Source organism: Schistosoma haematobium, chromosome 3 (assembly GCF_000699445.3).
Source record: "Schistosoma haematobium chromosome 3, whole genome shotgun sequence".
Taxonomy (NCBI): Eukaryota; Metazoa; Platyhelminthes; class Trematoda; order Strigeidida; family Schistosomatidae; genus Schistosoma; species Schistosoma haematobium.
The window spans coordinates 40,207,798-40,279,886 of NC_067198.1; the positions used below are offsets into that span (position 1 = coordinate 40,207,798).

Sequence of the window (72,089 nt, forward strand, 5' to 3'; positions counted from 1 at the left end):
ATCACACAATTTATCTTATCTGTCTTTGAACTCCACTCAACTATTACATCACCCATTCTAAATGTTTCCTTGATTCTAACACCAAATAACCTCTGACCTGTTCTTGCATATATACATCATTATTATTGATAACTTTTGTCATTTCAATTGTTTACATTCACTTATATCAATTGTTCCATACTATTTCTTACTTCAATGTAAAATTCTAATACATATCTGGTTGTAAGCAGCTGATGAGAAACCACGAAATATAATGAATTCATATTATTCTGCATTAATGTTTGTTCTACCTTCTACGTTCATCAGATATAGATAGGGAAGTATTCCGACGAGTAGTAGTTTCCATTTGTGAATCACTACGTTTATTTCTCGATTTACTATTTTCAGTTTCATGTGAATTTTCCCGATCAGAATCACTATCAGAAGTGACCTTTATTTTGATATGTTTAGCACTTTCACTGTCTGATCCTAATCCCATACTTTTACGTTTATAATGCACATCACCATTGATATCGAAATTGTCGACGGAAAATCTTTTCGAGTAACTCCTTCGTTTTCCACCTCTTCTCAACTTGGAATATAGGAATGTGCGTTTTCCATACTTGTCAATTGAACCCTTCACCTTGAATCTGGATGAACGAGTTGACATACTGTCATATTCCCCTCGTCCATGTCTATTGAAATTACCTTTAGCATTTGCTTCTCCCTCTTCTTTAAATGCATATCTTTGATTTGAATTTCCTGATAACCACGACAAGTCGAATTCACCACCAAATGAGCCCTTTTTCTTTTCACCATTCGTGTTACCTTTGCGGGATCTCAAATCGCTGTTTGTTGTTGTAGACCTGGAATCATTACTATGGAAAAAGTCTGATTTCTCGTTTATGTCTTGGTTTAGTATGGTAGGTAAGAAAATGAACGATATCAATATGATTATCTTCATTCTTGTATTTTCTCATATAAATTATCCTGTTACAACAAATCGGTCATTAAATTTTGATTCCTTCCAATTATATACTTGTTGACTGGAATTGGAATTTTATGTAATGTTCGCAATTCACTTTCATGAGATTGCACTTGAGTAATCGATTGTTTGTTATGTTTCAACTTAGTGGTAAGGGTGAATTGTTGTTAGATAAACGACGCAATGCTTTGTGATAAATCTCTCCTTAAATAGAGACTGGAAATGAGATTAAGAAAATGTATACTATTTGCTACTTCCTAAACACTTTTTGATAGATACATCCATTGAGATTTTAGTAAGTACACAGACCTACTCACTGATGAGACTAGTTCTCATTTACGCTAATGATTGATAAATTATTCTGTGAACAAGCAAGTGCTGAATAACCCCATTTCCTGTTGAAGACTATGAATGTGTTTTGAATGGTAAAAATAAGAAATTTTTCTTCATTTTTGAGAATTTCGATCAATTTATTTACAGTTATGTTTTTTTCAAATATGTAATGTATTAGTTGACGACGTATATGTTGCTTTTTGTGTTCTGTTATATTATGATTATCTGTTACTGCCTCATTTTGTGTTTGGTGAAATATTTTTATTGTAAATTTCTATTTCATCTTCTCTTCACACACAATTTAATATTTATACTTTACATAAGTTGACTTTTGTTTTGTAACATTCTTCTGATTTCGTATTTTATATCAGTTGACTAATAGTATTTTAGTATATGGAAATGTTTACTCAAGGAATAACAAATATATCGCTGCTCTTTTTCCCTAGATTCACATTTGATATGCCATAGTCTTTGTGTAGATCAGCATAGAAACATTTTTTTATTTGGTTCGATAAAACAAATTGAGTATTCTGTATCAATTTTCTATGGTTCTAAAGCCAATCTTGCTAATATAAATGTTTCTTGTTGTCCGATCTAGATTTCTGTAATTTTTGGTTTTTATTCTGTTGATAATCTGCATTGTTTATTATTTCTAATACTATGAGAAAGTTTGCTTTGAATTTTTGAACAGATTTATTTACTTGACTTTTTAACTTAATTTTACTGCTGATGTTTTTTAAACTAATCTTTTTAACCATGTGTGGTTTAGTTAATATTCTGTGTTGTTTTCAGATTGTTTTGTCTTGTATTTGATTGTCTTATTGAATAAGCTAATGTCTGTGTATAATCGATTTTGAATGATCTTGTACAGGTGATTGTTTACTGATCGACCGTTTATGATAAAATGTGGTGAAGAGATTTGACATGCATGGAGATAAAAGCGTAGCTGTTATTTATTTATTTATTTTTCAAAGATTGTTTATCCAATGTTTTAGTCTATCAGGTATATGTCTAGTCACAGAAATCAGGCTGCTCGTTCCTTTTAATTAGGAACTGTAGCTGAATATTCATGTTGTATCATTTCTGTTTAGGAGTTTTATTTCTGGTTCTAACATATTTCATCAGTATAATATTCTGCTTATTTCAAAGATCACTTTTTAATGTCTCATTGTTTTTTTTTCATTACTTTGCTAAAAATTCTCCTTATAATTTTTTTACTATGTTTAACTTCTGTGTATTATTAAAGTAAAGTAACGGTTAAAAGTTTCTTATCAACGATTCTATGTGGAAATTTAAAGGTTATCTAAAATGTCTTCATCCATTATACTGTTAAGAGAAAATTCAAAGTTCTATATTTTCCAGTAATACCAAGGCTTTTCATCATATATAATACCTCTGTGTGTGATATACACTGAGTCGATTCAGTGTAGAATTTCGTTTGAAACAACTGAGCATAACATTATGTTTATTGGTGTTACAATGTGACATTTGTTAACGAATAATGAGTTCAAGTACATCTGCGTATAAATGAAAAATCTTGTTAATAATCGATTTTGTGTTTGGATAAATGAACAACTTATGAGGTTGTGGTTAGGGATAGTCGACAAGAAACCCTGGACTTAGGTTTCGTACTATCTGGCACTCGTGATTCAATCTCATTTCACTCAGCTCCACATTGAGAGACGTTTCTAGTTAACTTTCCGGGACGTAATCGACCTCCTGTAGGACTGAGATTTATTTACGATTGATTGATCATTGGGTACCATTTATGTCAATTCCTTATGAGTGCAGATCGATAAAATTCGATCGGTCAACTTTGAAATTATTTTGACAACTAATTGACTGCTTACAAACTCAGCCACTTGCAGACAAAATCAATTTGATCGTTTTAAAAGATTTTTATGTCATCGCATTATTATTATCACACTATAACGAATTATCTAACAGTTAGTTCCCTACATTTTTTCTAAACGTCTGTGTGTCACTTTTTTATATGATAAATTTCTACACACATTTTTCATTTAATATTTTTGATAATCCGATTTATTCAACTTTCATTAGTCAAAGTGTTTGTCATTTTCAAATACAGAATTTTTTTATGTATCTGCACTCTGAGTGGGGACTCATTCAATATGCATCTTATTTAACGTTTACTTATCATTTACAGTTGTAATTGTGCAAACAGTATGCATGTTTCTATACTTGACAATTCCTTGGAATTTTGATTAGCTATCACTTTGGAATCAGTCTACCAGCCAGTTATAGCTTCTGTATAATCCCCTTATCTTTTTATTCAACATTGTCTGATGAAACTGTGAGCAGTTCTGTTTGCATTAAAATATTTTGAACGTATAAACGTGTAGCCTCAAAGTAGGACTAACCGTTTTATAGAATGGAGTTGACTTTGTGAGCGAAATCGAAGGTCTTAGGCTCGATTACCTGTAAGGGGATCATGAATACTCATTGTTCAGGAGTCCAAAACTTCAATGAAATGGGCTTCCAGTGCTTATAGGTTTTCAACAGCAGTCTCGTGATTTATAATCTATGCAACAACTAAGGTTACATCACTAGGATGAATATACACCACAAAAACTAAATAAATACTCAACAACTCAAACGATTATTCTCATTTTCACGTAAGGCAGGCAACATTTAGAAACAGTTCAAGTCCCAAAGATTTACATCTGTTAAAACATTTTCAGGGAATACAAATTCCTTCAATGCTAACATGTCTTGAAAATATTTATCAATGAATGGTTCAATAATCAGATTTATAAATGTTATTTCTAGTTAACATCAGAGTTTGATAACTAGAATATCTAAATTTACATTCTGTACATCAACTGGCAAGCAAGTTTGACTGGCTCAGTTCTTCAAATTATAATTTGCAAGTTATGTTTTGAATATGTAGCATCTAATCCTATGTCAAGCCCTAATGAGTTATTCTAGGCTCCGGACAGACTGATATATTCATTCTTTTCAAGTCACATTTCGACCTTTAATTATTCGCTTATTAACTTTATCTGTTTCAATATGAGAGTATGTGCTTAAATTACTCACCCTATTCCTAACGTGTCTGTAACTTATTTTTGTCTGATTTGGCTTAATCTTCTCCGCTTCTTATTCTCAATGTCTGTTTGGATAAACGAATGCTTGAAATAAGTCCCTTCAATGAAACCAGTATTTGGCTTCTTATTACCGCCTTCACACAAACGGAGTTCGCCTAGGTAATTACGTAGTTAAATGGAATATTTATGAACATAGCATTTTCGTACGAACAAACGTAGGCCAACAAATATAAGCTTAATTCATTTTGTAATGAAAACATCTAATGTCAGTCAGATAGTGATAGAAATCGACTCATGAAACCAAATAAAGTGGATTAGAAATGGTCATTCAGCTCTCAAATATTTAGTCCATTCAAGGAATAAGCAGTCAGCCAATCATCTAACTTATTTCATAGTCTTATGATCTAAAATTAAATTGGTTTTAGTAATGAAACAATTAAAATAACAAATTCTTCAAAAAAAAACAATTTTTTGTTTGTTTAACAGAAAATACTATTAGCTAAAAAGTTACATCATCAAATGTGTGCAAACAAGTGTATTTGAGAAAACGAGTGGGATAAAGCAGCATTTGAACCAATATTCTTCTCTTCATCATTCATCCATTTAGCATTTTAGCTGATGTCAGTTCGTGATGAAAACCGAAAATCTAATTTTTAATACTAACTGTCAACTGTGAATCCTAATTCATCACTCTGGTTTATAACCCTCATTAGTCCTAGTTATTAGGTGGACATACTCAAGGTCACATTAGTGTCTCTCAAAGGTCGTCCATAAACCAGTTTTTCTATTGGATAGACTATATTCATTTAATGATATATGATGTACAGAATTGATGGTAGTTACTTTACCGAATTCCATCTTCTACTAAATACACTATTTCACTCATATTATCTGCAATAAAGTTACGTTAGACATTAGTATCAAGCTTAAATCTAATAATTTCCAACACATTCATGTATATATGCACTAATGAAGAAAAGTAGGCTTTTCAGAATGAAGGTTATTGGTCTATTTATAAAATACTTATTTGTCAACAAACTTAGACACAGCATTGGTTATTATAGAGTCACAAACATATAAATATAGATGATCACAATTGAATGATCACTGGGTGGTGATCAATGTCATGCTTGTCTAGTCCTTATTAGTGCAGATCGAATGCTATCGATCATGTTGAAATGTGGCCACCAGTCTAGGTGACTCGACACTGCAGGCACTATGTATTGAGATTTAGGTGGTGGTTGGAGGTAGTCAACAGGAAACCCTGGACCCGGGTTTACATCTCAGTCCTACAGGAGGTTAGTCAGGCTCGTATAGCTCAGTGGTAACGTCTCTGACTGTGAAGCTGGTACACCTTGATGACGAGTGCCAGGTAGTACGAAACTCGGGTCCAGGGTTTCCTGTTGACTACCTCCAACCAACATCTAAATATAGATGATGTTTAAAAAATATGGTTTCTTGACCAGGTCTTACCAGGTTTTGTTAATAACAAGAATCAATAAAAACGGTAGACGTATGAAAGCTAAATAAATTTAATCCGATCGATATATTTGATTAAAAACATATCTAAATATCCAGGAAAACCTGTTACGTACGTTCTACATTATCTATATGTCAGGTGCTTCGTGATTACCAACTACTTCAAGGTACCATTATTCAAAAAAACGTTATTAGAAATACTGTATACTTCTGAAATGATAAACATTCATCCTTTTGATATTTAACTTCGCTAGAAGAAACTATAGCCAAATCGTTTTCATCGTATTATCTATAGTTCTATTTAAGCCAGCCAGTTTTTATTCATTTTTTATTGGTTGTTTGGATCTTCTTATTGATATTTAAGACTGCAATTGATCAGTCTCTTATTTGTATATGTACATCCTGCACGAACTACCTCGATAATTACTTAAGCTAGTAGCTATCAGGACTTAATAGCTAACTGGACATCGTGATAGCGTTTCAAGCGAACGGTACTTGGTTCGAGTCCTAGAATGAACATCAACTCTGGGATGCAAGTACATTTAGTTGACTTGTCCCAAATAGGATGAAATGCGCATCATACTATTTTCGTAATGTTGAATAATTTTCAAAACATCCGTTTAGAATTGTGTTCCTTATTTAATAACTTGTACATACTTTGTTTTTATATTTATTTCTATTATATTTATCAATGTTAATATATTAATCACAACCAATTACAAAATGTTTTCTACATTATTTTACCAGATTATTACTTGCTTATTATTGCTTACAAAAAGCTTGTGAATTAAGGCAATATCGAGGCAATACGCACAGTATGCACATATGCCAATAACAGACTGATCAATTGCAGTCTTAAACCTCGATGGGAAGATACAAGCCAAACAATACCAAGTGAATTACTTTCTTAAGTTTATATTATGTAATTTATTGTTTAAGAGAAGTAAATTAATATAAGTTGCATTTATTTTATTTAGTTAATTCAACTTGTAGTACATCAATGAAATATGTTTCAAATGATCTACGTCTATTAGAATTGCCATTTTCGCATTAAACATAAATTAGTGTTAAGAAGAAGTCAGCTGTTTCTTCTTCTTTTGCAACAGTGCATAGAGTGCACTTTTTACATTATTTATAAGTAATTGTATTATTGTGATTTATTTTATTTTAGCTTGAATTTTTATACATAAAAAATTATTACTTATAAGAGGCTTTTTATAATGGAAATTAAAATGAAATTAATGTTTCTAATTTATCTGATACATGTAACAACAGCTCAAGGGCAAACATTTAGGAACGAAAATACCGTCGATGATGAAAGAAAAACCAGTGAAACAGAAAGCGAACGAAGTACAAGGGAAACGGGATCGGAATTCGAACGACGCAAGTCTGGCCAAACAGGTTTGGAGACAGTGACGATGACTGGAACTTCTAGATCTCAATATAAACACAGAAAACAAGGACAGGTCAAAGCTGTTGGAAAATTCCGTTCACGTGGAATGGGTAGATACGGTTTAGTGTCATCGGAATCTACATATTATGTAATTGAAGGCAAGTTCGATAGATATGGTCGAAAGAGACCTACTAAGTCGAACTTCAAAACTCGTGGAAAAGAAAAAAAATATTCTAAAAAAATTGTTGATAATCAATTCGATATTAAAGGTGGTTTAATTGAAGAACGTAAATATAAACGAACTGGTGATTATCAAGCGAATGGTACTCATGTTTATATTGATCTTCAGTCTGATCGCCAGAAATCTATGTCTTCAAAAATAAAAACGGAAGAAGACAAAAGTAACGAAAAGAAAACGGAGGAACAACGTTCGTTTAACAGAACCACAGTAAATTCTTTCAATGGTCCTGGAAGATAAAACATTTCAACAATTGTGATTTACATTTGACTGTAATAAAACTAATCTCGATTTTCATGTTAATAATCTTTTAAAATGATAATTTGTTGATCCATTTTGATCTTCATACATATTATTGATAAATAATAAGATCTGCCATTTATATATTGCAAGTAATACATAAATTTTTGAAATAACGATATGATTAATTCTTAAAAGCCTCTCATAACTAAGACAAATCAAACTAAAATTAAAGAGATGAATGAGTTGTTCAGTACCTTCTGATTTCCGACAATTGTGTAACTCACATCGATTCGCGATCTTCATAACAAATCGTTGTTATTGAACCCGAGCATTTGTATTTGTATTGAACCAACTCACCCCCATTGTTCTTAGTGTAATCCTGTTTTCTCATAACTGATGTAATATGTTGTTTATGAGCTAGAACTACAAGAAAGTTTATCTACCTGTGAGTTTCATTATGGTTTTTTAATAATTTGTAAGTAGTTGAAGTTAGTTCAGAAATACCACTGTGGTTATGAAAATCAATTCAAACTGATATTAAATAGTAAATTTAAGAACATAATATGACATTAGTACTGATTTTACCCACTACCAAATAATATGAGTAATTATAAACTTGTTTTATATATTCGATTACTTTACAATTGATTAGTCATTGAACAGTGACCAATATCATATTTATCAGGTCCTTTTTAGTGTTGACCTACTCAGGTTATTGTTCCCTACATTCCAAGTCAAAGTCTTATCACTTTGACAACATGCGAAAAATCATACATGTCAACAAACTTCAGTGAATCATCAAGTCCCCAGTACTACTTCACTCTGATGATGTCAAAATGTGGCGAGAAGTAGTGAATAATTTGGACTTACGTGAATTCATGGCCGACCTCGGTATCTTAATAATTTAGTCTAGGTTGTGGTTAACCCTTACCAATACGGGTAGTGATTAATATAGGTACTTCAAACGCACACATTTATATTACTTATTTCTAGATATAGGGTGTGATCAACCTTGTGAATGTCGAATATATCACTTTGCTTCTATTGGTTATCTTAAATCCAAATCTGTGTTTAATTCGAAACCCCTCACTGAATTATTTTCTATCATCCCTTTGTTTGCCAATTGGTCTTATTGTATCGACCTTCTGGCCTAATATTTGATCCACTTTGATTTGTCGACCCATATTTCCGTATTCCACGATCATCAACTTCTAATTTTATCAACTTTGGGATTAAAATGTCTAAAAACATTCAGACAATAGCATTGAAAAATTCCATATATCTGTTACAGTCTTTTAACATATTTAGTCTAATTTTCAATTTATTTCATTACACTTCAATTTCTGACTATTACAATTCGAATAAAATTGTTAGACATCCTAAAAATAGTGTAGCAGAAGAAATACTCTAAATGGATAATATTGTTTGTTTGTTCCCATTTAATTCGATTAAGTCATTTTGTTAACTTAATAACGAACCGAGTCCTTCGTACAACTTATCTATATCATTGTATCTTTATTATTGTTGAGATTGTATAAACATGTATGCTTGAGCACTGCTTACTGCCTACGCATTTATTCAGGCTGCCAGCCTTACTATTAACCCCTTAATTGATTCGATGATTCATTCATTTCACTATGTATATATATGCCCATGTTATTCATGTTCATTGCTCTCTCTCGCTTACTCGTACTCGTATTCGCTGACTCACTCGCTCGTTCACTTGCCTGCTTGCTTTTCGGCACAACTCTTTCATGCTTGCTTAACGTACCTGTAATTTTGGATATCTGTGTGTGGTCCCATAATACACGTAATCAACACTTCGTATTCGCCTTCTGATTAATATACCGTTGGGGCGTTATCTAGTGATGGTTATCAAGACGAACTGTATACGAAGTTTAAGGATTATATTGAATACCGACCACCACGGTATGCTGAATTTACTCACCACCACATAATTGGTATCGACGTTTTACTCATTTCTAAAACATATATTAGTATAGAGCTCTGATTAAGAGTTAAGTGAAGACAAATGTTTCTCCACTTAATGTCTCGATGGGAATAATTAATGAATTGAAAACTTCACACTGTTATCCTATGAATAACTCAAATCTATCCTTCGTATTTAGTTTCGTCATGTTCATCAATATTTGTATTGCAGCGTCAGTTAAATATCGTTAAACCCTAGCCGAATCGTCCATAAAGCTATACCGCTTCTACGTTAGTGGAGTGATACTCTGAACGTTAAAATTTTTACTGAATTTCATCAAAGTAAAGGGTAACTAACACAAACACCACTAAACAAACTCATTTAGCAGTCGGCCACTTTTTGTACAGTCCGACTCTATTTGTATCTGAATGCAACGCTTTCTTGTCAATATTTTGTCTGTTCTCAAATCGGGTTACGGAAGCAGGGTAGTCTCGCCACTCCATTAGAGTAAGTCAGACCAAGTGGTCTTTGCATGGTATGACTTGGACGTAGGATAAAAAGTTAAATAGTCCAATTATTCAACTTCAACCCAGATAGACTAATCCCTAACAGACATCTAAGTAGCAAAGTATCAGCTCATTTCACCCAATTGTCACAGCCTTTGACAAATAAAAAGCTTTCAGGGTAAGATTATAGTTTGAGGACGAGCTTAGAACAACCTCAACGAATCTTCAGCCAGTTGATAGACAATCAGTAAAACGGCTTTAGTGGATGGATAGCATACAGAAAAGAAAGTGGTAATATTCAAACTTTGTACAACTTTTACATATTTGACAAGTCCATTTAATTCTTATACAGACTACTCTGCATCTAAATGGAATGAAAAACGACATGTAAATTCGATTTTCTACATTCATATTCATGAAATTTTATACGAACTCAAGTAGATTTTAAGTAACACATTGATCTGACTCAAATTCGATAGTATAATGATGTTAACAGAAAATACATGCCACTAACACTCGTACATAATCATCAATTAAATTTGCGTTAATAGCTAATGGAATAAAATAAGAACGAAAAGAGCGAAGAAATCTCTTATCAATAAGTTTTTCATCATGGCTCCATACAATTTTCAACAATGAAACAACACTCATCGGATGGCTACATTACGTAATAATCATGTAATACCACACTGATCACAAAACAATATTGAGTAATTGGAAGAGGGTTATAATAATCAAAGTAATTGTTCGGAAAATCAAACAGTTGCTACATTGCATAGCACATAAAAGAACTAACAAAATATTTTGATCAAAGGCCAGTAATATAGTAGTTATGTAAGAATCAAGAGACGAATATTGAGAATATGTAAAAATACAACAGTGGAAGAAACCATAAAATTATCAGAAGGAGATTTTGTGATTATTATAGTAATTCAATAGTTTAATTCATGAGTCAGTTGAAGCTAGATCACCATGGAAAACCTGGAAGCACTGGACGGCCGTTTCGTCCCACTGTGGAACTCAGCGATGCTCATCCACAATCCCACTTCGTGAGATTCGGATTCAGGACCCATTGGTCTCGCGCGTGAGCGCTTAGTCTCTAAACCACTGAACCGGCATCCAACAGTGTTAATGTTCAACTTCAACCAATCTACGAAATTGAGCCACTGTCCCACAGTAGTACGAAACGACCGTCCAGTTCTTCCAGATTTTCTATGGTGGTCTAGCTTCAATTGACTCATGATCTCAACTATTAAATCATAAAATCGTCTAAGTACTTTTGAGGGAGAGGATTTGACGAAAGTTCATTTAAAGCTCACTCTGATACCGATAACCAAAGCAGGGAGAGTAGTTGTACCAACTTCTTTTGGAAGCAAACGTTATTTCTACGAACATGTATTACGATAGCTTCAGCAATATGCAACGAACAAATCGATAAAACATGTGGTAAATTTGACTAGTAATATTTCATCGTTGTAAATCATACATTAATATATTTGTGTAGAGCCGTGATAGAAAACTAATTGGAAGGAAATTTCTTCTCTCTATTCGTTCTTTTTATTCAATGTCAAGATGAGAACTTTCACCTTACTGGAGTGAAATGAGTCAAATGCGAGAATACATTTTCGATGCATATATTACATACACTGGTGGCCCTAAGCAGACAATAAGAGAAACAATACGGAGAAGCTGACTGAAGAACGTAAGTGTGCTAGCTCGTCTGTACTACTCATTACAAACATTAATGTCGCCCAAAATGGCTAATGAGTAGTGTGACAGGAAGACATTGGATAAGACAATGAGTGAAAGACAGACAGACACCTAAGCAAAAACAAGTTGCACAAGTATGGAAATACAAGGACTTAAAAATAAGACGTGGATGTCTGCTGAAAATTACAATTTCCTATGGAACATTAGTGTTGCTACGATAGTAAAAGTGAATCATAATTAATTACACGCTGAGTTATGAAAGTCTATTTAAAGGCCTAATGAGTCATGCATACAGTAGGACTCGACTGATATTAAGCCACCCGTAGTGTTTTGGTACCTCTTAGGGTGAATTTTGAGGGTATGACTATAAATATCAACGAAATAGTGATTTGTTTAATTGTTATTTAAATGATATGCTCAATTTGTCCATGGTCAAACTTTTTTAAAACTAGAACGATTAGTTGTATATCATTACCATCTGAGATCTGATTAGTCGGATTTCATGGAAAGCATTTAGTTGTGATTGGATGTGGAATCCTTATTATTTTTCTGAAAATTATTTTATCAAAAATATCCGGGAAACTGGCTTACATTCATTACACGGTTATTGTGATTCCTGAACCCTAGTGATGAAATTTTTGGGTATTATCACAACCAACTGTATTTGAACACAAAATTACAGAATATCTCACTAAAATCTGGGAACCATACAGTAATACTTAATTTGCAAAATATCAATCCACTGTCTCAAACTTGACTGTTCCTTTTGTAAATATCAGTCCGTCGTCTCAGATTTCATTGTTCCTGCATTTTCATACCAATTGCCTTCCGTTCTTTCTTTCTCGATCTTCTACTGAAATATATTCTATTTCTGACTGTTGTTATATACTACTTATATGAATATAAGTAGCTCACCACAATTTGTTTACTAACAAATATCTTTTGACCTGTAATGAATTGTTACTTGGTCGATAATTGTAAATTTTTGTAATGTTATTACTTAAAATCAATGTAGCATGAACCGTTTTGATTGTACATCAAAATTTACACCTTTACATTTGAATTTTTCCTTAAATTCTGTCAGACAGTACTATCATCGTTTAATATGTGACTGTAACTTGTGCAAAAAAGCCACATCAATTCTAATCGACCGCCATATTATACTAATACTATTGGGATTAAAGGAGATAATGATTTACCTATTGATCACATAGAAATGAAACTTAATCTATTCGGTTATGTAGATTTAAATGGTCAATTATCATGATATGGGAAAGACTATGTATTTCATTAACGGTGAACTGTATAAAATTGGGAACTATTTTTCGAACAACACACAAATTTATAATTACAATGGTGATTACTGTATCTGAAAGCCAAAAGATTTTTGAACGCACAGGGAAGAATCTGATTTCCATTCTAGTATTTCAATGAATTATATTAACATATCGTTTGAGCTTGTAACAGTTGTTGAATATTTTTTTAAGCATAAGAGTAAATCACTGTATTATTATGATAATGTAAAAAGATATATTCAATTCACACTGAACTTAATGAGTCATATGTTGGTGAATTTAGGATTTAATTTGTCCTATAGATATTCTAACGGAATAATCGAAACCATTTAAACTCTTCCCTCAGAGTTAGAAGGTCATCATTTAGAAGAGTCATGACACCTCATGGTGAAAGCCGAATCCCTTCGGAAGTCACGAGGCCGATGCCCCTTCTGACAACCAGAGCAACCATTTATTTAGGTACATGGAATGCTAGTACAATGTGGGACACCGGGAGAGTCTTCCAAATTGCTGCAGAAATGGGGAGATACAACCTAGAGGTACTTGGGATCAGTGAAACACATTGGACACAAGTTGGACAACAACGATTACCCTCAGGAGAGTTTCTGTTATACTCCGGCCATGAAGAAGAAAATGCCCCTCACACAAAAGGAGTTGCATTGATGCTGTCCAAACAAGCACAAAGTGCACTTATAGGATCGGAGTCTCATGGACCAAGGATCATCAAAATCTCCTTCAAAGCAAAGAAAGAGGGCATTTCAATGAACATCATCCAATGCTATGCGACTATCAACCACTACAATGAAGACTCTAAAGATCAATTCTACAATAAGCTGCAGTCAATCGTCGAGAAGTGCCCAACAAAGGACCTGACCATTCTGATTGGAGATTTCAATACCAAGGTTGGAGTGGACAACACTGGATATGAAAACATCATGGGACGATAATGGACTGGGAGAATGGGACGAAAATGGTGAGAGGTTTGCAAACCTATGTGCCTTCAATAAACTGGTCATAGGCGGCACCATATTCCCACATAAACGCATACACAAAACCACATGGACTTCACCGGATCACACCACGTAAAACCAAATCGATCATATCTGCATCAATAGAAAATTCAGGAGGACTATGGAGGACGTGAGAACCAAGAGAGGAGCTGATATAGCATCAGATCATCATTTGCTGGTCACCAGGATGAAAATGAAACTCAGGAAGCACTGGACAACGGGGCGGACAACATCACAAAAGTTGAATACGGTCTTTCTTTAAGATACTGACAAATTCAACAAATTCGAGATATTCCTCAGCAACAAGTTCCAGGCTTTTCACGATCTACTCAATGGAGAAGGAACTACTATGGAGAGCAACTGGAGGGGATCAAAGAGGCGATCACTTCAACATGTCATGAGGTCCTGGGTCGCAAGAAGCACCACCACAAGGAATGGATCACTGTTGATACACTGGATAAGATTCAAAAAAGGAGGAACAAGGAAGCAGCAATCAATACTAGCCGAAGAAGAGCAGAAAAAGCCAAGGCACAAGCTGAATACACAGAAGTAAACAAACAAGTGAAGAGGAGCATCAGAACCGACAAACGTAAATATGTAGAAGATTTAGCAACGACGGCTGAAAAGGCTACAAGAGAAGGAAACATGAGACAAATGTATGACATAACAAAGAAACTCTCTGGAAATCGCCGCAAACCAGAACGACCAGTGAAAAGCAAGGAAGGCGAGGTAATCACCAACATTGAAGAGCAACAAAACAGGTGGATAGAACACTTCAAAGAACTCTTGAATCGACCAGCTCCACTGAACCCACCCAACATCGAAGCAGCACTCACGGACCTCCCAATCAATGTTGGCCCACCAACAATTGAAGAAATCAGCATGGCCATCAGACAAATCAAGAGTGGCAAAGCAGCAGGACCGGACAACATCCCAGCAGAGGCACTAAAAGCAGACGTAGCGGCAACTGCAAGGATACTCCACATTCTCTTCAGCAAGATATGGGATGAAGAACAAGTACCAACAAATTGAAAAGAAGGACACCTGTATAAGATACCAAAGAAAGGCGGTCTCAGCAAATGTGAGAATACAGAGGATTTTACTCTTCTCTCAATACCAGAAAAGTTTTTATCACATAAATATTGGTACAAGGGGGCACCAGATATATATGCACCACACAATAACAATGAGAATGGGAAGAAAAAAAGAATGTAAGGTGCGTATTAGAAAAAAAGAAGGAGAACAATAACGACCACAGATTAGTGTATGGTAGTGTAGAGGTACTTTGCACTTCGAAGGTGCAAAACACATAACGTACCTATGGACATTGATTTCCAACTGATTAACTGAGGATTGAATGGCTTGGACATTATCGCACAGTAAGACAATATAATCCCTATACTCAAGGTCGAGAAGTCTTTCTCCAGGCAACAGATCCACACCACCATTACTTACATCCATCAGAGCTGTTTCCAGAATGTCATCGATGGCAAAGTTTAAGAGGAATGGTGAGATTGGGCAACCCTGCCTAACCCCACTGCTCGAATGGAACAATGGAGATAGGCGGTTGTATGCCCTCACTCTGCCTGAGGTGTCTGTATATAGGGCTTTTAGGATATTAATAAACTTCTCAGGCATATCCTTCTTCAATAGACAATCCCAGAGAACAGTCCTGTCCAACGAATCGAAGGCAGCCCTGATGTCAAGAAACACTACGATTGTTGGCCTTTGATAAGTATGGCGGTGTTCTAACATTTGGCGAAGGGTGAAGATATAATCAATACATCCTCGACCAGAACGAAACCCAGCCTGCTGCTCGCGAGTCAATCTTTCTCGGGTTTTGAACAACCTACGAAGTATGACGGAAGTCAGTAGTTTAAACACAATCGGAAGTACACTTATCCCATGATAGTTGTTAGAGAAACCCTTTTTAAAGATAGGGACAACTATCGACGCGTTCCATGTTGTTGGGACACTTTCTAGCTCCCAGACCTTTGTAAACAACGTTGTCAGTTCCTTAGTCAGAAAGTCATTACCATCCTTAAAAAGGGTCAGAGGTAAGTCATCTGGAAGTTGGAGTTCCTTGCGGACTTCCCCCTCATTCGGTGGATCAGTCGTCACCGGCAAAGGAGAGCATAACAGTCTGACCGATGTTACTGGAGCAGCAGGCCAGTTGAACTGCCCTTCGAAAAATTCTTCCCATCGTCCAAGACGTCTATGGATGTTAGTGATTGGCATCCCATCATCCTCGTAGATGGTTTCGCTCACACCAGACATCTTGCTGCCAGTGGCTCGGATGAGTTGGAAGAGCTTCCGGTAGTTACCAGATGCAGCTGCTGCTTCCAGTTCATTAGCACGCTCTGACCACCAGGCTTCTCGGTCCATAAGCAAGCTTTGCTCGATTTCATTACGTAACATCCTTCGTTTGTTGTCAAACTCACGATCACATGGAGTAGACCGAGGGACTTCGGTGAGTTGTAAAGAGCCTGAGAAAACCCAGTGTTTATAAGAGAGACGTTTTGCGAAGCCGCAAGCGGCTTTACTCGCCATTTTCTTAACGTCATGAAGTTGCAACCAATCCTCATCTATACTTTTTGGTTAAATGGTAGCTAGCCTAGAAGCTAACTCGGTTTGATACTTACTTGCAACAGAAGTTGCAACCAACTTACTTACGCCTGTTACTCCTCGTGAAGGAGCATAGGCCAACCACCAGCATTCGCCATTCAACCCTGTCCTGTGAAATCCTTTCCAGCTCCTTCCAGTTGTTCTTCATCCTTTTTCATATCTGCTTCTATTTCCCGACGTAATGTGTTCTTTGACCTTCCTCTTTTCCGCTTCCCTTCAGGATTCCAAGTTAGGGCTTGCCTCGCGATGCAGTTCGAAGATTTGCGTAATGTACGTCCCATCCATTTCCATCGTCTTTTCCTAATTTCTTCTTCAGCTGGAAACTGGTTTGTTCTCCCCCACAAAAGGCTGTTGCTGATGGTATCCGGCCAATGGATGTTGAGTATCTTGCGTAGACAGCTATTTATAAATATTTGTACCTTCTTGATGGTGGTTGTTGTAGTTCTCCAAGTTTCAGCTCCATACGGTAGAACTGCCTTGACGTTGGTATTGAAGATTCTCACTTTGATATTGGTTGACAGACAGTTGTTTTGAGTTCCACATGTTCTTCAATTGTAGGAATGTGACCCTTGCTTTGCCAATCCTCCCCTTTACGTCTGCATCTGAACCTCCTTGTTTATCAATCATGCTTCCCAGGTGTGTGAAGGATTCTACATCTTCCAGAGTTTCGCCATCAAGAGTGATCGGATTGCTGTTCTCCGTGTTGTATTTGAGGACCTTGGTTTTCCCTTTGTGTATGCTGAGGCCTACTGATGCAGAGACTGCTGCTATACTGGCTGTCTTCATCTGCATCTGTTCGTGTGTATGCGATAGGAGGGCTAGGTCTGCGAAGTCTGCGAACTCCAAATCGTCTAATTGATTCTGAACTGTCCACTGTATTCCGTGTTCTCCCTCAGATGTCGAGGTCTTCATAATCCAGTCGACCACCAGAAGGAGGAGGAAGGGAGAGAGTAGACAGCCTTGTCTGACTCCGGTCCTTACTTGGATTGCATCTGTCAGCTGTCCTCCATGCACGACTTTGCATTGTAGTCCGTCGTATGAGTTCCGGATAATATTGACAATCTTCTCAGGAACTCCGTAGTGTCGAAGAAGTTTCCATAACGTCCTCCTATCTACACTGTCAAATGCCTTTTCATAATCAATGAAGTTGATGTATAGTGACGAGTTCCACTCAACTGATTGTTCTACGATGATCCGTAGTGTTGCAATTTGGTCTGTGCACGATCAATCCTTACGGAATCCAGCTTGTTGATCTCGAAGTAGGGCGACTACTGCGTCTTTCGTCCGGTTCAGCAACACTTTGTTAAAGACCTTCCCTGGTATTGACAGTAGTGTAATGCCTCTGTAGTTCTCACATTTGCTCAGATCTCCTTTCTTTGGGATCTTGATGAGATGTCCTTTCCAGTCCATCGGCATTTGTTTCTCCCCCCAATTTTTTTCTAATAGAAGGTGAAGCGTGTTTGTAATTACTTCGATCTCTGACTTCAGTGCTTCAGCTGGTATATTTTCGGGTTCTCCTGCTTTCCCGCTCTTGATTTGTCTGATGCCCATTCTGATTTCTTCCGTCGTTGGTGGGTTAACATCTATAGGAAGATCTGTGTGTGCTGCTTTGATGTCCGATGGATTCATTGGAGCCGGCCTATTCAGGAGTTCCTCGAAGTATTCTACCCATCTGTTCCGCTGTTGCTGAATTTCAGTGATTAGCTTGCCTTCTTTGTCCCTGACCGGTCTCTCTGGTTTACTGTATCTCCCTACTAGTTTATTCGTTGCATCGTAAAGTTGTGTCATATTTCCTTCTCTAGCAGCCTTTTCCGCCGTCGTTGCTATTTCCTCCACATATTTCTTCCTGTCGGCTCTAATGCCCGCCTGTTTGCTTCTATGTATTCAGCTTGTGCTTGGACTTTCCCTGCTCGTGTTCGGTTGTTGTTAATTGCTGTCTTCTTGTTCTTCCTTTCTTTGATCGTGTCCAGTGTTTCTATAGAGATACATTCCATAGGATGTTGTTTCTTTAGGCCCAGAACCTCCTGCATACAGACTTGCAAATATTTCCCCATTTTCGTTTCTCTCTCCCAGTACATGACGTCCCATGATATCTTCATATCCAGTGTTGTCTATTCCGACATTGGCATTTAGATCTCCCATTAGAATGGTGAGGTCCTTTCTTGGGCACTTCTCTATGATTGATTGCAGCCGCTCGTAGAACTGATCTTTAATGTCGTCGTTGCTATCATTGGTGGGTGCATAACATTGGATAACATTTATTGCGACCCCCTCCTTCTTTGTTTTGAATGATGCTTTGATGATTCTGGATCCGTAGGATTCCCATCCTACAAGTGCATTCCATGCTACTTTGGACAGCATTAGAGCAACTCCCTGAGTGTGTGGAGCATTTTCCTCTTCGTGACCGGAGTATAGTAGCATCTCTCACGTATTTAGCCTTTGTTGTCCATCTTGGGTCCGATGGGTTTCGCTGACTCCCGGTACTGCCAAGTTGTATCTCCTCATTTCCGTTGCTATTTGACTGGTTTTTCCGGTTTCAACCAACTTATTGACATCAACCCTTTGGTGGCGGTCACCTTGTTGGCCACTGAAAAGTAAGGTAAGATTGGCGCAGACCAGGGCATAGTCACAGTCCAAATAGGTACTCCAAAGGGAGCGGCAGTCTTGCACACAACCACGCCAGCAGTAGTTGATCGCGATGTGATCAATCTGAGTCCAGGCTTGAGATGCAGAGGGAGGATGCCAGGTGGCACGTCGGCGATGACTGTGCCGGAAGTTAGTGCTAGCCAGAAACAGGTTGTGGTCTGTGCACAGTTGTAGTAGACGGTCCCCGTTATCTGTCCTGCGACCAACGAGTCCCCATCGGCCACCTAAACGACTCTCTTCTGTGCCTAGACGCCCGACCTGAGCATTCAAGTCTCCGGCTAGTACTACAATATCTGTCGAACGCACTTTCTGGAGAAGAACAGTTAACTGATGGTAAAACTCATCCTTGATTGCATCCGGGCTGCAATCTGTCGGGTCATAGGCGGAGATAACGAAAAGACATCGTTTCTCACTCCGATTTCTTCTCACTTTGATGGAACTCTCTAATCTAACGGCACATAACCGACTGTTAATAGGGATCCAATCGACTAGTGCTGCCTCAGCTCTAGCGCTTAGTGCGACACCAACGCCAGCAAGACCAGACGAAGATGCCACAGGGTCCCCGGATAAACGCACGTAAAACAAGCTTTTTGAAGTGACAGATGTAGAGCGAATTTGTAGTACTTCACCAGAGTTTTGAATACGGGTTTCGAATAGACAACAAACATCGATATTAAGACTTTCTAAAGACATAGCCAGCCCTATCTGTTGTCCGACCTGCATAAGTGTGCGAACATTGAAGGCAGCCAGTTTGAATGGTGCACGTGGTTTCAGAAAAACTGCTTCAGTAATCGTATTCGGTGGTACCATATAATTATCAACCAGGCAGTGACTCGAGAACGTTTAGCTAGGACAGAATTTCCACCATAAGCAGGCTACTGTATACATGTAAAAGTGAAGATATGCAAGGTGAGAACGGAAGAGCATGGACAGGTGACGTATTACAAAAAAATAAAAGCAAAATCGAGTGTTTTCAAATGGGTATGCGTTATTTGAATTTTAATGGGAATGCAAGTAGTATGTCCAACAGTCATTGTCATTTCATTCTATTTGTGTGTGGGCTGTGATACTGTCCGGGTGTCCAGACTGAAGCAGATAGTTTTCTTAGGGGGCCACACCCGGAGCCTTCGACTTAAAGGTCTAATCCGCAGGGCAGTGGAGCAACGTCAGGAGATGCAGTCCCATGGTAGCCTATCACCAACGATTGGTTCATACGCCATTTGTTCCCTCAGGATACTGGAGCCCATGTGCACCATTGATTCGGAGTCAGGTTTTCCTAACTCCTCTAGGTGGACTCACCGTGTCCACCGGGCCGTTAAATCGCCAGACATTCGCTTTTCGTCCTCTCAATTTCGTAAACAACACCCCCGCCACGAGGACTTTCCCGGCAAAGCCTATATACACGTGCCCGTGTGAGAACATTCCAAGAGGGAGGTCTGGCCCTCCCCACTCTCGGCCGTACCAGGGCATTTGGGGGCACTAGAAAAGTCTTCAACAGGGTGTTGTTTGCCAGAACGAAGGACTTCGTAGACGCATAACTTCGAGACCAACAAGCTGGATTCCGTAAGAATCAATCGTGTATAGACCAAATCGCAACTTTACGGATCAATCGATCAAACGGAATTCATCATCCTACATCAACTTTATTGATCACGAGAAATAATTTGATAGAGTGGACATCAGAAAACTATCGAGGCTTTTTAAACACTATGCAGTGCCCGACAAGATAGTCAATATCATACGGAATTCCTATGATGGATTAAACTGCAAAATCGTGTGTGGAGGACAGCTCATAAACTAGTACGAAGAAAAAGCCAGTATCAGACAAGGTTGCTTATTCTCACCCTTTCTCCTTCTCCTGGTGATCGATTGGATCATGAAGACGTCAACATCTGGGGAGAAGCATGGGATGCAGTGGACAACTGGGATGCATTTGGACAGTCTAGACTTCACAGATGATCTGGCTCTTCAATCGCACACAAAGCAGCAAATGCAAGAGTAGCAGTCGGTCTCAACATACACAAAGGGAAAAGCAGGATTCTCCATTACAACACAGCATACACCAATCCAATCACAACTGACGGAGAACATTTGGAAGATGTAAAAACCATTCCATATTTGGGCAGCATCATTGATGAACACAGTGGATCTGATGCAGATGTGAAAGCACGGATCGGCAAAGCAAGAGCAGCCTATGTACAATTGAAGAACATATGGAACTCAAAACAACTGTCCGTCAATCAACACCAAAGTCAGAATTTTCAATACAAATGTCAAGATGATTCTACTGTATGGAGCAGAAACTTGGACAACTACGAAAGCCATCATTCAGAAGATACAGGTGTTTATTAACATTTGTCTACGCAAAAGACTTCAGATCCGTTGGCCAGACATTATCAACAATAACCTACTATGAGAGAGAACAAAGCATATTCCACTGGAGAAAGAAGTGCTGGAAGTGGATAGGATACACATTGAGGAAAGCACCCAACTGCGTCACTCACTTTGTATCCTCAAGGTCAAAGGAGAAGAGGAAGACCAAAGAACATATTACGCCGAGAAATGGAGACAGACATGAGAAAAATGAACAAAAATTGGTTAGAACTAGAAAGGAACGCTCATGGCAGAGTGAGCTGGAGAATGTTAGTCGGTGGCCTATGCTCTAGTAGGTGTAACAGACGTAAGTAAGTATACTGATGACCTAGAGTCTATGTGAAAGCTGTAGTCCGAACAAGGACAACTTGGCTTTAAACTTTATCTGCTTCCAAACGTAAAAGTAATTCGATTAGTACAATAATTAAAGAAATTATACCATTAAGTGAAATGCACAAACATACCGACCAGTATTGCGTGTCTTATTGAAATGAATAAAAATTAGTTATTTTCGCTACTTGATTAACGCAGAATACGGTATACAAGTACGGCACTTGAATGTATAGAACCCCGCAGTCATAAAGCTAGAAAACAGAAGAAAGCTGGAGTGTTTGTTGGTTAAGAATCAAGAAAACCATCGGTATTTATAGATATTAGCGTTTATTATAATATCACCATAATTTAGCCAACCCGCAATGAGGCAAGTTATGCTACTGTCCAATCATAGCATAGCGCGTTCTAGAAAGCCCATTCACGTTTTGATTAAATGGAAACGTTTTGGCCTCTGGAGGCTCCTTCGTAATTTTCGTAAGCCGTCCCAACAATTATGAGTCACTCTAATGTAACAGGATAATAATGTCCTTCAATTGGCAGGTCACATGAAAAAGGGATAACCTATAGACACATTAGACCAGACTGACGTGGTGGTCATTTAACCCACGATTTGATTGATTAGTTATAGACATAACTAACAGTAAATAAATAAGTTTGTACTTTCGTAAATGAATAACAATTTTAGCAAAATAATCCAGTGATGTTTATGTTTGAATGGTTTTTGCAAATAGTAATTCCAAAAAGAGTAGATGTGTTATGTTTCACTTTTAAAAAAGTCTCGATAATAAACGAAATACTGTATTGTTGAGTACAGTAATTTATAGTTAATTAAATAGCTGTTGCGTAATTTCGCGAATTCATCAACATTAAAATTGTTTTCAATTATACATCTTCTATTCTATGTTGTTGATCAGTATATAGTTATTACAAAAAAAGTTATTTGTTTATGTAATAGTGTACATCAATTACTGTGCTTGAGAAGTGCATTATTCAGTTTATAAAGTATTGGATAAACTACTCACATCTATGTACATATATATTTTACATAATGTCAATAAGAAATATTTAATAAGTAAGGAGCAAGACGAAATCATCTTAATTTTTCAATGTAATTTCATGATGAAAGAACAAACGTTTAAAATATTTGACATGTTGGAAAATAGAGTTCATGAATTCACTACTGTCCACTTCGTACTATGCAGTTTTACTTAAATTCATTTATTCAATTTATTAATGACATGTGGTGTACATCATAGTTGTTTATTAATACAGTGACAAATCATTTTTTTTAAAAAATGATTTCGCTTATTCAATAAAACGTAGTAGATTCTATGTACTGATTCCCAATATGTGAATATCAAACTGGCAAAAACTTTAGATACAATTATTATGATCCTATTAAACCTTGATTTTAGTACACATTATCGACTGAGTATATGACAACGGGAAGTAATCGTTTACCTCTTAGTAGTTATAGAGATTTTATTTCATTACCTTATTATTTAACGAAGTTTTGTACACATTTCAGCTTTCAGTAACTGATATACTTTCGGATTAATATGGCTTCTTATTTCCAATAATTCTTGAATGCTGTAGAACACGACTTTTCTGGACACTCCGTTCTTTATTTCATGAGATTTAGCATGAGGCCAGTAGCCACTTCTTAAAAATAGGTGGGACGCACAACGCAACACCGGACATTCACTACTGAGATTATACATTTCGATTATCTTGTGCGTTGATTCCACTAAGCTCATGTTATCCTGAATTATCATCATTCCTAGTGGTATGAACACTTTGTTCCACTTTTCTTTTTTGTGAACAAGGCCATTTTATAAGTAGATGAAAAACATCTAACTATCTTCTTGCATGTCATTTAAGTAAGAGTTGAATGGACACAAATTTATGTATTGGAGTAATTATACACTTGCCGTTCAGCGTTTTTCTTATACATCGGACAGAGGAAAGTTTGAAATGTTTCAGACGAGATATTCTATGAATAAGTTATTAGTCTAATGGTCAAACGTACCCGCCAAAGAGCACTACACATGATATGTGTTCGACATAATATATGATGCACTTCCGGAAAGTTGATAGATAGCGTATTATTTATGGCAGAACTGTCGTCGCTAATGGAAGACCCCACAGATATCCCTGTCAAAAGTCTTGGAAGAAGAATAAGAAAATACTAACCAACTCGGAAGTTTCTCTGGCTAAAAATCAAAATGCTACTGGCATTACTTTCATGGAAGCATTTAATGTCACTATCTCCTACAGATAGGTTTCCTTCTTGTTCCATTTGTATGTAATATTAATACCTAAGACGTTGGAAAGTCGATGATCTACTATGGAAAAAAATAGCATTCCAGACAACCGTTCACTTTATGATGCACCTCAGGTGCACCTTCATGTTCAGTAATATATGCAGCTAACGTCTCAAAATCAACTACTTGCTGGAGATAATAATCAAGGTCAGATTTACTTGGAAGTTTCGATCGTTCAAACAAACGTCGTCGCATATCAAAAACATCTTTGGCAATTATTTTCTTCGAGTAATTTGCATGCACAAAATTGATCACAACTAAGGTTGCAGCTCCAGACATCGAAAGTGGACGAATCTCATTCTTCTCCCCGGATGTCAGATAGCGAAAGCTAGGGTCTTTCTCATAAGTTATGCTCAAGGACTAGCGAGTACTATTAACCGAAAATCTTGATCCTGCATAAAAGCCTTCCATTAGCTGAACAAATATATCGGATTCACAACCACTACCCATGGATAAAGAAATCACCTCGGAACAAACCCTCGCGTCGCTTGATAAGTTTTTAGTAGGCAAGTGTGACACTTCCTTGTGCACATCTGTAAAGATACCACAGGCATTCGGAATTTGACAACACCTTTACACGTAACACATTTATAATCAAAGGATACCAAACCAGTCAAATCAGAAGTCAGAAATGAATGAGTCCGAAGTTGTATTTGAAGGCTACCTACAGGTCGAGAAGAGTTTTGTCTAAGCTGTTTAACAGTTGCAAGGGATGTGTAGCATAACTCACCCACTCATGATCTGGTGTGGATGAGTGACCGAGCGTCTTCAGCCAGATGTGCCCAGTTAAACCAATGAGGTCGGCATCAAATGTCGAAGAATTACAGAACTATTTATTTTGGGGATTTATTTACTGCTACACATGTTATAGAAAAATAATTTGAATTCCGATGACTGTCTCGTATTATGAAATAAACCGAATACACTACTTTTATGGATCAGAAAATGGTCATTTCATTGATCGGCTAAAATGGAAGCCATGGCGAACAACAGAAACCATTTTGGGGACGTTGTTTAACTTAATTCGAAGTTTGTAAAACACTAGCATTTGGTTTTGTTTCTAGTTTATTCTACAAACCATAAGCTGTATTTTCTACCCTGGTGTTCAGTTCCAGACATAGTTGTATTTTTTTATCGTTTGCGAGTTGTCATGTTAGTCATTTTTTTTACTCATGTGTCTTTTTACACTAATCTGGATCAGAATCGGTAATAAATCGAGTAGTGTTCCAATTGACTCGTCTTCTCTCTCGCTCACTCGCTTGCCAATCAATCAGGTGAAAGAATAGTTTTCATTTCTTTACCTCAGGGTAGTTAGTCGCAATGAGATCTCAAGCATGCTAGCGTCAAGGTTAGGCCAGTTAACCTATCGTTCAAGGACTTAGTCTTGATCGATACAAATTGTCTTCTGTATATTATTAGATAGACAGATCAAGGACATAACAAAAGTGGCGACGGAGATTTTTTATTTTGATTAATCCAAAACAAAATGTCTATATCCTTGGACGACCTTAAAACGGTTCCACAAATTCAGCAAACGCAGAGTGATCCAAATGAAATGAAGCTTTTGGATGCACTAACGCACAAGCTCTCATTCTATTCAACTTCAATCTCTCAATCAGATAAATCTGAAAGCATCGCAAATTCCATTTGTGGATTCATCTATCATCCTGAATCTGGTAACAAATTCGATTCCTGGTTTCATCGTTTTAAAGACATATTCCGCGTCGAATGTTCAAATCTAGATGGTGCAGCTAAAGCTCGCTTACTTCTGAGAAGACTTGAAACACGTGAATTTAGTAAACATGTTGATTTCATCCTAACACAAAATCATACTGGTTTATCTTTTAATAATACAGTCTAAATATTATCCAAAACGTTTCGTGAACAGTCCTCACTATTCAACATTCGCTATCAGTGTTTTCAAATATCAAAACCTCCATCTGATAATTATCTAACCTATGCTGGAAAAGTAAATCGAGAATGCGAACGATTTAAAATAAATGAAATTACAGCAGATCAATTTAAATATTTGATTTTTATCTGTGGATTGAAGAATCCAGAAGATTTGGAAATCTGCATTAGGATTTTAACGCTCATTGAGCAGGAACCTAGTATGACTTCGTAAATGGTCACAACCGATTGTCAACCTCTGTTAAATCTCAAACATGATACCACGGTGGTGTAAAAGAAGGCGAAACCTTCCGATTTCGGGTCATTAAATACAGTCAAATCCTCAAAATCTCCCAAACGAAGCTCAGAAACACACAACAGTCTGTTGATAAACCACCATTACCATTTTGGTTTTGTGAAGCATAAAATTTTGTAAAATTATTCTGGTCAAGAAGCACTGTGGTGCGTGCTACTTATATTGATGTAAGTAATATATGACGCGAGTCAGGAACGTAATGTCTGGCAGCAGAAGATGGGGGAAGATCAAGAAAGGAAGAGCGAGAACACAATGTAAGTTGTAAGAAACCGCATGAACAATGAATGTGAGGAAATGGATTGATGTTTGCAACAGGAACAGTCCAGGTTGATATGATGGATTAATATTTTGTAAATTAACGATTTGCTATATGGCTTTTCTATTTTGCCAAGTAAATCTGTAATTTTGTGCTAAATACATTCGATTGTCCCCATCCGTGTTCTGTTCACTACAGCACAAATGCCGTCACTGTCATCATATTGGTCATAGAGATAGTCACTGCCCATCACATAAACTCTTGTCAAAATGTCGTGGAGAAAATGTGAAGCAACATTCCCAGAGTCAAATCAAGAGCATGTTTGCGACTTTCAAATTAAACGGAAGTATGTAAACTTATTAATGAATGGAAAACCTATTCGTCTTCAGTTAGATACGACTTCCGACATCAAATTGATTTGCAAAAGCACGTGGCGTAAGCTAGGATGTCTACACATTCAACCAACCGAACATGTTGCCTGAAATACCTCAGGAGATGTAGTGAGGCTAACAGGTGCAACAAGGTGCAGTTCAAAGAACATAAATTTGATGATGCTTGTTATCTGACGAATCGGCATGATTTTGATCAGTTAAGCTTAGACTGAATCAAGAAGACTAATGCCATAAATAGTTTATTATATTCTCATAAACCTTCCTCTGAATCTGTCCGAATTTCTTATAATATATCTGAATCGAACGCTTCCGATGTAACATGTTCGCATAATGATTTTGAATCAAATGCCTCCAATAACACATACTATCATAAGATTTCGGAATCTCATTCATTTTGTCTTAATGGTATTTCCACACCAAGATCTGTAGAATATTGGTTACAGATTTACCAATGTAACATTATTTCAGGTCAATGCTCTTTGTATTGTGTATGCTACTTATTTTGACAGGAATAGGTAGTACCTAGCACCAATCAGAAATAAAATGCCTGCCAGCAGACGACTGAATTGAATAGATCAAGAAAGCAAATAGTGAGCCATTATAATGGCAACAAAATTGGATGAATTATGAAGCATGTAATGGACAACTGATGGGAGATGTGTAAATAATGTATTTAATGTATGGTTTTCATATCTTATGAAGACGCTTTGTAATTTTGTATCAAACAGTAAATTGGTTATTCCCACGAAGTTTTCATTCTCTACATTTAAATCAATTAAGTGTGGATTTCGATCAATATAATAGTCATGTTCTTTGTATTATTCTCAATCACAGTAACTATTTGTATCTTTTTATTTGTATAATGCTCTTAACTAATCAAGTGTGTACAAAATCAGTATAAAGATAAAATGTATTAGATTTAATGCTTAGGTGGTTTCGGATAATTTATTTTGATGAAATGTTTTATCGAGTTAATAAATCTTCATTTTCACCAGCTTATTTTATGCTCACTTAACATTGTAGGAATTAAAGTGTCCCTGTCTTCTAAGTATAATCAGGTAGAAATTTGTGCTAATAATGTTGTTCAGAAGAACGATGAAAGCTCCACGACCAAAGCATCCAGCTCAAAGAACAAAACTCCATCAAAAATATAATCAGTAAAATGATGAATATTGCAATTATAAAGAAATGTAATTTGTTCTAATTGAAATAGTCACTTTCGTATTTAACATAAAATGGCATCAACAAGTCAGCTGTTTCATTTTTTTCAGTCATTAGATTTGTTACAGTGCACTGAGTGCACTTGGAAAATTATTTATAAGTGATCATATTATAATGAGATATTTTATTTCAACAAGAATTTGTTCATTTATAAATTATTGACTAAAGTGACTTCTATTTTATGGAAATAAATATGAAATTAATGATCTGGATATTTTTGATATTTGTGACAACAGTTTTCTCACAGGATGGGGTAGAATTTGGTTCGAACGATGATAATAGAAATTTTAAAAAGGATGAAAGTAAAAGACGTACGTTAGATGAGAGTGACAATAGTGAGGACGAATCTAGATGGAATAGAAGGAATAGTATGGAGGATGGTTTAGAGACAGCTATTGGGTCAGGACGTTTCAAATATAAATATAAACGCATGAAAGCTAAAGGTATCGATGCAAAAGGGAAATTTCGATCACGTGGAGTTAGAGGTTATGGTATGATCTCGTCAGAATCCTCACAATTTCTAATTGAAGAGAATTTGGATAAATATGGTCGAGCGAAACCTATTAAATCAAAATTCAAAACTTATGGAAAAAAGAAAAAATATTCCAAAAAGATCGTTGATGACCAATTTGATACTAAAGGTAATTTAATTGAAGAACGTAAATATAAACACACTGGTAATTATCAAGCGAATGGTACTCATCTTTACATCGATTTACAAACACAAAAAGAGAGAGATGAAAAATGGAAATTAACAACGAATAATAGGGAACGGACAGATAACAGCTCAAGTGAAAAAGTAGATGGTCACAAAAATAGTCGTGAAGAAACAAAATTTGTCTTCAATTAAGTAGATTCATCTGGAGGTAATGAAAAGTTTTCTTCAATGAGTTAAATTATATCGAATTGAATAGTTTTATCTATAATAATATCCTAACTACTATTTTCTTATCTTCATTAATCCTACTTCACTTTCTAACAATCATAACCTATTTAAAATGATCATTGTAAATTTTAAACAAAAATCTACATGTAAATCTTGTAATATAAACAATAAACTATACACTACTGTTAACACCATAATGATTATATCAATTAGAAGAATAGTTAATGAAATTGTTATAACGCTTGGTTTTACTATGTACACAGGCATGGGATGTTAATTTACCTTAGACGAATATCTACACTAGATTCCCTCCCAGTGTCTATTCTACAGGACTTCAACACAACTCAGATCAAGAGCACGTGATGAGCCTGACCACAACGTAAATATATTTCCACACCAAAAACCCGACACAATCCAACAACAATGAATAAACAATAATAAGTGAGTGAGTAATAATAATAAGGATAAGGGAAAATCTAACTTATCTGACACCTGTCAGACTATCTACATGTCTGACTAAGCAGACAACCAATCATCACCATCATCCTCGCCCATACATCAGAAATGAAATAGAATGACACAATGATTCTTTCCTTTTTTTGTTATTAATATTTCATTCAATTCTCAAAATTACAATAGGACGAAACGGCCATCCAGTGCTTCCAGGTTATTCATGGTGGTCTAGCTTCAGTTGACTCAAGATCTCAACTGTTATAATAATATTTTATTATTTTTTTTAAAAAGTTTGTACTTTCTCATTGTTAATATTCAATTACACAAATGACCAAACTGTGTTAGGAATTTCAATATCATCACTTATTGATATAAAATAGTAAAGATTAGTAAAATTCTAAGTGTAAAGTTATAAGTGATTCAATATAATGTTTCAATTAAAGAAATATCAGATATAGTGGAAGATTTTGAAGTGTTATTTGCGCTATTGACAAATATTGATAAATCAGAATGGGGATTTGTAGATTAGTGGTTAAGCATTCTCGGTAGGCCATGATCAATGGAATCCAATCCGTGTCGGGTGTGAGGCAGTCATCCAATTCAGACAATGGATGAAGATGTGTACAAGATCATGAATCGATTGGAGTTAAACATTAACACCGTTGGATGCCTTCTCAGTGGTTTAGAGGTTAATTGTTCGTGCATGAGACGGATGATCCTGAGTTCGCGTCTCGTGTGCAGAGTCGTGGATGTGCACCGTTGAGTGGTCCCACATTAGAATGAAATGGACGTCCAGTACTTTTAGGTTTTTAATGGTAGTCTAGCTTAGATTGACTCATTAATTCAATTGTTAAAATGTTAATAAAGTTTAATGTAAGTTGATTCAATAAAAGTTAACTGATTCATGTTGATTAACAATACAGTGATTTAAGGTTAGTTAAAGTGAATAAATGCATGAAATAAAAGAAACTTGAAGAGTAACGTAAGCAGTTGAGAGATAGAGTTAAAAGATATAACGTGATCAAATAATTTAATAATATCTTCATCAGACTTTGAGAACAATTTTGTTTTGTGCTTACGTGTTGCTGGAATTTATATGATTGGAGTTTTTAATATAATTTAATTAAATAAATGTTTGTTTGCTCATTAACTATTGCGTTTCTTTGAACACTTATAAGAGATACATACACTCATATCAGTAAAACTGTACAAAACGAACTATTCCACAAAGCTTTCGTTTTAAATGCAAATTTGATCAATTTACTCCATAAATTCTCAATATAGTGTTGTGGAGATTGTTGAACTTCATTGAGATCATGAATCAATCAAATTTAGACAGCCATTAAAAACCTGGAAGCACTGAAGGGTCATTTCATCGTAGTATAGAACTCCTCAACAGTGCACATCTACGATCCCATACGCAAAACTTGAATCCAAGACCATTTGTCTCACGCGAATGGTTAAACTCTAGATTACTGAGCTAGCATTCACGTGTTAATGTTTAATCTCAATCAATTCACTTGATGAAGTAAACTTGAATTACTTTTGTGAATCTTCAGCATTTCAACGAGATTAAGATGGGTAGTACGTACTCATTTGTTTTTTATTCATAGATATATAACAGTAATTTTATAGATTATTTTTGGCAAATGTTAGGAATAATGGTAACACTAAAATTTATGGATAACCTGAGTGATGTTAAAGTGACCTTAAGGGTATTCACCTATGCAATAGGGTTGAGAAACGGCTGTAAATTAATTTGAGGAATTAAAATTAGCAGTTTGAATTCAAGGTTAGGTTTATGTATTAGAGTCAAGGTTCCCATCATGAATCGACATCAACCATAATGCCATAATGCAATTCAACCAAATGGATGAATGAAGTCTGCGTCAGAATACATGACTTTCAATCTTAGTTTTGATTGGTTTGTTCATAAATTCTAGGCACACCCTATTAACAAATCACGTTAACAATAACGTCGATTCAAAGGTCGAATACGTAAGTGATTGAGAAACATGTATTTCTGACATTTGATAAACCATGGAAGTAATCAGAGACAAGGAGAAATACATGAGATGATGTTGCGTAAACAGCCAACTTAGCAAATAACAGGTGACTCAATCTTTTTAAGAATGAGAGACAGCAAGTAAACAAACTCATACGTACTGTTTTACAAACAGTATTACACTTAAGTATTTGACATGGTCAAATATATGTGTGACAGAATAACTGGGTTTATTAGAATAGCTAATGTGTTTGAACGTTAAAATAAATCACGTGGACGTGTGACAGTGCTAATTGGCACAACGTGCCCAAACAAATTTAGATTCAATGAATTAAAAAAAGTGGATATGACTGTAATTTCATAAAACTTTTCTCTGTTTCAATGACCTAACCTTCATGATCTTGTAGTGCACCCCATATATACTTGGAACATAACAATTTACAACCCTATCACGAATTGTAATAAAAAACCGATACAAACACTTGTATGAACTTTTGGTGCGTAACTACAGTGATATTGGTAGCATTGTAAATAAGCATACAATATTCTTGACGTTCTATCTAAATAGATTTTTGCATATCCATGCTTGCCTGTCTCCGTTTGTTTATATTATCTTTGTCTATTTGACCTATGCATTGATATTATTACCGAACCATACATTAGATTTCAACTTCGTTTTACGTATATATATGATTTACAACAACGGAGTAATGCTCATCGAGTAGCTTTGTTGCGCAATAAGTACATGTCACATTGATTACAATATAATATTGAGTAATTGGAAGAAAGAGGATTACATTAATCAAAGTATTTTATCCTGATCATAAAAATTCTTAAATTTAAATGTCAATATAAGTTGTCTAAGGGAATTGATATGGCTTCGAGCTTAAGTTTAGGTTAACACAAGTTAAACTGGATTAATTACAGATAAGTCAGGCCAGAAACTAACATACATTCAACATTATGACATTACAGTAATTATTACCGTTCTATATCCATGGGATTTTCATACAACAAGATTATATGATAAGTTTAAACAGAGAATCAACAACTGTGAAATAAAATGAATTCATATTATTTCACGAAGCTTGATGTTCCTGCTCAGCATATAGAATTTTAAGTTCTCGAATACTAATGAGTTTGGGTTTTAATAATTGTCGATTTCCCAGGTACCTGTTGCAGAATCTACAGAATATTCATACAGTATTCACACCTACCCTTTAGTCATCCGTTTGCATCTTGTATGCTCTGCAATTCAAGTTGGTTCTAGATTGACTTCTCTCACTTCTTTTCTAGTCTTCAAAGTATTCTCCACAGTCCTTCTGTTTGCTTTTTAATCCCGTGGAACTCTCCTCTTTGACCGTCAACTGTACCAACTTCCACGCGCCGTTCCGTAGCACACTACTTATAATGAATCTTGTGAGTAGCATTCGCTACAGTCTAAGTGAGCCAACGTCATATTGTACTCTGTTTCAATGTTTGATGGTTTCATGGGAGCTGGCAGGAATGTGATACAAGATGTGAGGTTCTAACTCGTGATATCTAACATCTTGAAAGTATTTTCAATGAGACATTGAAGGTCTTACTGACCCTCTTTTTATGACATAAATGAACACTAACTTATCACAGAGTAATAAATAGTCAATATCATAACTGACCAAATGATTTTTTTATCTTATTTTATATAAGACTGAGTTCTTTTCATTACGTCTTCATATGTTTAAAGTTGAAGATGAATGCGAAACATTAATTTTAACATGTTTCATACAATCGATTGATACCTCGACGATAACATATCTCCAATGATACTGGAACATATCGAAGTATTTAAAAACTCTTACTTAATTAATAAATAGTAGTTTGTTTGTAGAGAACATTTAGAGAACAAACTAAGTTTATTAGTTATTAAATCTCTATACAAGTATGCGGTCTTCTTTATATGATCTCAATCTTGGGAGTTGAATTATTCTCCTTCTGAAGTGACCTTGTTAGCTTGCACGTTCTCAATACAAAACAAGATAATGGGAAATTTTATGTTTTCTTTTCAGGTTTAATACTTGGTGAATTGTCTCTGTAGAAGAGTTACAAGTGTAAACAGAAAAGTAATATAATATATTGAATGAAATCATTGGAATTCAGTAACACCATAACTGTTATGTCCTTAACTATACAAGTATTACGAAATATGACTGCCAGCTTAGATACGCTGACTTATACGACCCAACTAATGACCCATATACTAGTGCGAGAAGCCTACAGTTCCAATTGGTCCTTTTTCCGCCTAGCCCTGCCTGTTTAGTTTAGAACGCTAATCTCAGTCTCCGCGATACAAATCATATATTTGAAACATACTGGGTTTATATACAAATAAATCAGACCACATCATGTGATAAAATAGAAAATAACGTCTGTTCAAGATCAAGCCAAAAAGTGGCTATAGTTGTGATGGACTGTTACTAATTAATTGGAATTATCTCAAGAATAGTAAATCGTATGATAATAGTCAATAGGTCAAATGAAAGCTTATTAAGGAATATACATATAATGTAGTTGCTTAACAGTCATACAATAAGGATACTTACTTACTTACGTCTGTTACACCCACTAGAACATAGGCCGCCGACTAACATTCTCCAACCCACTCTGTCCTAGGCCTTCTTTTCTAGTTCCATCCAATTCTTGTTCATTTTTCTCATGTCTATTTCCATTTCTCGGCGTAATATGTTCTTTGGTCTTCCTCTTCTCTTTTGACCTTGAGGATACAAAGTGAGTGACGCAGTTGGGTGCTTTCCTTAATGTGTGTCCTATCCACTTCCAGCGCTTCTTCCTGATTTCTTACTCTACTGGGATCTGGTTTGTTCTCTCCCAAAGTACGTTGTTGCTAATAGTGTCCGGCCAACGGATCTGAAGTATTTTGTGTAGACAACTGTTAATAGACACCTGTATTTTCTGGATGATGGCTTTAGTAGTTCTCCAGGTTTCCGCCCCATACAGTAGAACTGTTTTGACGTTTGTATTGAAAATCGTGTCCTTGGTGTTGGTTGACAGTTGCTTTGAGTTCCAGATGTTCTTCTATTGTACATAGGCTGCTCTTGCTTTCCCGATCTGCGCCTTCACATCTGCATCAGATCCACCGTGTTCATCAATGATGCTGCACAGATAAGTAAAGGCTGTGGCCTTTTCCAAATCTTCCCCATCAATTGTGAGTGGAATGGTGCATGCTGTGTTGTATTGGAGAATTTCGCTTTTCCCTTTGTGTATGTTGAGACCTATTGCTGCTTCGGCTGCTGCTACACTGGTCATCTCTTGCATTTGTTGTTGCGTGTGCGATAGGAGAGCCAGATCATCTTTGAAGTTCAGACCGTTCAACTGCATCCCAGTTGTCCACTGCATCCCAGTTGTCCACTGCATCCCATGCTTCCCCCCAGATGTTGACGTCTTCATGCTCCAGTCGATCATAAGGAGAAAGAGAAAGGGTGAGAGTAAGCAACCTTGCCTGACACCGGTTTTTACTTCGAACGAGTTTGTCAACTATCCTCCATGCACGATTTTGCAGTGTAATCCATCATATGAATTCAGTATGATATTGACTATCTTCTGAGTCACGCCGTAGTGTCGAAGAAGCTTCCATAGTGTTGTTCTATCCACGCTGTCAAATGCTTTTTCGTAGTCAATGAAGTTGATGTAGAGTGATGAATTCTATTCAATTGATTATTCCACAATGATCTGTAGAGTTGCGATTTGGTCTGTACACGATCGATCCTTACGGAATCCTGCCTGTTGGTCAAGAAGTTGGGCGTCTACGCAGTCCTTCATCCTGTTTAACAATACCCTGATGAAGACTTTTCCCGGTATTGAGAGAAATACGATAAGGATATTTGTATAATATTAGTTCATAAGTAATTCTTAACTGTTATCATTCACTTATTCTCGTCCGGATAAGAATGCTATGGATTGTATAAGTTACAACAGAAAAACTTCTAAGGAGACAAAAATTCACTAATTCCTGGAAATAGATTTTATCCACTTTTTCAGTACAATATTTCCACTATAGTCTGACCAACTTGTAAAAATAATGATTAATTTGATTATGAAATATCACATTGCTTTCAGTCTTTATGATAGCAACCAGAAATGTCTCAAATACATATGGTTATACAAAGTTTATGATTTATTTTTACTTTGTATTACTTCAAGTTTGTACTCTTTCAAACTATCTAAGCGGATCTATACTGTTCAGCTACAATAAAGAACACCTCAGATCAATAAAGAATAAATTAGGAATTCTACAATCAGTAATCTAAGTACAATAATTTGTGTATAAAGTTTATTTCTGAACTCTTAAGCTAAAATTCGGTAAAGTAGAAAAGAAATTTTGACAATACGAAACTTTGGATCGTGGTCACATAATATCAAAAAATTGAGTGAGTCTAGAAATATGAACCATTAAGTATTATCTATATCAGTTTAGGGGTTGTGGAGATTGCTAAGTTTTTGATTGAGATCATGAACCGATTGATGTTAGACCACCATGGAAAACCTGTGAGCACTGGACGGCCGTTTCGTCCCAGTATGGGACTCCTCAGCAGTGCGCACCCACGATCCCGCTCGCGGGATTCGAACCCAGGGCCTTCAGTATCGCGCGCGAACTCTTAACCTACTGAACCACTGAATTGGCATTCAAAGTAATGATACCGCCAATTAGAGAACAGTGATTTATTGACCGGATCAATGACTCATAAATCTGTACGAGCAATCTAGAGTCTTGATATATACAAACTAAACAGATCATATCAAACCATTAAAAATAGAAAATAGAATTTGTATGAGATTTAGCAAATAGTGTCTATGAATGTAGGAGACTGTAATCAATAGACTGGGTATAACTTAAGAAAGGCAAATCGTATTATAATAGTCTATGGGTCAAAATAAAGCATATAATAAGCGGAACATGAATATGCAATAGTTGAGCTATTTAACAATTATACAATAAAATTATATGTATAATACTAGTTCATAAATGAATCCCCAACAGTTACCATTTATTATTCACATTTCAATATTGAAATGTTTATTCATTGATAAGTTCATAAATTAATTAATTTCGAAAATTATTTGTACAATAATAAATATTCATATTTAATTATAAATTCAATTAGACATTTATCTCTAAAATATGTAAATAAAGGTCAAAAAACTAAATTTCATTTTATTACAATAAACATTTACAATTATTTAGCATAGTTACAAAATGTCAATACTGTTACATTATCAATATAATAATAATAATAACTATTATTATTATAGTAGTAGTAACAATAACAGTACTGACTTATTTCTTTATTTGAACATATAAATATTGGTACAAGGGGGAACCAGATGTATATGCGCCACACAAAACAATGGGAATTTGAAGAGAAAAAGAATCTAAGGTGCGTATAAGAAGTAAGAAAAAGAACAATAACGACCATAGATTAATATATGCTAGCGTATTAATAATGGGGGAAACAGAAAGGTACAACCAGAAGAATTCTTTCAGTTAAGGAAGATACAACCACGTTTTATGAAGAAAGTAAAAGAAGGTTACAGCAGGATCGCCACTGGTTTCTGTTCTGAGACATATCTGATAACGTCTCTAGCCACTGTGTAGCACCATCTCTCGGACCCCAACCAGGTAGTCGTGAAGGACCAACAGAAACCAGCTCTTTTCAGCTTTCTTTCATACCACGACACCATGTCATACACTGACCACCTCTCCGCTTTTTCCAACCAACCCCAGAGTCGGCAAATAATGCACGACGTGGAATTCTGTGGGACGACATTCGGAGAACATGTCCAAGCCATCGAAGTCAGTGTTTCAAGATGGTGACACCAATTGAATTATCGTCTCTGTGCCCTAACACACAATGCCGAATCTCTGCATTAATAACATGGTGTTGCTACTGAATGTCAGCAATTCTTCGGAGACAACGATGATCAAATACAGACAGTCGTCTAACATCCTCAACTCGGAGAGACCAGGTTTCACAAGCATAGAGCAAAACTGCTCTCACCGACGCGTTGTAGATCCGACCTTTCACGAAGGTGCCAAAGATGGCCCAGATTGGTATAAGCCGCTCTGACTTTCACTATACGTGCATTGATCGCATCACTCTCGCCACCACCAGCACTTATGCAGCTACCTAGATACACGAACTTCTCGACTACTTCTGTCTGCTCACCATCCAGAGTAAGTGCAGGATTAGAATCCTGCCAGTCTTGTAGAAGTACTTTGCACTTCGAAGGTGCAAAGCACATACCATACCTACGGACACTGATTGTCAACTGATTAAGTGTGGATTGCATGACTTGGGCATTATCGCACAGTAAGACAATATCATCCGCATACTTAAGGTGGAGAAGTCTTTCTCCAGGCAACAGATCCCCACCGCCATTACTTACATCCATCAGCGCTGTTGTAGTAACAAAAATAATAATAGTAATAATAACAATAATAATGTGAATCAATTAATTGTAAATAATAGCATAAATAAATTTCGACAAAATATGTATTCGACTTTGTTAAACATTAACCAATAGATCGAAAATTTAATAATTGACATCATGAGTCAATGAAAACTAGAACACTATGGAAAACCTGGAAACACTGGATAATCGTTTCATCCTAGTATGGGACTACTCAACAGTACGCATCCACGATCCATAGTGGTCTAGCTTCAATTGACTCATGAACTCAACTATTGAAATTACTATAATATCCACAAGAACCCATTTCTGATAATAATAATAATAATAATAATAATAATATTAGTAATAATAATAATAATAATATGCTCACTAGTGACTAGCACCAAGAGGTATTTCCTGGAGTTCTAATAAGAAGCAGTGACCAATGGAGTTGTAAGATAGCAACTCATTGAAAATCAACAACTGTGTGATAATTAGAAATATTTGAATTATGGTACAAACTAAGAATCCCAGAAATAACTCACTTGAATGAAGAAGTACTAGATAAACACAAACGAATGTACTGTATTTGGAATTCGAAATCAAGCATTCAACAAGTACAAAGGTATCATTAGTTCATTCAAACACCACAAACTGTCAAATACTTAATCAGTAACATCATTTCATTGTTTCATTAATTTAATATTGTCTAAATAATAAAATGTGATTCCGTAAGGATCGATCGTGTACAGACCAAATCGCAACTCTACAGATCATTGTGGAATAATCAATTGAATAGAATTCATCACTCTACATCAACTTCATTGACTACGAAAAAGCATTTGACAGCGTGGATAGAACAACACTATGGAAGCTTCTTCGACACTACGGCGTGACTCAGAAGATAGTCAATATCATACTGAATTCATATGATGGATTACACTGCAAAATCGTGCATGGAGGATAGTTGACAAACTCGTTCGAAGTAAAAACCGGTGTCAGGCAAGGTTGCTTACTCTCACCCTTTCTCTTTCTCCTTATGATCGACTGGAGCATGAAGACGTCAACATCTGGGGGGAAGCATGGGATGCAGTGGACAACTGGGATGCAGTGGACAACTGGGATGCAGTTGAACGGTCTGAACTTCAAAGATGATCTGGCTCTCCTATCGCACACGCAACAACAAATGCAAGAGATGACCAGTGTAGCAGCAGCCGAAGCAGCAATAGGTCTCAACATACACAAAGGGAAAAGCGAAATTCTCCAATACAACACAGCATGCACCATTCCACTCACAATTGATGGGGAAGATTTGGAAAAGGCCACAGCCTTTACTTATCTGTGCAGCATCATTGATGAACACGGTGGATCTGATGCAGATGTGAAGGCGCAGATCGGGAAAGCAAGAGCAGCCTATGTACAATAGAAGAACATCTGGAACTCAAAACAACTGTCAACAAACACTGAATTTATCATTTTCAATACAAATGTCAAAACAGTTCTACTGTATGGAGCGGAAACTTGGAGAAGAATGAATAAAAGTTAGTTAGAACTAGAAAGGAAGGCTCATGACAGAGTGATTTGGAGAATGCTGCTCGGCGGCCTATGCTCTAGTGGGTGTAACAGGCGTAAGTAAGCAAGTAAAATAATAAAATGTAAACCATAAATGATCAATCTAAAGATTATGAATATACATATATAAGTTTGCAATTCTTTTTTTCTTTATAATCGTTGTAACTTTGTTTAAAGTAAATGACGTTGAATTCAATCTATTTAAAAAAAGAAAAAAATAGTAAAACAAACAAACAACCATTTATTATTCACATGATGCATATTGAAAATGAAATTATAATGGATAAACATTCAATGATTATCATGTATTGTAGTATATTATAACGATAATTTATAGATTTGATATAATTTTGAAAATGTTTTCCAATACACAATCATTCTAGAATCACAATTTTTTTTCAAATAGCCTGTGACCTTGTACCCTATCAATATATTAAGTCATGATACTACCAATCAGAGGATTGTGATTTATCGACCGGATCAATGACTCATAAATCTATACAAGCAGTCTAGAATCTTTATCGATCGTGCTTTCTGACTAGCTCTGCCTGTTAAGTTTAGAATATCAATCTTAGCCTCTGCGATATGAATATGTATTTCAAACATTTGTAGTGACTCACATTTATCACGAGAACACGACTGGTTTAATAAAAACAATTATTATTATAACCAACTGTACCAGTGCTTGTTTTAATGTGCTTTTGTTTGACTGTGCTAATGACAGCTATATTGTGCTTCCATTCTTATTCTTACACTTTGATTGTAACTTCGCGCGAATTCGGTTACGTTCTGTAACCAAGCTTCTATCCTGGCACGATCTCGGTATCCTTTCGATGCCACGAAATCGCCAGCGAATATATCTCGATTTGGTCCATTAATTGTCTTCTGATATTTGGCTTCTCTGGGATTTTATGGATCTATTTTGCACGTGTTTCTCTGTAGCGGTGTTCATAGTTAATCACAACTCGACACCACGCTACACATTAATGGGTAAATATACAAATCAAACAGACCATATCAAATCATAAAATAGAAAAGAATATTTGTATAAGATTTAGCAAAAAGTGGCTGTGAATGTAGGAGACTGGGTATAATTCAAGAATAGTAAATCGTATTATAATAGTTTATGGGTCAAAATAAAGCATATAATAAGCGGAACATGAATATGCAATAGTTAAGCTACTTAACAATCATACAGTAAGAAAATATATGTATTGTATTCGTATTAAATGGTGGTTGGAGGTAGTCAACAGGAAACCCTGAACCCGGGTCTCGTGCTACTTGGCACTCGTCAGCAAGGTGTACCTGCAATCTTGAGGGAACTGATGCTACTTGGCGGATTCGACCCCGTGTCACCCAGCTTCACAGTCAGAGATGTTACCACTGAGCTATCAGGGCCGCGACTGACCTCCTGTAGGACAAAGATGTAATCACAATTGATTGATCACTGGGTGGTGATCAATGTCATATGTGTCAAGTCCTTATTTAGTGCAGATCGAGTCGAGTCACCTAGACTGGTGACCACATTGCAACATGATCGATAGCATTCGATCTGCACTAAATAAGGACTTGACACACATGACATTGATCACCACCCAGTGACCAATCAATTGTGTATTGTATTAGTCTATAAATAGTTTTCAAAAGTTACCATTCCTTATTCTCGTCGGAATATAACACTTAATTTACTGTTCAGCATAGCTCAACTTGAATTCATAGTTATAGAAAAAATTCAATACTGATTACATTCATTTTCTATTGTTGCTTTTTTTTAATCTTCTCCATTGCACAATCTAGTGGCTATCAGAACTCAGTAGCTAAGTGGATAACGTGATGATGGAATCAACATTAACTCTGAGATGCAGACACACGCAGCTGATGAATCTCGAATAGGACGGAGCGCGCGTCCTGGTTTCTACTGCTAGCCATCATCTAGTTTAGCTTATATTACTAATTACATACTGATGGTTAGATGAATAGAATAATTGGGAAATAGAGTGTTAAACAGTAAATTCAGTTTAGTGATTATTAGAACATAACATCGAATATTAAAAAATACTGAAATATTGAAAGATATAAGTTCAAATCTAAGAATGGACTAATTACTTAAATTGATCACAAAAGAATGAAGATGAAAACAGTAAGTGTACGTTTAAGTTTGGATTGTAAATCTCTTAATTCTAAACTACAATAATATTCATGTATGAATATAAATATTAACGAAGCAATGAATGCAATTTATGAGTTAATAATACCAACGAAAAAGGATTACATAATTAATCATAATAGATAAGAATACAAATTAATAGTAAGGTGACATGTATAGCAATGACCATAAGAATAATAACAAAAGAAACAAAATGTGTCACCGAATAGAGACATCATGTTTATTAATATACATGTTGCCTTACTATAGATTGGTGCTTTTACTTATCACTGGTAATTATGTAGGCTTTTTCCACCGTTATCACTGACCCACAGATCTCTTAGTTATTAAAAATAATTACATATCAATAAGAGCCAAAATTTAAAGTGTAGGTTTGAAATTAAACAAACTGTCAGGGTAGAGAGAGAGAAAAGCCGCACAAATAACTTATGGACTTAAAGATTAGGTTTCTTTAAATTAATCTTTCCCACTTCGATTGTGCATAAAATATAACATATGGAGATACATAGGGTTCACTATCAAAATCAAAACTATCCATTGCTGGTAACTGTTTACCAGTAGTAAGCTTTAGTTTAGGTTTTCCTGCAAATTGCCTCCAATCATAATGTATCAAAATTATATAGTGATATTAAGTTACCTTGACTAGCGATCACGTTGTAAGTTAATCGGTAGAATCTGGTCAGCACGTACAAATTAACAGCATGATATAGGCTACTAAACTCTAATTAATCGATATAAGTATCTAACGTTTACCTCCATCGATAAAAGCTACCCAGTTAGTTTTCAGAGTTAATGAGCAAATGTATAATATGAGGAGGAATTCTCAATGACAATGTTCACTTTTATTAGTAAGTAATTTGAATGAACTCATAAAATCTATAAACAGTACGATTTCCACTAGTCGAATGTCGAGTCACTGAACTGTTAAGAATTGAGACAATTTTGGGTTGCAGATTTCCGGGGTCATGTACCCGTATGTCTAATTTCTTAGCTGTGTCTAAAAAGAACACAAATTCCGTCAAAGGTTATTCAAAATGCACTCAAATTTGGAAAGTTAGTTGTGTTTATTTCATTTTTAACATGGACTACACTAAATTAAAGGGGAACGCACCTAAGATTGCTGGTAAAGGTTTGTAAATTCCCATTGTTTATGTTAAGTCTTGGAACTGATTTATTATGTCCCGATAAGCATAATGAATGGTAACTTTTGGGAGCCATTTATGAACCAATACTATGAGTATATTTTTATCGTATAATTGTTAAATAACTAAACTATACATATTCATGTCCCTCTTATCATGAGTTTTATTTTGACCTATGAACTATTATTATACGATTTACCATTCTTGAATTATGCCTTGTCTATTAATTACTATCTCTCTCATTCACAGCCACATTTGGCTAATTTTTGTACAAATGTTGTTTTCATATTTTATGGTACGGTGTGGCCTGTCTGGCTGGTATATAAACCCAGTATGCTTGAAATAAATAATTCATATTGGAAATGGTGAGATTGGTGTTCTGGACTTAACTGGCTGGGCTAGGCAGGAACCAGGACCACTAAAGACTCTAGACTACTCGCACGGGTTTTATGCGTCATTAGTCCGATCGATAATTCACTGCCCTCTAATTGGCGGTATCATTACGTTATACATTACCAGAGCACACAGGCCACAAGTTATAACATGGTTGGTCTCTGTCGATATGTATAAATTGTGGGCCAATTGTCTCGATTTAACCTTCAGTCAAAACCTTTTAGCATATTTGGTATATGGCTAGCAGCAAGATTTAATACTTGCGTTAAATAAAAGTGTTTGAAATGAAAGGTAATGGGTTCGAGTCTCAGAGTGAACATCAATACTGGGATACAGGCACATCCAGCTGCTAGGTTTGAAGACATTAAAAGTTCACTTAGTATGCGAACGGAACAAAGACTTGTGAACGTAGACCAATAAGCTAGCTATTTGATGCGTCCCAGCCCCGCTAACTAGAGGAAAAAGTCCAAGCTTGGAACGGGAAAGTATATTCCGTAAGCCAGAAGCACAAGTGAATAATAACAGACACAAATCAAACGTATATATACAGCATAAAACTGTCCTTGGGAAGCGTTTCAAAAATAGCATACTAAAAATACACAACGGACCAATAGCGTTAAAGATTCTCCCAAGTGGGAAATACGACATGAAGGCGAAAAGAGCGCTTTTATCGCGAAAACAAGGAAATTTAAATCTCCAGAATAAAATCATAAAATTAAGGCATTTACCAAGTGAGTTCTGGGGATCTAACATCCCCAACACCAGCTGACGAATCAGAAATAAGATGAAACGGATATTCTTAAATGTATGTAGGACGTATTCAGTACAACGAAACATATTCTTGTACATATTTTGAGTATATAATATTCATAGAATCAGTTTTGTAATTAAAATCATTGTAATATCATTGTGTCGAATTCAGTTTTGATTCAATCAGAATTAATTTAAGACTTGCTGCGAATGTACTTTAGTAGGGTTAACATGAAGTCAAGATGAATTCAACCACATGTATCCCAGTGATTAACACCATGTTACTTAATGTATCCAACCATAAATTACAATTATGACATTGACCTCAAATAGAAAGTAGGCTAGTTTCTTGTAACACTTTAAATTAGAAGTTGAGATTGATTAAACACCTATCATTAGTTAGACGAAAGATTTAAGCATTTAAGTAAATTTGAAAATATTAAAATTGACTATTATCTATCTGTAAAACATTTGAGTAACACACAATCACAGTTTTCCTTTCCAATCCATTCATATTCACTTATTGAGTTCGTTTAGTTGTAAATTCGTTATTTGACTGCACAATCATTAATCACTATTATTAGATCAGTGGAGGAAGAAGTCAAATGGGGAAAAATAATTTATTGTTAAATACAAAATTACAGAGTGCCTTTAAAAAAATATATAAAAACCATAAATTAAATACATTATTTACACATCTTGAATCATAATTCCTCCAATCCTCTTAGTATCCCAATCGCTCTCTGTTTACCCTTCTCTTCTATTCAATTCAATCTTCTGCTCAAAAGCCTTCTAATTTCTATCAATGCTATATACTACTTAAATCTGTCAACATAAGTAGCATCCATTACATTAGCAGTAATAAAATGTGTTCTTACTTTGTTCTATAAGTCTACATTTTTCACACATAAATGTAAAGTGGTATCATGTCCAGTTAATCATACCTTAGTTTTTTTTAAAAAAGTAATTGTCTTCTTTTGAACGTTTGTATTAATTTCATCAATTAGAATATGCTTAATCGCTTATTTTTCAACTAACGGATAAGTTACCATGGAATAGAATGATTTTAGTTCATTTTGTCAATCATGTCATTCATATCCTGTTTAATATCATGACGAAATTTGTTGTGACAAAAAATCATTAAAATAAATGCTGATAGATAAGGTCAAAATAAGATTAGTACACTTACATTATGTTAAAAATTGATTTTATTTTTTCTTGAGTGTACAAGTCAAGTCAAAGTTGCCTAATAGTTAGTAACACAAATAAAATAATCTACTCGATTATGTCATTTGCTTACGTTGTACAACTGCGTTTGTGCTGATTATGTTGTGAGTGTGCACTGCTGATGAGTTTGATTCTAGGACGGAACATTTGTTCAGTAATTCCTTGTTTCATGTAGTACCCCAAGTGGGTTTAATCTGTGACAAATAAAGCTTCCAAATCAAACCGTTCTTCAAAAAAGAACCCTTTCAAATATACTGAAGTATTCTTCTGGTTATCATGAAATTAGTTGAACCAACTATACAATTTTCTGTGTTAAATAAGTTGCGAACGGACACCCTAAATAATTATTTGAATTCTCTCTCAGCAAACAATCAAATCCTAAGGTAATTTTTTATAACTAAATTCACTCTCACCTCTTCAACCTTCTGGATTATTTACTTTGACGTCAATGAAATGTAAAGTTAGAGAAGGTGGTGAATAGAGATCGGTGTTTTTAACTTTGTACAGATTGCATTGTGATCTACTGATTTATATCTAGTTTTTCTTTTCATTATATGAATGCAAATATCCCATAACTTTCTTCGTTTCCCCAATTACTTCTAATTGTCTCAGCACACAGAGTATTTTGTTTCATTGAGTGTAACTATATGAGTTGTTTATACTTTTTGTGAAGATTTACTATCGTTTCTGTTCTTCTCATTCAACACTGAAATATTACTGTTAATTTCAAGTAATGACAACTCTGTATATTCTATGATGTTTTTCCTAATTCAGAAGAACCTGTGTGATATAAAATGAAATCGTATGAATCTACTGATCTTTTATTTCCTAAATGACAAACGAAGATATAAGTTTTTAGATTAATTGTTAAGTAGTCTAATATAAATTCGAGTAAACAAATAAAATAAAAGAATTCCCAGTAAAAAAAAAACTATATGGAAATAAATAAATAAGGTTTATAATTATACATTCAGCTCTGATCCAAAAACTTTGTACGTTCATAGTGTACCTAAATTGTCTAAATCAACAATGAAGATACAGTTGTTTAAAGAACAATCTCAATGCTAGAGCATAGATCACCGGTGGACTTATGATTATCCAACGTTGGAAAGATTCGAACTAGAACAAAACAGATGTTTTATGCTTTTTACTCTTAAAATGCTTCTCACCAGATTTCGGTTCAGAAAAATACCCGTCTTCAAGTTAAATTAACCTCCTCAAACCTATTTATCAAATAATATCTTTAATAACCACATCATACCTTTAAATTGAGTAATCACTGTGTTTTAGCCAATTCAGTTCATTAGTACTGATTAAATTTTATCAACTAAGTTGCAATATGGCTACTAATCTAACTGATTCAACTTTTTGTGTACTATGCTTTGATGTTAGATGATTACTATTCAGTGCTCAATCAGTATAAATATTTCGGAATTTTGGATAAGCAGCTGACCGAGGGTTTGAGTGATTATAAATCGATCTTACCGACGAGTCCTAACTCCTACAAAACCCAGCTTTAGGGTATTTTGTGAACTACCACCAAACCACCTAACATCCTAAATGTTTGATAAGAGGCTACTTAGTTCATTAAATACTGTGATTCACATGACATACCATAGAAAAAGGTGAAGAAGTAATAATAAATTCACTTGTTATTGTTTACTTGAATCTCCTTATTGATGTTTAGGACTGCAGTTGATCAGTCTCTTATTGGCATATGTGCATCCTGTGTGGATTGCCTCGATATTGCTTTAATTCACAAGTACTCTAAGTAAAGATGGGTAGTCGTTAGCAGTGGAATCCAGGACGCGCGTTTCGTCCTACTCGGGACTCGTCAGCTGGATGTACCTGCAGCCTAGGACTGATGTTCACTACGGGACTCGAACTCAGTACCGTTTGCTTCAAACGTCATCGCGTTATCCAGCTGACGAGTTCCAAATAGGACTAAACGCACATCCTGGATTCCACTGCTAACCACCATCCATATTTGTTTATAGTACTCTTTAATGTTTAACATAATGGTTTACACTAAACTGGCCCAAAAATATAACAACTAATTCAATACTAAGCTTGACTAATCTAGTCTATAATTTTTAACAAAAACTTGAACATTTTTATATTTAACATAATTACTTTACATGACCTAATCCAATTTAAATGATTATTTATATATTTACTGACCGATATATCTATGGAGTAGTGAATAAATCCAATACATTATGAAAATACATCATAACACTTTTGTTTATTATATAGAAACAAAGTATTCAACCTATATAATATTTAACATGATCCATTTATGAATTTATTAACAAATAACATATGAAAGATACATCATATCGGTCAATATATATAATTAGTCAATTGGAAAATATTAATATTACAATTAGAAGGGGTTTTGTGGAGATTGCAGTGATTTCCTTAGTTGAGATCATCAGTCAGTTGAAGCTAGACCATCATGGAAAACCTGGAAGCACTGGACGGCCGTTCCGTCCTATTGTAGGACTCCTCAGAAGTGTGCATACACAATCCTGCTCGCGGAACTCGAACCCAGGACCTATCGGTCTCGCACGCGAACGCTTAACCACTAGACCACCGAGCCACTGAAGCACTAGACCAACAGCCGTCCAGTGCTTCCAGGTTTCCCATGGTGGTCTAGCTTCAATTGACTCATGATCTCAACTAATGAAATTTAAATATTACAATTACTAGAATTATTGATAAATATTTAATGACAATTTTTAAAATACTTCCGATTTAAAATTTCAGTTAATATGTGAACAAAACCAACAAGACTTCCCGTTCAACTTGATAAGAACTTTCGAAAGAGTTTGAGAAATGCTTATCAAGATACTTTATTGAATAAAGTAATTCTTTTCAATTTGATTAAATTTATATGTTCATGAAGACTGTGAACGCTTAACCTTTACACAACTAAGCCAGTATTCATTGGCGTTAAATTTTAACTTCAATCAATTCATGATTTTGCCTGTGGTGGATAACAGTCTCACATGGATTGAATTCCACTGGTCACATGTTTTCACTAGAAATGACCGTCCAGTGCTTTCGAGTCTAGGTAAAATCAGTCCGCAATTTCAATTGTGTATATACTACAATTTCTACAAATCCCCTATAACTCTATAAAATCAAAAGTGATTTCTTTGTAAAATCCCTTGCAAAAACGGATTGCTTCAATCAAGGTTAAAGGATATCAATTGTTTCCATATAGTATATACATTCTAAACTGACCAATTCATGAATAACTTCGCTTAAATAGATCTACCTTTATATTATAAGAAAAACAGACAATGGAGGAAATATGCACAGATATTTCAAGAGTAAATAACCAGTTACTATATTAATTAATGAAGAAAATCCACCGAGTATTTAAAATAGAGTTACCACGATGTTTAAGTCAGAAACAACAAGTTTATACTGAAAAATGTTAGAATGATGAAGAATTTCGATCTCAGAAAACAGATGTTAGTTCCTAGTCTAGAACTCTTCAATCATGAATACCACTAAATCTAAAGAACTTTACATCAACTTACCCAGTAAAGGACTGATATTTCTACGATGTTTACAGAGCACTTGATTAATTTAAGTTATGAAACGGCCAAGCACATTTAACGACAGATCTATCATGGTCATTTTTGTTGTGGTTCCGCGCTCTGCTCTTATACCGTAACGGAACTGGAATCACCCTTCTTTACAATATTAATTCGCAAACATAAAATCATGGCAATCCTACTATGAAAATACCGGATCCTAACTACTGTATCCCATCATTAGGAAACAGATGTTAATTTGTAGTTATGCCACTTTTTTAGTGTACTTATATATTTCTTACACTGTTTACCGCAGAATGTGCTAATAAGAGGGATATCTAATAGGGTGCACAGTTCAACACTAAAATCTAATCACCGATGATATATTTTCTTTAAATCATATGCTTCGCCTTATTAAAATCTTTGTGACAAATTTTTAGTGCAAACAATTCATGAATCATATCTTTCTAAATACCGTACGCCTTATATTTTGAAATGTTGAGTCCACTTTCACCAACCTGTTCATATCTGTAAATCAGTATGGATTGTCACTATTTTCAGAGTATGTATATACCACAAGCAATAATTTCATTAAGTTGTCTTCTACAGAACAATACGATTGCACAACAATTTTCTAGCTGAAGTCATTACATGATGCCAAAAACCTTCAGATTTAGAAAGAACTCTAAATGAAATTTTCCTACAGATCCTGATACACGGAAACCCTTTTTCATGTAATTAAGGTGACCGAAAATCCAAACATTTTAAGTACACAATTTTTGAGGTCATGAAATTTCTTATCAGTGAGAAGTAGAATGCATCGAATGTTAGATGTTTGAAGTGTTCATTCCGACTGCTGTCAACTCGCATGTCTATTAATTCCATCCGTAGACAATGATTAGCTACCACCATTCCAGAAAATAAAGCAGCCGACAAATTAAACTTTGTTCGAACTATGGAATCTCAAGAATGTTATCAAAATTTATTATGAAGCTCTGACGAGATATTTTGTATCCCTGATGTCGTTAAGTCCCACAGGTTGACTAAAAAGAGAAATGAGTTTACCTTGACATTCAAATCTTGAGTTTTATGTATATATATTTTACATGGTTCATAAACTACATCAGATAGTTGTACATAACACCGAAAATTAAAACCCTATAACTGTACACTCGGTTTTACTCAAGGATTAAACCATCACGACTTAATACTATTTATTACCTGCTTAAACTGCAGACTACTGAATGATTCAACCTGGAATGTAGCTTCTATCTTGAGGTGATAGTCAAACTCACCTGTTACGATGAACAAAATGGGCTATATTAGGTTAAATATTAATTCATATTTTGCCATGTCAGTTGGATAGTGGTAAAAGACGCACCAACTTAAGATCCGAAGGCGAAGTCATCCTCCCAACTGTAATGAGGTATGATGATAGCAAGGTGTTTCCATCGAACGAGTATTTGCGGTGATAGTGACTTCCCATTTAAAAAGGAAGCAGTTAGAAAAGGTTGACCCTAAAAATAGCACACCTCACCCTGCCCTAAGGATTTCTGTCACTAAAGGTAAGGTCTTAAAACGAGTTAACCCATCAAAAACTACTGGTGAGAATGCCGAGTATGAACGACCTCAGGCACTTATATTTTCGGCTCTGCAGTTAGGTTTTCTGTCATTAGACTGGTCCCCAAAGACGTATTTTTACATGGTGTAAGCGACCGTTCTTATATTCCTTATAGCATCTCAATTCATCGGCATTATTCCCTTTAGATTTCACTTGCAACTGAACTTTCGTATTTCTTGCCAGGCACATTACTGCAGTGAAGTTAGTCATGTTAGACACTTCTTCCGTTTATCAATATCACAAATTAGGAAATTTCAAAAAAATAACGCAAAACTGTATAAATTGAATAGTAAACTTTTAATCAAACAGTACATCTAATAAAAATGAGACATTAATGTAAATGACTTTTGAGCAATGTAAAATCAAAATGTTGTTCATATTTTATTCCAACAGAGAGAAATAAAAAAAAGTCAATGAATTCAGATTGTTCTTCAAAAAGATAAATTTGTAGAAAACACATTAACAAACAACAGATGAATAGGCACAAACACAAATACAGAGACCAGATGAAGTATAAATGAATGAGTTCAAATGAGAAGGGGAAACACAAAAATGTCCTCTAGGCAGTAAAAATTAAGATTGATCATTATTCAATTATGGATTGATAGAATTAGATTTGAATTTATGTATATTTGACCAAACTACATTCATACAATGCCATTCTGCATGTTCACCGCATAATTTAGCATTTTCAAATGATGCACACCAAAACGATGGACCATGTGTACATCTATTATCAAGTTTAGAAGTTATCTTATGTGATGATTTCCTTGAATCTGATAAAGTAATCCATACCTTAGTTTCACAATGCACTAAGGCTGCATTACCGCATATTTTAGCAATTTCTTTTGATTGACACCAATAAGATGGCCCCCATGAACATGGTTTTATACCTAATAAATGTTCAGATTTAGTTTTCTCAATTGGCGTTGATAATGACGTTGTAGTAGCATGACTGTCAATAATATTATTATCTTTACTATCAATATCAATGCCATTAGTGTTAATTTCGGGCCAATAAGTTGCTGTACAATAATTTGTTGCATTACATTTTCTAGCCGTCTCTTTTGATGAGCACCAATAAGTAGGACCCCATAAACAAGCAATTTTATCAAAATCATATAAAGCTAATGGACTTAATTTGTCTGGATTTTCATTTACAGACTGATCTATTGTTTCAGAGAATTGTTCATTTTCACCATCTTTCACTGAAGCACAGTTGATTGTACGCTGCATAACGTATAAGTAATAAGAACAAATATAGAGAATTTTAATTAAAATGATCCAAACAAAAATTTAAAAAACGAATTTGTAATTATCCCTAAAACGTTTCGAAGCCATAACAATGAAAAGTTATTAGATGGAGCGAAACAGACCTTCAAGTATTAATAATTGTAGGTGATATTCATTTGATGAAGTAGTGAAACTTCATCAGTTGAGATGGCTGGGACACGTGTTTCGTATGCCCAACGACCGACTGCCTCGACATGCTATGTTCAGTGGTATAGGAGTAGGTTGGAAGAAAGCTAGGGGCGGCCAAACCAAAACATGGCACAAGTCCATGAAGTCACTGACAAGTAGACTGAGTCATGTTGGTAGGTGTAGACTACCTGGTTGGGGACCACGAGATGATAGCAACCGATGGTTAGAGACCCTGAATGACATGGCTCAAAATCGTTTGCGATGGCGCAGGTGCATCCACTCTCTGTGTTCTCCCAAATTCTAATCTTCTAAATTCTTCATGTCCCTTTTTTCCTCTTTCCAAATTTATTTCACTGGATTATACTCTTTAAATAACATCTCCAAACCCTAATCTTCCCGATTACTGCTTATACTCTTGCTACCTCTACCACTACGGGATTTGAATCGACAACTGTATCTCTGTGCTAATGTGGTGTGGCAACTCGAACTGATGTACGTACGTACGAAGTTCTACGTTGTTACTGACTGACTGACTGACTGAGGTGATATTCATCATAGATTGACCTTAGTTAAAGGACCTATTTGTCCAATGATTAAATGTTCACCAAGAAAACGCGAAGATCTTAAGTTTAATTCTCTTAGTGATCGGTGGTGGGGAATGTTCAACAGTCCCAGACTACGACAAAACATCTGTCCAATGTTCCTTTGTTTTCAATAGCACTGCACTACAACTGAAGCTAGTCGGACACAAACATCAACTAGAAAAACTAATTTCTACAGAAACCATCCAGGTATATTAACGATTCGCTTTAAGCACTCTCATCTACAGAATTGAAAATAATTACAAAATATCCTAGGAACGATATTCAGTAAATTACATCAGCTACCTTAAAGTAGGGCTAAAGCCAACCCAACATAATGATCCAGTGACGGAGGCATCAAGTGTTCCTTGAAGTCTTGATATGTAGAAAAAGTTGTTTGAAGAATAATGAATCAATGAGGAAATTATCTTAGTGAATAACAAAATGTAGATGGAATAGGATGTTTCTCATCAATACCCGGAAACATTTTGTTTTCATAATCAAAAAGTCGATAGGAACAGCTTATCATTGATAGATTTGTCCGAAATATCAATGTTTGATTAGATTTCAATTCACTGAGTACTGAATAAAATTTTAAAAACTCAGTGTTTTCCTCTATGTTTAACCTGATGCAATCAAAAACCATTTGTACTGAAAGCTGTCTACTATCCTCAAGAAAGTGGTCTCAGAAGTGTAGCCATTGCAGTGGGGAAGTTTAAACAGACTGAAACAGGAGCAACGATACTGAGTTAGCACTTTAAGCATTAAAACCCGAATAAGCCATTAACAAAGGTGGTTGTTCATTTTGTATTGATTGTTTGAATCTTCTTATAGACATTTAAGACTGCAGTTGATCCGTTTCCTATTGACATATGTGCATCCCGTGCGGATTGCCTTGATATTGTCAGTAATTTACAAGCATTCTAAGCAGAGATGAACGTTGATTAGCAGTGGAATCCAGAACGCATGTTTCATACTAACAACGCGATGACGTTTGAAGCGAACGGTACTAGGTTTCAGCCTCGGAGCGAACTTCAACTCTGTGATGCAGATACACGCATCAGAGTCCCAAATTCATTCCATTGCCAGCGGACATTTACCTCTGCTTAAAAGGTGGTTGGTGTTATCACACGCTAATAACCACTTCATTTTACTGAGTGGTCGACTTTGTAGCACATTATAAAGCTTTTGGACCTACACAGACTCATAACATCAAGAAGATTCAAGTAGCAAAAGTGAAACTTTCTTGACAGTGACTTGATTTGCCAACCGAGAAAATTTATCGCGAACGTTGAATCTCTAGACCATTGAGCTTGCATCCAACGGTGTTAATGTTTAACCTCAATCAATCCACAACACTGCGTGACCACCACCCATTGTATTCGGTGAGTAACTGTCTTACTCAACAAGATTTAGCTTCACTGGTCATGACTTTTTACCACAATTCCGGAAATTTCCTCTCGAAGCTGATCACTAATGGGCACATGATAATTGTCCAGTGCTTCCAGATTTTCAATGATCGTCTAACTTAAATACGTTTACGATTACAACGAAAAACACGTTAAACAGAACATTTTAAATGATCAAATAAATTTAGAATACATACAGCACATATTTGTTCGACATTATTACGATCACTCCTTGAACGAATCAATAGCACTCCAGCCTTTTCAACCACATCATAGCACTAATAACAAGGTATGAAAAATAAACAAATCAACAGTAAGATATTTTTGACTGCTAATTTAATTGAAATAATAAACATCTCTACACGAAAACAGAAATATTCATTAATTTGAACAGCTATTTACACACAAATTGTAAGAGGTAACCATCGGGTAGTTACGATCAACGTGAAACCTTACAAAAATCCCCAGTTGTCCAAGTTGTTACATCACAACGGGACAGTGAGATCAAATCGACAAAGCAATAAGTAAACAAGTCGAAATAATAGCTGTATTGATGACAGAAAGGATTAACCACAAAGAATCTAGTTTCAGAGGAACAAATAAATCCATAGAATAAAGAATAATATTGAAACGTAATATCGGTAAAAGTAGAATATACTGGTGGTCTTAAGTTAGCCAACCAGAATTACGACAATCCCTCCTGTATCTTGCACAAAATTTAAACGGTAGTTCTAGATAACTTGTATGTTATTATTAACTAGATGAAAATTGGCTGTCACTGATTCTTAAAATGCTCGGAATCAAAGATATTTATTATACAACCAAAATGTGAATTTAATATGGTGCTTGACCTGAATGATTTAATGAGTGTTTAGTTTAGAAAATATTCTCTTTCTAATTCTTCCTTTAAATCTCAACCCTAAGCTTCTTAAGTTTATAAACGTGAAGGTGCCAAAGCATTGGATTAAAACTGATGTTAGTTCGGTGATGAAAATCACAATCCTAATTAGTATACTCAACTCAAAACTAAAGTATTTCTTTTAATGACATTATAACAAATGTCATGTAGTGATGAAAACTCAATGGGATGGCAACTCCAATTTAGAATACTATCCCGACTCCTAATATGTAAACTTGACCTTTTTCGTTAACTACAAAGAACAATTCAATATGTGAGGGTTAATCATTCAAACTAAAGTTATTATTCCAGTTATTTCACTACTTTGTATTATTAATCATTTTATAATTGTGCAGTGTTTTTTGATTTACTGACAAGTCGAGGTTGGCAAGATGTACTCGCAGTCTTCGGGAAATCAGTGCTTTATAGGATCCAAACTAGTGTTGCTCAGCACCACATTTTTAGACGCCATTAAAAAGCTATTCAAGCTATAACTGATGACCTGTAGAAGTGAGATATGTACAGACTATTAATCACTGAATAGTAACCAATATCGCGGAACGTCAGTTCTTTCAAGATTGCATGTACGCCTAGCTAACGAGTGTTACGTAACACGCAACCTAAATCCACGATTTCCTGTTGACTACCTCTAATAGACTAGCATTTCAATATATTTCACGTGATGTTGAGTCACTTTGACTAGTGGCTGGATTTCACCTTAATCAATAATATTCGATCAACACTAAATGATCGTGGATGCGCACTGCTGAGGAGTCCCATACTAGGACGAAACGGCCGTCCAGTGCTTCCAGGTTCTCAATGGTGGTCTAGCTTCAACTGACTCATGATTTCAATCTGTGAAAATTTCTAAAAATCTCCACAAACCCCTTCTGATACTAAATGATTAGACAAACATGACACTGAATGAGAACTCTCGTCTAAGTTTGATCGAATAGTTTCAAAGTATTTGGGCGCCGAGTTGATGCTATACATTAAAGAGGAAGAATGTATTTGTAAAATCTCAGCGAAAGAATTTAAAGTAAATCCAACGTTTCGCCTGGCAATCTGGTCCAAGCTTTTTCAAGGAAATATAATCAAGCGTCAAAGTTATCGATGTTTGATCATATTTCCTTAAAAAAGCTTGGACCAGATTGCCAGGCGAAACGTTGGATTTACTTTAAATTCTTTCGCTGAGATTTTACAAACATATTCTTCCTTTTTGATGCCAAACATGACATTGGTCACTACTCATTGATCAATCAATTGTGCATAACGAAGTCTCAATGGTGTATCGGACTGTCATGCAAATAACTAATCACACTCAGATTTTTGACTGATAATATATATTTTATTCGCCTACCTTAAAAAAATCATGAGTGACAAGGCATTTACAAGCAGGTTTATTGATTAATCAACAAGTCCACTGCCATAAATAGCAGTGAATGTTATACACAGCAAAATCAGTGTCCATTTCATATAAATCATGAATAATCAATAGTCTTTTATCATAAAACACACTCATCAAACAAATCCGTAGTTATGTGCAGTACAAACTATACATGTAGTTTAAGGTTACTGATCTATCAAATAAATATAAAAATACTCTTACACCCAATCAACATTATATTATTTTTTTCAATGTGAAAGATGAGTAAATTGATGTCATAATAAACAGATATACAATATTAAGCTATTTGATTATGGATTATCTCTTGTTTTTTGACATCTTATCAAAATGAACTCAACAATATATATGCTCATTCGAACTTACATGCATAGAATTCCGGTCAACCCCACGATTTATTTACAGTTCTTGAATGGGTATTATTTCGGGGTTTCATGACAGATCAAAGATTGACTTGACTATCATGCACTTTTAGAGATGAAACAGTATTTCAAAGTGAAGAAGCCACAACAGAGAACCTACTTGTTGTGTTAGTGATGACATCATCTTGTGTGAACAAAAGCCTACATACAGTATAGAAAGGAGTCGTTAGATATTACTAACGATTCAATTGATGAAATCCTGACAGTTCTTACAACTAATCTAACATGAGATACTTACAGATAGCAACTAATTCATTGGATTTGCTTGAAATGCGTTAGAGAAACAAAAAGACGAAACTTTGGATAGGATGTTAAATGGAGCGAACCAACAGTACTATCATATGAAACAGTTCGAAAAAGAATTATGGGACAAATGAAACATTAAATTTGAAGACGATAAAAAAATAAGAATACTGATAAATTTTTGTCTTCAGACCATAATGGTCAAGGGGAGTAACGAATAAATATTTAAGCTGATAAGAATCGTTGAGACTCCCTTATAAAAATGATTTTTGTAACAGATTGATAAACAGCTGAGAAACCATTGAATATCAAAAACCATTAGACAGCTCTTTTGTCTTGATCTGAGGAATCGAAAGTGCAAAGTAATTCATTTTAGCTAAATGATCTGAAGGTAATATACTCAACATGAAGCACAAGTTCCTCAGTTTACAACAGTGCTGTATAGTGGATGATTAAAAAGTGTAAACCATTAGATTACAACTTATTGATCTAAAGAAACGACAAGTTCACGTTTTTGTACATTTGACGAATCGTCAAACTAGTAGGACGACTACTCAACATAAATTTTGACTAAAATAAACACAAACCATTCTCTCTATCTCTTTCTCACCTGCTGTAATTCATTTTTAGTTTTGTATTCAGCGCATATACTGCGATTAATAATTGGTCCACCAAATAAATCCCATTGTAACAACCATTTAGTTGTCATAACAACACACACGGAACATGGTGATTTATTAATTTTGTCATTATTTAATGATACTGTTGAAATACTGAATAAATTTAAGAAATTTTTCACTTGTTGTTCATAACATTCATTTAAACGATTACATTTTTTAGCCAATTCAGAATTAACACATATCTCTGTTAATTTCATCAATTCACATTGTGATTTAAATAATTTATTCTGATTACTTGGTGGATAAGTTTTCCAACCATTGGAACTGCAATAATTTACAGCATTACACATTTTTGCTGTACTGTAATCCCGACACCAATAAGTTGAGCCTAAAAGGCATGGATTTTGTTCGGATAAACTCCAAGCTGGTATTGATTGGCAGAGTGAAATTGTCTTTAATAAGATAATTTTAAAAAAAACAATGATAAAAACATGACAGGAAAGAAGTTTAATAATTTGTATGAAATTATTTAAGCTCATTTACGCCAACAACAACAACAACAACTACTACTACTACTACCAAAAACGAAAGAAAAACGACAAGAATGAATGTATTTGATCGTTTAAAGATAAGAATTGTCACAATACGTGTTTCTAATTTGATGTGAATGTTATGTGCTATAGCCTGTAAATTATCAAGTGACAAGATCGCCAATCAGAGCGCCGACTTATATGATTCTGACACTGTGCCAAACCAATGATGCTTTAACCAGCACGAGCAGCCTAGAGTCAACTCTCAGTACTTTGTGCCTAGTCCTGTCCGTTTGAGTCCAGAACACAATCTCAACTTCCAATGAATGAATAATGTATTTCAGACATATGTAATTTATATATAAGCAAATCAGACCGCCTCAACGATTAAATAGAAAATAACGATTATACAAGATCAAGCCAAAAGTGGTTGTGAGTGTGAGAAACTGTACCTAATAGATTGTGAATAAATGAAGAAAAGTAACCACCACCTAACGATTCTTGACCCTTCAGAAATACAAGTTAAAATTAGTAATTTGAAGTAATGGGCGTATCAGTTCTAAAAGATTTTATATCAGAAAATACAAACACGACACATCAACGTATCATCTTACACGATAACCGACCAATTCCATGGTTGCTGTGACAAGATGCGATCATCTGATAATCAACAAATTGGGAATAATATAACAAGCAAAATTTATGGTCAATTAGTAATACTAACGCTACGCCAACTGTATTGTATGGACGACATGTTTTTTGATTGGTATAAATAAAACATGTTTCAGTGATATTAGTATTGATGTACATTGCGAGGAGGGATGATGAAACATTCAACTCGGAGTATCACAGCTCCATATTCCACAACGTATTAGCCACCACTTTATATTTCTACCAGCGTGCATTATCTTTTATACACAACGTGTAACACGTAATCTGAATGCGTAATCTTCCTTTGGATTTACATTCTTATTTCAAAATAACTGAGTTATATCATATTCAACTGCAACGAAAAATGAAAAGTATGACTTCTGCAAAAAAGAACGTTCAATAATTGGGAATATAATGAAGACAAATTGGGAAACCGATGACCAGTTTCATCTCAACAACTTCCGTAATATAAATATACAGATTCAATAATAAGCATAAATGAAGTATATATTCTATTAAAATCTTAGGCAAAAATAGATTACCGACGAAAATGAGTGAATTTTGTCGACTATATGAAAACAAAAAAATCTTACTTGACATATCTGCTCTGGTGTATAATTATTTTCTATTAGTTTAATGACATCATCGAAATAACGATCAATCAATTCGGAACACTAGAAGATGAAGAAACACAAGAAATGCATATACAAAACTGATTAGTCGAAGAGATTTTGTAAAGAATGGTATGATTTATAGATTATATTCGTCACAGACTAACCCCAGTAAATGTACCATTGAAAACCTGTTTCGTTTTATCGCGGGAGTCTTCAGTACAACACGCCGACCCTTCCAGAGACTATAACAAGGATATTGGACTTGGATTCGAGGGACTTGGCACAATATATCCTAGTTTCCAATGGTATTCTAGCTGAGGCCAATTAATCGAATGATTGAATTCCGCATCAATGTTAATGACTTTTAAACTAGTTCATGTTGCGTTCACTAATTATGCAATCATCTATCTATCTATCTGAAATAATGTTAGTGGCGTAATCTTTTCTATCTTATACACAACATTATTTCTAACCATTTCAATCAATCATTTTACATTATATTTACCACTTAATCACAATTAAAATATTTTAGAAACGCTAACAATATTCATATGACCTAAATTTCTTAATATATATTTTCTCTTTCTTTAAAATCGATCTCATAGAAACTTGATTAGTGATATTACAATATCACAATGGGCTTTAGAATAAATTCCTAAAGGTTACATAGTGAGAAGCTATGAAGCTATAAAATCAGATAAAGCAGAAAATCAGACAGTTGCAAGGGATTTATGACATTTGCTGAAAAACATGCTACATATTACCAGTCATGCTGTAATATATTGATGATCAATGAGAATCCATATTTAGTGGGTAAACATTCATCATGGATATTACTGTAAGAGGATGTGTAGGTGGTGAAAACTTGTACTAACTTATCAAGTACAGATGTTCAGCTTCAGGTTACACTGTTTCTGTGAGAAATAGTGATTCTATCCAACTGTTCAAAGCGAAGATAATGATGAGCAGACCTCGAATTTACAACCCACATATGGAGACCTGAATGGTTGTAATATCAAGTCATCACTCTAAATGAGGAGTACAATCACGATTATCATCGACAGACCCCTTTAACTTCATGTTTATATTTGAATTTCTATTGAAATATTTTTTATTAATAATCACGTGATCACTATTATTATTCGAGTTTTTTTTAATCACACTAAATGTGAGATCAATAAATGAAACTTATCAGCAAACACCTAAACTGTTAGAATCTTGTGGTCTGCTCAAATAAAAACTAATGAGTATCATTTTGTCCGATTGGTCCTTTTCATAATCTTTTGTAAAGCAATAACATCAAGGAATTTTCAATGGGAAGACATACGTATTGGACGTTGGTTATTCAGTAGATCCCGGTACTCTTCTAAGTGATAAACAGACAGAATAATCACAGGCTTCTGCGACATGCAGAAGACGCTATTTGCAGCTTCAACCCCAATTGATGAGTACAAAATGAGCTTGTGTTTCACTAGACACTACTTTGATAACCGCTTCACTAATAGCCGCACCCTGTATATTTTATCTCACCTTTTTAAAATATTTGCAATTTGCTGTATGTATGTTTGACCTCTTTTTGAGAACAAAGATTATAAGAGCTAATGATCGTTTTCGATAACTTCCTGATTAGCCTCTGTAGTTATAAATCCAAAATTATCATTTCTGTGTTACAATAGACAAAGAATTAAAGTTGAAATGGTTAATGTTATAAATTGAAAATGCCAAGCATCACATCGATTGAGTCTTTAATACTATAAGTTACTAACAGGGCAAAGCAACTTCATTATTTATTCTGGTCATATTTCCATTCGTAATTTATAATTATTTATTACAACTAATCTTATCAATGTAACACTACGTAATAGGATGCTTAATCCCCTATCTATTTCGTCCTATTTTCTGATATCTTCAAACATTATTACTATTATTAGTGTTATTATCATCATTATTATGAATACAATTGTTTTTTCGACAACTAAGATCACTTTCACTATTCTGTCTACTGCGATCATAACAATTTACTCCTGTTTCTTACATTCAATTACGTCATATCCACTCTTTTTCTTTTGTGCGCACTTATACATTGGACTCGTATGAACATATGGAAAGTAATTGTAATTATTTGTCATCAAAGTAAATGTGACTGCATGCATGTTACACATATAATTAGATTTGTAAATCATTTCATTGATTTATACAAATTAGCGGCATATTTAGAGGACTTAAAGTACAAACAAAATGAAATGAATTCACTTTATCCCAAAATCGTTGTTATTCATTCTTGACTAAATGAGTATTACTGATAACTTACTTTATCTGCATAGCCAGCAGGTAGAACGGAACATGCATTTTTAATCAGATGTTTCAATTCCTCTTCTGTTTTATTATTTTGAAGTTGTCCATAAAGTGTTTCAACGAAAAATTTACAGGTTAAACAAACATCTATACCAGATGATAGAGTTGCAGTCTACATCATCATTAAGACAAATATATATGTAGAAAGAGAAAACAAGATCTTGTGATTAATAAAATACTAAGCACTCAAAATTACGAAGAAAAAGTCAACTCAATGATAATAGAAAGATACTGCGATTTATTTGGAGGTTTATAATCGTTTTATGTTATCTAAATTGAATATAAATGGTTAGAAAAACGGGTACAATGAGATTGCTTCGTGTATAGTGAAAGCCAAAGTGACTTTTTAATAGTGGTGTTGCTAGGCTACTCTGACTGTAAAAATTCAAATGAACAATATATTCGGTATGAGTAGTTTTACATTGCATTTGTGAAATCTGGTTTCTCTAAACTAACAAAACTCGGTAACTGCTTCCAATTATTGTTATTATAGCAAGTTCGTTTGTATTTGACGAGCACATCATCCTTAGACAAAACGAAACTATCCAAGATATTAAAAAACTGTACGAAATAGGAATAACGTATAACAGGAAATCATAGCATATTACAGATGATAACAGAACCTTTAAAGATCAAAATATTATTCAAAAATATAGAACAAGGAACTACAAAAGTCAGTTTTACGATAAATTACATAAAAATCTACATGGAAGCGGTAGTTTTTCAAAACAACCACTGTATCTTGATGATGAAACTTTGTTCAACCTGCGAAAGCGAAACGAGACTATAGTCTACGGATTTGAACAATTTATAATGTGCAATTAAAGAGGTACGATAAACGGAAGTTTCAACAAGTATATACATCCATTGGATGAGATTATTAAAATGGGATTGATCGCCTAACCTTATCAAAGAAAACCATTTATGAAAACAAACCACTTCTCATATCTTAATAAAAGAAACAGTGGTAATCGCTATTTCAAAAAGTTGTTAGCACGGTTGAAACAAATGAACCTGGCCTAATGTTTCCCCGATTGTTTAATTTTCATTAATTTTTTCTAAATTAAAGTGATTACAGTCTCCAGAAAGCCCGAGAAATAGCTCAGATAAATTAGCTATACACATATGTGGATTAAAATCACCTATATTACTTAAAAGAAACACTAAAGTGAGATTACAGAATAAACAATGTAAGTTGCTTGCGCATACACCTTTGACTCCCAGCTGTTTTGAGAAAAAGTTATGGTTAGTAATCAGTAGTATTGTTTGAATCCGAAACATGTGTGGATAAGTCAATCTGTGAATAAGATTTGCTCATATATATTGTTGCATACCAATGGTGTATCGATTTCAGCAAGAATGTTAACGACATGAATAAAAACCATTAACAACAATTTGCATGTGACTCAAAAGAATGACTGCTCCATTTTTAAAATCTGCTGCGATAGTAAGAATAAAATTAAGAAAAAAAAACACTACTTTCTATCTTTAACACAATCGCATATATATAGGAAAACTAAAATACTGCTAATGTTATATAACTGACATATCTCGATCACTTAAACTATATTTCCTATTAATTCAATAACCAATTTATTGTTTAATGAAAAATTACAGAAGACCTTGATAAGTATCAAAACCATACATTAAACACATCATTTGCACAGCTTCTTTGCCTTGTGCTTTACACACTCCATTATTCCTCTAATTCTGTTGTTATTTGGATTACTCTCAGATTTCTTTTCTTTTGTCTTCGTTGTAATTTTCTGCCAGGAATTCTACCACCGATAGCGGTTACACACTACTTATAATTGTCAGAATAAGTAATCTACACCACACTTATACAATTGGTCAGTAATAATGAAATGAATCTGTGAACATTACATAACCATTTTAAAATAGTTACCGTTATAATTAGATTATAGGTAAATTTAACAGTGTTATCTGTCTAAATATCAATAAGCAAAAAGTAATTTCAATGGTTAAGATCATGAGTCAGTTGAAGCTAGACCACCATGGAAAACCTGGAAGCATTGGACGGCCGTTTCGTCCTATTGAGGGACTCCTCAGTAGTGCGCACTCACGACCTCGCCCCCTGCGAGATTCGAACCCGGGACCTACTGGTTTCGCGCGCGAGCACTTAACCACTAGACCACTGAGTTCTAGTGAGAAGTAGTGACCAGTGGAGTTCAACCAGGTTTGTTGTGAGATAGTAACCCACTGAAGACAATGGTGGATATGTTGCTCAATTTCGTGGATTAGTTGAAGTTAGACATTAACACCGTTGGATGCCGGCTCAGTGCTCAGTGGTCTAGTGGTTAAGTGCTCGCGCGCGAAACCAGTAGGTCCCGGGTTCGAATCTCGCAGGGGGCGAGGTCGTGGATGCGCACTACTAAGGAGTCCCGCAATAGAACGAAACGGCCGTCCAGTGCTTCCAGGTTTCCCATGGTGGTCTAGCTCCAACTGACTCATGATCTTAACCATTGGAATTACTATAATATCCACAAAACCCATCTGATATTAAACAAAAAGTAGTTTAAGTCCAACATTCACTAACTAGAAGGAAAAAAACTATTACATAATTGATATTATACTGAAAAAATTTATTTGTTTATATACAATAGAACATTATTTGCGATTCATATCCAATAGTAAATTGATATGATATGTCATTCAATTGAATTTTCTGATACTTATCATTTAATAATACATTCATTTCATACTACTTAAATTCAATAGATACAATTTATGTAGAATTTAGTTTAGAATAAACGTTTTAACTTTTTATTATTTAACTCGTACTAATTCACATCATATAAGACGAAGTATTAACATTTCTATACATAAACAGTTGGAAGTTTACAAAAAATAGACGAATTTATAACGAAATTAGTTACTAAATAGAGTTAACATAAACAATTACACAATAAACTTATTCACTCAAATGTTCTATCTCACACACACACACACTTCGTCACAATATAACGAAACGAAATGGTGAACAACAAATACATTAACGTTCATATTTAGTACAGTAGACAATAAATTGTGATCATTCATGTTAACACTGTGATCATAACGTATATGGTTGTAATGAAAACAAGACATTTTATTAAGTAGTGTTTATATGTATAATATAGTGGGTTTTTATATCACTCAATTTACATTTTATTTCAAGTTACAGATTCGTCATTTCAAAATGGATTGAACACATATAGTGTCAACACAGTGTTAATGATGTTGAGATTCAATAATGTATGTTCAGATGGAGTAATAAAAATTCAACTGGTGCCATGATCATAAAACATTGCAATTGGGTAGAGCTTAGATATACTTTACGAAGGTTATCTCGGCGAATTCCAATTTGTGCATTATTTGCCGACGATCGGACTGAGTGGAAGACGGAAATAAATTACCGGTTTGTGACATACAACCGTGAAATGAAAGACATCAAGCGGTTGGAGGCTGACCCAGGTTTCAAGCAAGTTGGAACTCATCAACAAGGTATACCCGTAATCATGAGGAAACTGATGGGCTATGGGATTCAAACCGCAATCAACCAGCTTCATGAAAGGATAGGCATTTGCTGGTCTATAACAATAATCAGGCTAAAGTTCTAGAGATCATGTAACTGGCTGAGATGTTATTAAACATAGCTCGGGAGAGAATGCGGGGACTACCCTGCTATATTTATTTCATAAACGCCCTAAACTGAAGATAATCTAGCTTGGTTGCCTTTCTTTTTGTTTTCTCAAATTGAAATATACCCTCTTATAAATAATATTTATTTGTTGTTGATCGATTGTATGAACCTTCCTATTTCTCCTTTTTCAAGTACATTATCGTTCCATTTTATGTGGCGCATTTCTTAATGCCCGATCGTGCTAACATTTAGGTGTCATAAACAAACAGTAAAACAAATATTTGATAATTTAATAGTTGAATTCATGATATTATCCACAAAAGCCCTTCTCTGACTAAAATATTTGATGCTCATGAACTATTTCCCGATGTTTAACATTGTGTATCAAGTTAATGATGTTATCTCAGCCGACAGTAGATGACTAAATCTGGTGCAAAAGAACTACTAATATATACTGTTATTTCACAGATTGAAATCATGAGTCAGTTGAAGCTAGACCACCATGGAAAACCTGGAAGCACTGGACGGCCGTTTCGTCCTAGTATGGGACTCCTCAGCAGTGCGCATCCACGATCCCGCACCACGCGGGGCTCGAACCCAGGACCTACTGGCTTCGCGCGCGAGCACTTAACCACTAGACCACTGAGCCGGCATCCAACGGTGTTAATGTCTAACTTCAACCAATCCACGAAGTTGCGCCACCGCACACCATTGTCTTCAGTGAGTTCCTATACTAGGAGTCCCATACTAGGACGAAACGGCCGTCCAGTGCTTCCAGGTTTTCAATGGTGGTCTAGCTTCAACTGACTCATGATTTCAATCTGTGAAATTTCTAAAATCTCCACAAAACCCATTCTGATAAAAATACTGTTATATTTTAAAAAATTTTCTTAAGATGATTACTGTTAGCCAACGATTTGACAAAAAGACAGATTAACTTATCTAATAGCAGTAAAGTGAGATAATAATTAGGTATATTACAAATAACTAACAATTTGACTTTTGTATTAGGACCGACAAAATAGCCTTCTACAAGTTGCTTGAGACATCCATTAGGCATAATCTATAATGGGAGCTATAGACAATTGTCATTTAGTCTTTTATTTATAAATAGTAAGATGTCGCTTTTATCTATCATACAGATTTTTACTAGGATTATGATTATCTTTTTTTCTTTCTTTGCTCATTGTGTTAGACACCTCTTTTTGGTTTTTGCTAGACCAGACAACCAACTACTGTTTTATGGCTAATCCATGCTGCTTATCAGTCAGTCAGTTGTAAGCAACACAGGACTTGACACATGTGTTCCGATTCAAATTGCTACAACATAATAACATAGTGAGATGGAACTACCAAGAGAACTGCTAGAATAGTAGCAGTAACAGTGCAGAATACTAGACATAGACAATATGCCCCCAAATGCCCTGGTACGGTCGAGAGTGGGGAGAGTCCACTCTCCATCTCGAAATTCTCTCATATGGACACGCGTATATAGCCTCTGCCAGGGAAGTCCTACTCACTGCCTTCTCGTGACATTACTGTTGTTCATGGAATAGAGAGGACGAAAAGCGAATATCCGGCGCTTTAACCGGGTTGGTGAGCATGGAGAGTTCACCTAGGGGAGTTGGAAAATCCTAATTCCAAACCAATGGTGCACATGAGCTCCAGTATCCTGAGGGAATAAATGGCGCATGAACCAATCGTTGTTCAACGACTACCATGGGACTGCATCTCCTTACGATGCTCCACTGCCTTGTGGATCGGACCTTTAAGCCGAAGGCTTCGGGTGTGACCTCCTAAGGAAACCACCTGCTTCGGTTTGGGCACCCGGTCAGTATCACAGCCCTCACACAAATCAAATGAGGTTTGTGTGGCGCATATGTATTTAGTGCCTTCTTGTACCAATATCTATGTGTTCAAATAAATAAATAAATACATAGACAATATGATTTAAGAAAGAATGATTGCTATTTCTGGTAACGCATTCACCAAATATAGATTTATGGACTTGGCTTTGTATCAAATTGTGTGAGATTTAACGATACTACTTATTTACACAAGAAGAGAATTAGGTGGAGCAAGCTTTGAAACAGACTTATTGGTTATAGAAGATAGGTGTTTCAACCACTAAGCCATTGACATACCTACTATGTGGAGATTTCCTATTTATGAACCATTATTGTAATGATTGTAAAATTGTATCCAAACTACATAATTTACTGATGTCAGCATTAAAAGCCAGTTTTGAAAAATAATGGAAATCATTTTTGAAAAGAGCAGCCACGGAGGACGGAAACAACATTACCCTTTATTTAGACAAATAACCACTCAGAGCAATAAAAAACGCATGAAGATAACAGTATCACAACAGAAATTCAAGCAAGAATACCGCTTTATCGCAAATTAAAATAAGAGCGATGGGTTTTTTTTTAATAAGAAACGTGTGGTAGATACACACCACTTTTAGAAAAGAGTATATGAACAGTAGAAAAACTGAACATTTTTATACTTAATACAATGAAAATAGAAATTATTAAAATCCTTTATTCATCAGCGACGAATATACTTCTTAGGATCTCTCTCTACACGACCCGGCTACCATACTCGACTAGTCTCGTCCCCTGTATAAGTGGGACAATCAGTGTTACAAGATAGATCCCGAAAACGCTAGCATATTCTTGTGTTTAAATTATGAATATACTAACAATATTCTCACTGTGATTTTTACTCTCATTCAATTTAGTTTATTTGTAATATAACTACGCACCTGTCCAAACGGCGTCCTGATTTTGGGAACTAGCCGAGTGAAGTAGTATCTGAAGAATAGCAAGTAATGAGAGTAGCCTAGTTGTATAAAGAGAGATCTTAACAAAAATATTGACTAGTTGTTAAATATTCTGTTGTTTACATCCGAGCAAAAAAAATGGTAAATTCGAAAAGTGAAACACTGAAGGCAGTTTAGATGAAGTTTCGTCCCCTGAGCTGGATGGTTTGATCTTGAAGCTTTCATTATCCTTCCGAAAAACATCATCAGCACAAACTCCAGGTACAAATGAAGTGTTCGAATTTCTCTACATATAACCCACAGCTTGTCCTGTAGACCTCCATCTTGATTGGTTATTGTTAACCTTTAACCTGTCATTGCTTGCTTCTTGTATATATATAGAACCAAAATCCAAATTATTGGGGAATCCAATCGAAAAAAAGTAAACAATGACAGAAAATAAAACCACCCAAATCATCCACCTGAGCTACAAATCTTCTCCACGATCTCAACGTTGAAAGTAATTCTTTTAAAACAGGTATATTTGATTACTTAGCCCATTTTCCTTTCTAGGTAGCTCAAAAAGTATCATTTCATATTGTGGGCGACCGGCAAGCGACAACCGCCCTAATAACCTTTAATAGAACTTAGAACTGAAAGATAAAATCAACAAGCTTATCACAAGGAAAGCATAATTTCCAAATTCTTATCAGTCAGTCATACACAAAGTAGGCACTAGCACATGTGTACGTCGGTTCACATTGCCAGATCCCATAAGCATATCGAGAGGAAATCCTGAAAGCAAATCCTAGAGTAGTAGGGGTAATAACAGTATTAATTGAAATGGAAAAGATTAGATACTGAAGATGCTACTCGATAAGAAAATATAAGTTAATGAAATAAAGTTCATGGAAAAAAATTAGAAACTTAGAATCAAAAGGGAGACGAAGACTGAATGCATGTGTCATTGCAGATGATTTTGAGTCACTTCACACAATATCTACGGCCATTAGTTACGATAATCAAGCGGAATTCAGCTAGGTACTTTATACCTATTAACATGGCTCAGTCCAACTATCAATAACTTCATGAAAGGATACTACGTCTTGATTTGGTCACCCCTAGCTTATATCCAACGTAATTCTGCAAGCATATATTGTCACAATAAATGAAGCAAGTTCAATGCCTTCCATTGTATTAGTCGCCCTTGTTTTGAAAATAAATGTACGAATAAACTATAAATATAATCTATTTGTTATTCTTGAGCTGAATTCCCTTTCACACTCTTAAATATTAATCACAGCCTAATATGGTAAACACCAGACAGATATTTGAACACTCCACAATCAAAAAAACCAAAAAGTGTGAAGAGCGACAGACTTTCTAGTAATGATACTCATTACATCAATGTTAAACAGTTGTTGACACCAATTTTTCTAAAATAATAGACAAAATGAAGTGGGTAATCAATTTTCTTCGATCATTGGCTAATTCTTATCCAATCAGCGTTAGTCAATACTTAGTGAACTCTGTAAAAATCTTCTCATGTGAAAAACTATAAATATACTAACGTTTTTCCTACTGTGCTTCTTACTTCCATCTAACTTTGTTGTTTGGAATATAACTTCCTTTCCTGTTCAACCGTGTTCTAATTTGGGGGACTTGTCGAGTGAATCGGTGTCCGAGAATACTAAGCAATAGGAATAGCTGGGTTATAACCGTAAGAGAGAATTATAACATTATGAAATAAAATTAAGACAACAGAACTTACAGTTTGAACTTGATGATCTTGACGTGGTGGTAGTGACTGTGATGATGATGGTAGCCCTACCTTCTGATGTATGGGTGAAGCACACAATCCTATACTTCCACATATTAGCTCAGGAGCAGTGCCGTCAATAATAGCACTAACAATTTTCGCTCCGTATTTTTCGACAAAGTTCTCACACTGTGTATCGTAATCAGATGGTAGATATTCACAGACCTAATATTTGACAAAAATCAAGTATATAAAGTAGCAATGATAAACAAATTTTCTGAGATAATTGCGAAAATTTCCACTGACAATATTTAATGGTATGTAGAATAGTTAACTTACTCATCTGTAGTGAAATTTAATGTATTTGCTTTATGTGACTATAAAACAGTGCAGTGTATTTATATTTTCTACACCTTCAAGTTTATCGGATTGTTAAAATGAAACGACACATGAAAACATGATAAACCGTAGGAAGGTCTATTAGGCTTAGCAATCTGAAATTGTAACAGCCATGAAAACCAGTGCTACACACCTACATAGATATTTTCAATCAATAAAAAGCACATGATCTAAACTCTGGGATGAAATCCCAAACCCTTTGGTTTCGGCTGCTAAACTAAGTCACATAAGTCAATGAAAGTTACAAGAATAAAAAGCTGACCAAAACTATACTGTCTTAGTGATACGTTAATAAGCATAAAAGGTAGGTTTACGATGTACGAAAGATTAAATTACTTGATCAATAAACTTCTAAGACTGCCTGTCCTAACGTTGGAATAACCTGTTTTCCAACTGTGAATACTACAATTAACCTACCTGTTTTAGATTTCTTTAAACTGAATAGTTATAAATGGTAACTGTATGTATTCATATGCTATCATCAAACAGGAACAATCGTTCCTATTGTTATGATACTAAATACTAGGAAACTCAAACTGAAGCACTACAACTCTTGGCACATCTACCTTTAATTTACCTTTTGCAAACAATGAAAGACTAATATATTGAGATCTCAACACCTTATATATGATGGGTTGGGAAGTAGTTATGGCAGATAAACTATCAGAAAGCTTCAAGCATTGAATATGGGTGCAAGATGATGACTTTGGAAGGAAACTTTACAATATATAAAATGTGGCTACCAGTGGGATCCAGGAAACGTGGTTCGTCCTATTTAAAACTCGTCAGCTGGATTTCTACTCCGGAACTCGAGTACCAGAGTGAACAGTAGGAAGAAAACTGTGTCCTGGATTCCACTGTTAGACGCATTTCATTCATTCTATACTAACTTGCGTCACAATGGCTATATTGAGGCAATCCGCATATGACGTATATTTGCCAATCAAGACTGATCACATTTAAGTCGAAATATCAAAAACGGAATATTCTAATCCATTTCCAATCGAACTAATTTTAAAATATTCTGAATAATCGCAATTCTGAATGAGTGTTAAAGAGATATCCATTGTAAAATTGCATAGCTAACAACGATAATTCTTCACTGTACGCAAAATTTATAGTAATGAATAGAACTATTATTATCATTGAAGGTCACCCTATCCGCAATGGATGATACAAATCTAAATTTTAACTAAACTAAAAAAGTTATATCTGTCAAACGGCTGATCATTTCAACCACATGACATTTAAATAATGTGTTAGTAAGTTATCGTGAAAAGCGCATATAGCAGGTACTTCCGAAATCGAAGTCAGATTTCATTTTCAGTCCAGTCATTTTACACCCAACTAATGGCTAAAGTCAATAAACTAAATAATACTACAAAGTTTATAATGACTAATGAAGTAATATCTATTTACAACTGAATTAAATAAAAACCAAGGCATCTTGAAGAAATGACTTAAGCCAAGTTGGGAAACATTACACGTTTTATTTTCTACTTCAAAGTAGAATATTACAAGTATGTTATCATAAATTCACCATATATTCTACCCGATTATTAAATCTTGATAGTGATATTTAAATGTTAAAAATGGCCTATGTACTATTGATTAGAAG

At 35.1% G+C, this 72,089-nt stretch overlaps 4 protein-coding genes across 5 annotated transcripts in view; 2 read left to right on the forward strand and 2 right to left on the reverse strand.

Annotated features, from left to right (window-relative positions):
• Positions 1–286: 286 nt before the first annotated feature.
• Positions 287–988, reverse strand: MS3_00005782 (uncharacterized protein; the record flags this gene model as incomplete). The annotated part of the gene is made up of 1 exon (XM_012944012.2): positions 287–988. The coding sequence occupies exon 1, from the start codon at positions 941–943 to the stop codon at positions 287–289; it is 657 nt and encodes a 218-aa protein (XP_012799466.1). The 5' UTR covers positions 944–988.
• A 2,732-nt stretch (positions 989–3,720) lies between these two features.
• On the forward strand, positions 3,721–8,973 carry MS3_00005783 (uncharacterized protein). Its single transcript, XM_051213862.1, has 2 exons — positions 3,721–4,524; positions 6,592–8,973. Exon 2 carries the CDS (start codon positions 7,065–7,067, stop codon positions 7,713–7,715), a length of 651 nt encoding a protein of 216 aa, XP_051069876.1. The 5' UTR covers positions 3,721–4,524; positions 6,592–7,064; the 3' UTR covers positions 7,716–8,973.
• Positions 8,974–28,726: 19,753 nt separating this feature from the next.
• Positions 28,727–30,223, forward strand: MS3_00005784 (uncharacterized protein; the record flags this gene model as incomplete). The annotated part of the gene is made up of 1 exon (XM_012944014.2): positions 28,727–30,223. One exon carries the CDS (start codon positions 28,727–28,729, stop codon positions 29,393–29,395), a length of 669 nt encoding a protein of 222 aa, XP_012799468.1. The 3' UTR covers positions 29,396–30,223.
• A 20,596-nt stretch (positions 30,224–50,819) lies between these two features.
• The window catches only part of MS3_00005786 (uncharacterized protein), a 26,843-nt gene continuing 5,573 nt past the window's right edge, over positions 50,820–72,089 (reverse strand). Inside the window, exons 9-14 of one of the 2 annotated variants that reach the window (XM_051213864.1) lie at positions 70,085–70,297; positions 61,863–62,018; positions 59,531–59,611; positions 57,747–58,208; positions 54,366–54,446; positions 50,820–51,986 (exon numbers count right to left, since the gene is read on the reverse strand). In XM_051213864.1, coding sequence (XP_051069877.1) covers positions 51,351–51,986; positions 54,366–54,446; positions 57,747–58,208; positions 59,531–59,611; positions 61,863–62,018; positions 70,085–70,297 — 1,629 coding nt within the window. In that variant the 3' untranslated portion in view covers positions 50,820–51,350. The remainder of the gene's footprint in view (positions 51,987–54,365; positions 54,447–57,746; positions 58,209–59,530; positions 59,612–61,862; positions 62,019–70,084; positions 70,298–72,089) is intronic. The other variant, XM_051213865.1, reaches the window with a different exon arrangement.

Excerpts from the sequence above, each read along its gene's own strand:
- MS3_00005783 (XM_051213862.1), top strand. The coding sequence starts at position 7,065 with ATGGAAATTAAAATGAAATTAATGTTTCTAATTTATCTGATACATGTA.